Here is a 72,089-nt window from a genome sequence, read left to right on the forward strand (position 1 = left end):
ATGTAGAAATTAAACTATTTTCATGTCTCTTGCTCACTTCGTAGTGTGATCTGAAATCACCAAGGATGAATGGCACCTTAGGAACTACTCATTTTTACACTGAAGGATGTTTTTTGCTAACAGTTAACATCATTGATCTCATTGCCAGGTACTCTGGCATATCAGAGCAAACTCATTTCAGATTTAATAATTGTCCAGAGGAAAAGCAGCGAGCATAAGGGAAGCAAATGGTGAAGATAATAATAATAATTAATAATAATAATAATAATAATAATAATAATAATAATAATAATAATAATAATAATAATAATAATAATAGTAATAATAATAATAATAATATATATCCACTGGAATTCAGAAAACAAAAGTCTTCAAAGAACATATTCACTTCTCAAAGTACCTCTTCTGCAAGCTCAGTGATTACACACACACACACAAAAATATCTGAGTTCTGAAGTAACGGAAGACAAAAGACTGACCAGATATTTCTCTCTTTTTTCTTTATCATTTTCTTTTATCATTTATTTTGTTAGAAAATGCAAGTATGTAATTGGTTTTTATTTGTTTGATAAAGTGTTTTGCTACTTTCCTCCATCCACCTAAGATAAAAAGGGTGTTGGAAAAAAAAGCAATCAAATATACTGATACAGTTACAGCAGTCCTTGTCTTTTGCATATTTTGACTGTCAGGAACTAATGAGAAACAAAATTTATCCATAATCCTTGAAGGTTCCAGGTCACATTAAGACTGATGCAAATTAGCTTAAAATAGAATTGGTTATTTAATGGTATCCATCGTGATAATAAGAAAAAATATGGGGAGAGAAAAAAAAAAAAAAAAAAAAAGTGGATATGGGCAGTTGCTATATTACATTTAACAAGTAGGACATAAGAATTATTAACTTAATGAAAGTCCATAGTTGCTCAATAAGGGAGACATTTTGAAACAATTATTTAAGTATACGTCAGGGAGATTTACCTTATTTTGAAATGAATGCTCTTTCCAATAATAATAATAAAAAAATAAAACAACAAAAATAAAAACCAACTAATTTTAAATGTTACTATGAAAGCTGGAGTGCTTCCTCTAAGGAAAGTCTGCTTACTGAGATGCTTATGATTAGCTGACCAGCTGTCTGTTATCAGGATGTGTTCCTGGACTGTAATAAACAAAACGTACAGATGCTAAAGAACATCCCCATTGGCCTGCTTTCAGAGAGAAGAAAAGCTGTCTTAAGTCACTACTCAAACAACAGTGTATTTTTTTCACACAAAACTTACTGCCCAAGGCAAATTTAGTTTTCCATCATTGCAAGAGATGCATAAAAATGGTAAAATGAATGGTACAAGAAACAGAATGGAAGCTGAATATGAAATATCTTTTAAAATGTTCAGTGCAGATTACTGCATTGTGCATGTATTTAAATCTAGCATTTATTTTATTTTGAATATATTTCCTCAGTCCTCTAGCTATTTGTTTTCTCTCATCTGGAGAAAGACCAAAGTGGAATCTTTGTGGGATACTAAATTGATGTAGTATAGTTTCATGGAATAGCAGAAAGATGATGTCTGGTATGCAAAACCACAGAAGAGCTAATCTTATATTTTGAAGATTAAGAGTATTGAGCATTTAGTAATTGTTACAAATAGGCAGCACTTGTGCAGATAAGAAGGAAGAAAAAAACAAAAAAAAAACATCAGGAAGTTAACATGATCCCCTTGGTAACTGTAAATCCACTGTCATGCTTGTCAGCGAAACACTTAATTCAGTACTGAGAAATTTAAATCTAGTAAGGCTGGATTGCACTTACTTTCCTGAACAATCACATTAAATTGAATAGTACTAAATTCATTGTAGAAAACCAGGAAGGTCTGAGTAGTTAAAGACCTGGTATTAAAATGAAAGAGAAAAATGTAGCACTGAAACAGTGTTTTACACATAAAGCCTACCTGATTGTGACACCGTGAATTCAGAGAGGTAGTGCCTTGGTTCTGAATTCTCCTGATCAGTTGGAGCAACAAAAGTTATATTTCTGAGAGGTGACTTGCTCTTAAGAAGAGATAATTCTATGCAAAATAACGGAATTATATATATGCAAACAAGAGATCAGATCCCCAGCTAGTAAAACCGGTATAAATAACAGAAGTATCAGCAGTACTGTACTGTCTATGGGCAGGATTATCAAGGGGTAAAATATATCAGAAAAACACAAAAGTGAAATATAGACCAAAATAAGTGATCAGTAAGAACCCTTTTCCTGCTTGAAAGAGACTGCAATGCAAGTATGATGGGAAAAAGTGAAAGTTGAGGCAAAAGTCAGGCATACAGAGGAACTCAGGGAAACAAGCTAAAGTGATAATTTTGACAGGCAGTACAGCCTGTTCACACAAGGTTTAACTGTAGCACATCTTGGTTGAAATTGCTCCAGACAGTGGTTTTGTGGAAGGTTTGAGACAAATAATAAAGGCATTACATAGATGATCAGTGTCTTCTTCCTGGCTGGAGAGCACTGGGGTGAAAAATTACAGCTATATCCAATTGAACAGACTTATGTACATTCATATCAGGACAGGCTCTGGCATCAAAGTAAAAATGAAGACAACTCTTCTCAAAATCAGTGTTACTCACTTTCAGTAAAACAGAAAAAATGAAAAAAAAAGAAAAAAAAAGAAAAAAAAAGAAAAAAATCTCATAAAATAGGGTTGTATTTTTATTCAATGGAAACACATAAATACATGAGTAATTTAAAAGTTATGGTATTTACATGGCTATATCATTAATCCCAAAATGCTGAAACTGTATCAAATATATTATTGGCCTCTGGGAAAATCCCCTGTAAACACCAAATATGATATTTTGCCTATTAATTGGGTATAAACAGATTTCCTAAAGATAAGAAATAAGTGCTAACAAGTAGCATACAATATCAATTTGGAAATTCAGTTTTATTTTTATGGATCTTTCACAGGTCAAACAACAGAAATGTCTAGGTTGGAAGAACTCTGGAGATATTATTTTGTGCAACCTCCTTCTACACATAAGGTCAGAAAGGACAGATTGTATAGTATAATGCCCAATCAACTTTTGCACATCTCCAGAGGTGGAAACTCCCATCTATTAGGGCAATCTGCTCCAGTGTTTCATCACATTCATAGTAGAAAAAAGTGTTGAGCTGGAATTTCATGTTCTTATGATTTGTATCCATTGCTTCTTGTTTGTTCAGTGGACTAGCTGTCCTGTCTCCATTGTTCTGAGAAGCCAAGAAATGGACACAGCAATCCAGAGGTGGTGTGCTCCCTCTGAATGCTGTGCTGAGCAGACTGAAAGTATCACTGCTCTCAGCTGCTGTCTGTGCTCTTCCAAAGGTAGTCCAGCATGCTGCTGGCCATTACAGACATAAATTCACATTCCTGGCTCATCATGTTCAATTTGTTCACCACTAGCACTGCCAGGGCTTTGCAGCCCGCTAACCAATGGTTTGGACCTTGATATGTGCAGGTACATGAGATTTATTTCTCCTCTGGTGCAGACCTTTAGATTATCTTTCCACTGTGTGGCTATGCAAGCATCCTATCTAAAAGTCACTCTTCCCAATTCTGTATCATTTGTAAATTTTCTGAACATACAGGTAATTAATTATGGAGTTAAACATTGCTCTCCCAGTACTGAGTCCTTGTGACTTACCTGCAAATGAACTTTATGTTCATTACCACCTCATGGATCCAGCTGCTAGGGTAGTATTTCAGTCTAGCTTGTTATTCATTTATCTGCCACAATTTATTAGTTTGTCCTTCAGCACGTTTTGGGAGGTGGTGACAAAAGCCTTGTAAATGCTGACGTGAACATCTACTGTTCTCCCCTCATTTACCATACTAGTCAATTCAGCATAGGAGGAAAAGTGTTTGGTCAAGCTTGATTCAATATTTCTGAAGGCCATTGAGACCACTCACTGCCAGCATTCTTGTCCTTCATATGTGTAGAATTTTTTTCCAGATTTTGTTGTTCTATCACCTACCTCAAGTGAGGCTGCCTGGGAAGCAGTTCATCATATGTTTGTTTCTGCCCCTCTTAGGGCTAGGAGTGACAGTTACTTGTTTTCTAGTGCTCAAGAACCTTTCCAAAACACTGAAGGCTTTCAAAGATAATCAAGACTGTCCTTGCAATGACATACAACTACTCCCTCAGCACTTAGAGGTGCAATATGTCAAGCACTAAAAACCTATGTGTATGAAGTTTCTTTAAGTACTCCCTAACTATATCCTCTCCCTTCATTTCAAACATTCCCCCTGGTCTCTGGGACCTGAGATTTCTGATGTCTGATATTGCCAGTAAGACATAGGAGTAGAAGGTGTTGAGTACCTCAGCTATGAGCCTGACCTTTTTTCTCATAGTCTGAAGAAAGCCTCCTCTGCATCTTCCTGATCAGGAAGTCAGCAAACATGTTTTTCTGTCTCCTAATCTTCAGATGTGGTTTCAACTGGCTCCTGTTCCATTTCTGAGTAAAGTTCTACACACTCTATGTTCTCATATACAGAGTAACTCTCTCTCCTTGTCTTCCTGCTCATTGCTTTCTAAGGAGCCTGTATCCATCCATCCATTTGAGTGGTTCTAGCATATAACCTTGATCCCAGAGATATCTATATTGAAAGAAATTGTACTTCAGCTTTGTTTGGTCAATTGTTATGTCCTTCTTAACACTTCATCACTTCAGTCCTTGGTTTCCCTACCACACTCACAACTTCTGCTCTTGTTGAGGAATCCCCACCCCTTACCTCCTGCCCTAACGCCATTGTATTTAGTTCAAAACTCTTTCTACAAAGGCAGACTGTTGGCAAATATAGCTTTACTATATTTAGTCAAGTGGATTCCATCTCCTTCAAATTGCTGTTGACCCTGAGTCCCAAATGCATGTGGTTTTTTTTTGGTTTTTTTTTTCCATATAATTTCACTTTAAAATATTACATGCCAATCTCAAGTGTTTAGAGGCTGTTTCAAGTTGTTCAGGTTGTTTTCAGACAATACAAGGTGTTTTGGTTGGTTCATTAAATTTGCAAGCAGTATGTGCTTCTCATCAGGTTTCTTCTGCAGTATGACTATTTCTCTGTATAAAATATTAACTAGCACAACCTTTAGTTTTAAAGGAAGTATTGATTCTACAATTACCTCTGTTCTCTCAGTAAACATTGGGGAGATCTTAAGCATTCATTCCCAGATACTTTGTTTCCACTGTGAAAGGGTGTTATGCAATTATCACACATAAAGAAAGACCCTCTGGGCAAATAATAACAACTGCAAACTAGCAGAGACATTTGATTTAATACCTCATCTTGAAATGATTTAATCATTATGATTACACAGTCCCTATATACAAACTTAAATAAAGGCACTGAACTCCACAATCAGTTTTATTCACACACAAATTCATCCTGCAGTCTAGATGAAAATAAAACTAAGCTTCTTCGAGAAGTATTGCCATCTATGCTTTTCTCATCAGAAATAATTCTACCCAAAATGGTAAAAGGATTAGGTTTCCCAATATACCACTTTCCTTCTCTGGTACCTTTATTACAGCTGTGGTACTATTTCCAATAAAGTCAACTGGATATTCCTGTTAGAGTAGCAGAAGCATATTGTAATCAATTATTTCAGCAGCATTTCTAATCTTCTTAAAGTGCAACTGAGTGCAAAGTAGGGAGAGTTGAAAGGAACTGTGTCTTTTCAAGACTTTCGAGTGATTTGGAACAAAGTGGTGGCATAGAGAGTATGCAGCAGAGTGCTGAGCAGCCTAAGACCTAGGGTAGCTCAAGCCTCTTGCACATCTGGGCATGCTTAACCAGCAGTTGTAGTCAGCTTTATACAAATTCTTGTACAGCTAGGAGATCCAGTTGTGAAATACTTAGCTCACACAACAGTTTCTCTGTTGCTGGAGCAATATCCACTGCCTCCAGCTTACCATCACCTCCACACCCGTATTCCACTGAATTCCACACGGAATCCACTGAAGCCTGACACAAGTTTTAGACCCATCTTAGAAAGGAATGCAGATATTCCAGTGCTGCTAAATGCAAGATAGGGCAAATTTTCCTTTTGAGTGAGGTGTATTAAGGGGTAAAAAAAAATAAAAATAAAATAAAATGTCAATATTTTGATGAAAATGGGCTGCAATTTTTCAGAAGCAGAGTGTTTGTGAGTGCTTTAAAGAAAATATCTCCTTCAAGTCATATGAGTTGCTGTGTTTTAGTTCAGTAGGAACTAAGTGCTCTTCTTCAAAAATCTGATTTACCAATAGAATTCTAAAAGCTTTCAACAAAGATGATTTTTTTTTTCTGCTGAAATTAAACACATTAAACACATTACACAGTTTAATAAAGGTACTTGATTTGTCATGATTTTTTTTTTTTCCCACCTCCTGTATCATTCCTTCCTGTCACTGGTTAGCACACAAGAAACTATGGCTATTAGCAGGTATTGGCAAAGGCCAAAAATTAGTGCAGATCCACGTATCAGGGAGTCCTCTTCCTCCTCTCCACATCATGTTCCTTCTTTTCCTTTCTGCAGTAAGGCTTGATGATCTTGAAGGTCTTTTCCAACTCTATGATTCTATTCCTTACATTTATCATTCATAATAATCATGGCTGTTTGATAGATGGGTACTGAGTATTAATTTTATAGGTAAGATATTTTTAATAGTGGAATCAAAAATTCAGTCAAAACTGCCATTATGCTTATCTTCTTTAACCTGATACATATTAGTAGCTTCTGGTACCTGAGTAGAAATCACGTTTATATATGATTTGTATTTACTGATTTCTATTTTATTTTATTTTACTTTATTTTATTTTATTTTATTTTATTTTATTTTATTTTATTTTATTTTATTTTATTTTATTTTATTTTTTTTTATTTTATTNTTTATTTTATTTTATTTTATTTTATTTTATTTTATTTTATTTTATTTTATTTTATTTTATTTTATTTTATTTTATTTTATTTTACTTTATTTTATTTTATTTTATTTTACTTTATTTTATTTTATTTTATTTTATTTATTTATTTTGACATTTACCATCAGGGGAGGGAAGTAGCTGAACTTTGGATAGGTTGAACAGCTTACCTTTAAGCAAACTAACTTATTTAAATGTAAAGAGTTCAGCCTACTAAAAAGTGCCCGGAAGCCAAAAACTGCTAAGGGCTGTTTAGTGTGCTTAAGAAAATTATGGTGGAGTGACTGTACATATAGTTCAGCAAGAAGTCTCTACTGCTGTGTCCATTTCCCATTCTTGATAGATGTCATAGGTTGCTTAAATAGGCAGGGAATATCATTGTAATGACAGCAAATTTGCCATTCCCTCTGTAAGATGCTATCTTTTATGAGTGATCTCAGTTTCACCCCGCATAAGTTGTTACAGGAAGATCTGTGTTGCCTGCAGGCTAGAAAACTCGAAACAACCAAAGGGTTAGATTAAGAATGGCACATCCTTATACCCAAAGGCTTGCAAAGTTATTTTATGCAGCCTTCAGAAAAGTGCCTCTAGCACTCAAAATGATGGCCAAGTTTGCTTTTTCTATAACTCTATGGGCTTCAGTCTTCTCTTCAAGCCCTCTGTAAAGGTGAGTATTTCAGCTTTATTTCTAACCGATTTAAGTGTGAATCATTTCCCTTTATTTGCCCTATCTACTCTTAACTTTATTTGCAAGGATTGGATACTGTGTGTGAATCTGCTCAATTGCTATGAGAATTTGCTCTGCTGCTAAGTTCAGCAATGATTTAAAAGGTAGTCACCTACTCCCAGTAACCCAGCTTCCCTATTTTTAATCTGAGAACTTGGCTTACAAACTTTGTGACTGTATTTTAGGAACTTGAATTCCTGATATCTGTTGCAGCTCAGGGACTATGCCTAAGCCATTTTTTTTTCATTCTGTTCCTAGGCAATTGCTCTAGCTGTCAGCACATTGCCAGGTAGCTTGGGCAGCAGCTAGCATCTCAGACAGCTTCTTAATGAAAGACCCATGCTGATCTTTCTATTTATGCATTGTATCATTGACTGATCCAGGACTCACTCTAGACCTGCAATGTACAACAGACTTGCTTTAATCAGCCGGAGCTCCCAGCAATAAGAAGATAGCATTCAGAGTGCAATAGCCCTCTGACATGTTACACACTGCTCTGTTTTCTCCAAGGAAACAACATTCTGCCCCAAACTATATATATTTATAAATGTAGATTTCTGAAGAAAGCTACTACAAAAAGTATAACCTTGAAGCAGAACTATGCACTCTACAGATGAACAGTCAGATAGGGGATGTACAAGGAAGACAGGCATATTGAAGATGAGCATACAAAAGAAGGTATATTTGGTCTTTAATATTTGGTACATAAATTTCATTTGCATCCCTCAAAAAAGGATTTAATTTAGGTATAAATAGATATCTTTACTACAATATGACTCAATAAAAAAAAAAGAGAAGAGAAAAAGAAGAGAAGAGAGAAGAGAAAGAAAGAAAGGAGAGGAGAGGAGAGGAGAGGAGAGAGAGGAGAGAGAGGAAGAGGAGAGGAGAGGAGAGGAGAGGAGAGGAGAGGAGAGAAGAGAGGAGAGGAAGGAGAGGAGAGGAAGAGGAGAGGAGAGGAGAGGAGAGGAGAGGAGAGGAGAGGAGAGGAGAGGAGATTGTGTGTGTGTATATGTATATATATAATGTATATATAATATATATGTATATATGTATATATATAATGTGTGTGTGTGTATATACAATATACAGCTGCAAAATAATATCAGTAAAGTAGTTTCAGTTTCAGTTGGATCTGTGTGCATGTACAACATGTACCTGCTTATAGAATAAAATCTTAGAACATTCAGTGTTGAAAGGGACACAAAACTATAATCAAATCCAAGTCCCAAATCTGCATGAGAACTAGCAAACAAACAAACAAACAATCAACAAAAAATCCTCTAAATCTCACAGCATTATCCAAATACTTCTTGAACTTGAGCAGACTTGGTGTCATGACCCCCGTCCTGCCCTGTGGAACCTGTTCCATGCTCTTCACCGTCTGGTAAAGAACCTTTCCTAACACACGACATGAGTTGGGTTAAGAAAGGACAGAGCAGTATTTACCTCACAATATCTCACAGAGACAACAGAGGTAGGATCCATCTCACAAAAGGGTTAATGTGACACCATAGAAGACAGCAAGGCTCAGGCATTAATTGAACACATTTTTGAAAGAGTTTAGACATCTGCATTACATTAGTTGTTGATTAGGAGGCACTATTATTATCTGAGACAGGAAATTATGAGATTCTTTAAGAATATCTGTGAGACTACTGCAAAGACACGTTTTGTAATACTGAAGGATTTGAATGTAGACTTTACATGAGGCAAGTCTGAAGGTACTGAAAGTCACAGACACTTGGCCATCTAATTCCCACTGAAATCAGCAAGACGTAGATGACTAAATATCTTTGAGGATCTGAGCTCAAATTCTTACATCAGTACAAAGAACTAAACAGCTAACAGCACTTGATTTGAATGTTGGATAGAGCTACAGAAAATCATAGAATACTCTGCACTGGAAGGGAGCCACAAAGATCATTCATTTCAGCCCCAAATTTAATTCCTATGCCTGAGAACATTGTTTCTTCAACTCTGCCAAGCCTCATGCTGTGACTTCTCCCTGTGTAGCCCATTCCATTCCCACCACCCTCTGGTGCAGACACTTTCCCTGACCCCCAGCTGCCCCTCCCCTGGCACAGCTCCATGCCGTTCCCTCAGGCCCTGTCACTGTCACACAAGAGCTCAGCGCTGCCATCCGCTCTCCATGAAGAGCTGCAGCCACCACGGGGCCTCCCCTCAGCATCTGCTGTGGGCTGAACGTACCAAGGGGCCTTAGCCAACCATCATGGCATCTAACCCTCTAAAGCCTTCACTGTTTAGTATCATCTGTAAACTTACTTGGTATGCATTTGAATCCTGATTATTAAATGATATTAGAGAACTGGCCCTAAAATTGTACCCTGTGCAACCCCAACAGTGACTGGCTGCCCACCTGACTTATTTGTATAATCCTATGAGCTCAACTCAACAGCCAGTTGTTCACCCACTGTATTTATTTTTGTCTGGACGGATGCTGCTCATTTTGTTCTTCAGAGAGGTACTGTGCAAAATATTGTTGAAAGTATTGCTGAAATCCAAAAACATTACATGTATAGGTTTCACTTGGTCAACTAGGTGAATAACCTTGACATATGCAGAAATTAGCTTTGTCAAGCAGAACTTTGACCTCTTGAAACTCTATCCTCTATGGCCAGTGTCTGCATTGTCATTTGGGTATTTTTCAGTAACTGCTGGAGTAACCTTTTCCATATTTTTACCAGGCACTGAAGTAGACTGACAGGACTTAGGACCAGATGGAATGGTTTCAAGCTACGGCATGGGAGATTCAAGCTGGACATTAGAAAGTATTACTTCTCAGAAAGGGTGGTCAAGCACTGGAATTGACTGCCCAGGGAGGTGGTGTAGTCACTGACCCTGGGGGTGTTCAAGGAAAGACTGGATGTTGTGTTGAGGGACATGGTTTAGTGGGAGCTATTGATAATAGGTGAACGGTTGGACTGGATGATCTTTTAGGTCTTTTCCAAACTTGGTGATTCTATGATTCTATGACTGCAGTCACCTTTTCTTACTCTTCTTGAAACCAGGCAAACTATTTGTCATCTGCCAATGGACTTGGATGATTCCCAGTACCACTGAAAAAAACAAGGCCATTGAGAAAAAAATTGTGTTTTATTAGACAGCTCATACAGTACCACTGGTTGAATCCCATCCAGCTCCATAGACTTGCACTCATCCAAATGGAGCAGCAGGTCTCACAGTATCAGAGTTGACAGGGAGTTACCACTATCACCTTCAACTATTTCAGGATGGAACATGATAACACATCACCAGTGTTGAAGACAGAGATGAAAAAGGTATTAAACACTTCTTCTTTGTCTGTCTGTGAGGTGACAGTTCTAACCTAGTAACAGAAAAAATATTACCTCTGATTCTATATTTGGTGTTAACATATTTTTTAAAAGCTTTTTTTTTATTTTTCTTTACTGTGCAACTTCAGCTGAGATTTGACCACAAGAATTGCTTCTAGAGACCATCAAATTTCTGGAAGTTCTCTGCTTAGCCAAGCTGGCCTTTTGTCCCACTTGCTTGATTTTTGATATTTTGGAGTTGAACATGCTCCTAAGAGGTGGTACTTAAAAAGTGACCAGCAGTGGTGGACTATAGTATCTTCAAAAGCATATTCCCTAGAGACCTTGCTAACTAGTTCCCTGAGCAGCCTGATATCTTCTCTCCCCATATCCAGGGTCAAAGCTGTGGTAGAAATTTTCCTTCACCAAAGACTTTATACTTGACTGCTTTGTGGATTAGAGAATTGTCAATTGCCACTTCACCTCCTCTGTTTACAAGGAAAAAAATTACATGGGCACTGTTCCTAGTCAGTTCCCTTACTATCTGTACCAAGAAGAATCATCATCAACATGCCTTAGGAATTTTTTTGGACCAGTTTGTATCAGGTGAATGGTACTTCCAGCTAATATCTGGCAAGATTAAGTTACCTAATAGGATAAGGGCAGTGGATCTAGAGATGAGTGCAAACTCCATACAGTTCAGATCCTCCATCACATACAGCATCTGTTCCCTGTCTCATATGCCTTGCCTAACCCTTTCGTCCACTGTGACACAACAGTTACAGAACTCTCCCCTTCAGGTTTCACCTAGGCCAAGTTTGTTATATCTGAGACTGAGCTAAGTCCTCTAGCTCCTCTCATTTGTTCCTTATACGGTGTGCACTGGTGTAGTAAAATTGTAAATCTGCTCCAATGTACAAAGTACCTTGCAGAGCAGCTCCCTTTAATACATAGTTCCTCAAATTTTGGTGTGGTGTCTTGTAACTTACCACTAGCAAGCCTGTTACCACTTACCATTTTCAAAACCCTCTTACAGAATCACTTTTCCCTGTTTACTCTTACCTGCTTTTTTAAGAAACATTTGTCTATTTATCTGTGTTTTCATCTTTTGATAACAATTATACTTATGGCTCACCTTAGTGCTCTGTGTTAGCATCTCTGTATGCTTTACATACATCAATCATTTAAGAAATACGTCTAGTTTATTTAGCTTTTCTAGGTTTTTGTTTGTTTGTTTGTTTGTTTCTGCTTTAACAGTATTTTCACATGAATATGGTGTAAATTTTGGCCCACTAACTTTGTAATTATTAATATTAGTTCTTGAACTAATCTCCTGTATCTGAACTCAAACATAGACATGTCTTCCTCAGACTCTTTAGAATGATTTTGCTCATTATTCTACATTAAGCAAACAGTAAAATCTTGTAAAGCTTCCCAGGTGAAATGCTGCTACTCTGTAGTTAATCTGATCACCAATTTTAGCGACCTAGGATTCCACCCTTTATTTTCATTGCTGGAGTTTAAATTCATATCACAATTGCAAACATTTACATTATCACCAGGGGCTGAACAGGAACTACTGAGCTGACAAGTTCTTATAGCTTCACTCTCAGAGAGGCTTCGTCTCTCCACACTCTCGGTGGATCTTAGAAATTTATGTTTTCCTGGGGGAATATAAAAGTTAACATTGAATTTCAAAGAGAAGTTTAGGCCTCTTTGAACCAGAAATTTCAAGTTTACATAAGTGAACAAGCAGACCAAAAGAAGTAACATAGCCATACAATGTCATTTAAAGTTTCTGAGAGTTTACAGTAGTATCCAAATGAATATATATAAATATATATGTAAAAATATGTATTTATCTAGTATGTAAAACTATAAGTATATTTGAATGTATTGTGAGTTGGCCTTGGATTGTAATAAGACACACTGCCATTTAGTAAAACATATTTACCATTTACCCCCATACCTGCAGGAGAGGGGTTGAGGGAGAGAATAGGAGGAGTGGGAGAGCAAGAACTGCTAGTCTAAGTAAAGACAGAAAAAAGATTTAGAGAATGTAACTAAATTAATTTCTAATTAATAATAAGTACTGATTAAGATATTAAGAAAAAAATAAACAAGAAATGTGCAAACATTTATACAAATCCCTGACTCCTGATGTCCCTAGTCTGACACCTGTCACTGGCACCCAATCCATTCTCCTCTTCCCCAGGACCTGGCACCCAGTCCCCGACACTCCAACACATGCAGAACAGTTGGAAAATACAAAGGTTTTGTTAGGAGAGAATGCAGTAAGAAGGCAGGACAGGCTGCAGTGATTGGGTGCAGAGCTCAGCAGACAGGTGTGCTGACAGCACCCTTCCACACACAAAGTGCTCCTTTATTCCCATTCTACCCACCCTTCTTTATTTCTTTCACCCCCTTCTGCTGCATGGCCCCCACGGGTGGCAGAGCTTTGCCCAGCCTGACACCTCTCCTTGCACAGCTGCCTAGCCCCCTGTGATCTGGAAGCAGCAGCTGCTGCTTCTCTGCAGCTGATCAGCCAGCATCATCTGGAGGTTTGTTTTTGTGACTGTCTCCATTATTTTGTCAGCTCTGAGACTTGGTGCATTCTGGTTTTTGTCTCTTCCTTTCCTCTCTGTTTCCCAACAGACCAGAGACCTGAGCACACAGCCACACTGGAATAAACCTTCCCATCCTTTCCATTACCCTCAGCAGTCCATTTGGCTGAACAGGTTTGAGTCCCATTGCCACATCCCTCATTCATTGTTGGTTAGATTTGTGACCTTCTATGTTCTTATTTACAACTTAGACCTTTCCTTATTATTTGTTATTTCACTGAATGGTCCTGGACCAGATACACATAAAAGATCAAACTGTCCCTCCACCTACACTCATATACTTCAGTGATTCAATAAGTGACACAGGGGAACCTGAATCAAGACACAGAGATTCATCTCTACTGCTCACTCCTCTGATTGTTTCCTTGTGTTCCTGAAACGGTCTTCTTGGGAGGTGTTTTCTCTCTCACCACCAATCATCTTCTCTAGCCTTGCTTTCTCCCTCTGCTGTTTCTCACTGTTTTCCTCCCTTCTCTGTCAAGCATGTTCTCCCTTTTCTTTGAGGAGCTACCATCTCAGCCTCTAGACCCAGCTGTGTACTGCAATGGGGCTGTTGGGTCCATCTGGAGGTGTCTGTATCCAGTATGGGACAGCTCTGACCTCACCTCACAGAGGAATCCAGCTGTCCACAGCCAGCAACATGATACGCACACTGTGTACATACAATAGATCTGAAAGTTTGGAAATAATCTTGGTTTGAGAAGAGATGTTAATATCAACTTTTATTTTAAAAGGGTAACTACATAGCATTTTTTTTCTCAAATTGTGGTACAAGGGCCATCTACTTCTCTCAGACTTTGAATTTCATGTCTTGGTGAGGCACAGGTGTTTTTTTCTTTATCTATATTGATACAACATCTAGCATAAGGGGGCTTTAGGAGGTAACCTGTAGCTGCTACCACAATGCCAAGTATTACATCAGTAATATGAGACACTCCTGGTTCTAAGACACATCAGACTTCTTCCCACACTACAGTGCACATAAACTAAAATAAACTTCAGATGAAAAAGGGCCTTTGTATGAAAATAGGGATGTAAAATCTTTCTTGGAAGGCTTCATAAAGCTGTATAAGCTTGCTGTTCCTCTATACTTTGCAGTGATATAAGCATGGCTAGCCACACATTCAAATGTAGAGCCCCTGGATCATATAAATGGAAAGGGAAAGAAAAAAGAAAAGGTACCATCGCCTTTCTGGCAACACTTAGATGATATATGCTCGGTAAAGGGCTAGACACATGGAAAAAAAATACAATAAAAAAGCAGTAACAATAACTACAAAAATAAACACATATAAAAAAATATTATTTCCAAAACAACAACTATAACAAACAGTGGAAGCGACCTTTCAGCAAAATCCTAGAGAAGTTCTAAGATTTAGATGCCAACTCTGATTAACACCAATCTCAGTGAAGATAATACAGAAAAGTATATGTAAAAAATGCATAAAATGGTTGAATTACATACGAAGTGACATTACCTAATCAACATTAGGATTCAAGTGGTTTTGCAGGAAAGTGTCTCCAGTGTCTTTTCTTATTTAATTAGTATCCCCTCTCCAGTGTTTCGTTTATAAATCGACTAATCACTTGCACTTGCAGATTCATTTGCTAACAGTACTTACTTGAGCCACTTTCAAATTGTTCCAAACTTCTTCCTTGATTTTTTTTCTTCCCTGTTGGAACTGAAAAAACAACCAATTAGTTTCACATTCTGGAGAAAAAAAAATGGAATCTGAGAACCTTTGTGCCACCTGCCTGAAGCAAATTTGCACTGTTGAGTTATATCAGAGGATTTTAAATTTGAAGAAATGGCATACCCTTGACCACAGCAGCATGCTAGAATTGCAAATGATTTTATGTACATGGCAGTAAGACACCATTAATATCATAGTGTAAAAAGCGAATATAAAATAGTGACTAACTGTTGCTTCTTTCAGTCAAGGTTGTTTGTGGGTTACAATGAGAACAGAGGATGTATAATACCACTGTAAAAAGGCAGCATGGAGAATAAAATACTAGATAGAAAAAGTGATCAGTAAGATACATTGCCTGAAACTATTAAACAAACATCAGCAAACTGATGAAATCTGTAAGAATGAAATGACAAATCACTCTCATCACTGTTTGTAGTTAGTATTTATGGCTTCAGACACAATGGTAGGTAACGTACTAGATTTATGTAATGTCATTTATTAAGGCTCTCATTTTCCTATCTCCTGTGCAATGCTACAACAATATGTCATATTCATGGTAGTAATTTTACAGTCTCAAGTTTTTATTTAAAATAACAGTTCAAGTTGCAACTTAATTATGAATCCATGAATGATGATATGCAATAATTTCGAAGGATTCCTAGAGCACAAAAAGGCCAATACAAGATCTATAGATCATCTGAAAGGTTTTATGTTGTGGACTGTCATTGCTAGGAGACAGGTCACGCCTGGCCTACTGTTGATATAACTATAGACTGCTAAAAAATTCTTGAAGTGTCTCACAACCTTTCATCATTCAAGAATAGTTGAGGACAGATGTTTTCCATCAGACTGATAGTATTTTCACACCACTTTCATTAAACTGTCATTTTAAAAGCTGCTTCCATTTCAGTCCCTTTCTGCTTTGTTAGTTTTAATGTATCTCTCTGTACCTTATATGACAGCAGAGGTTGCCTCTGTTTTTGGTGTGTGTAAATTTGCCAGAAGTCAGGGCACACTCGTGCACAGTTATGTACATCACATCTGAACTGGATAATACAGCAGCAAATATATCTGGGGCAAGAATGCCTCAAGACTTCATACTTTTTACAATCTGTTCTGAAATTGTATTAAATTTGTATTAAAGCAGTACAAAGTAATATGTTTATGTAACTTTGTTTTGAAAGGACCAGTAGCTTTGCTGCACTAATTCTGTGATGCTTACTGTTCACTAAGTATAGAAAATGGATGCTTAACTTGCCTAAAATGGACATAAGCTAAGATTCAGGAGCAACAGAGGTAACAGCCAACACAAAAAATAAAACATATAATAGAACCAAATGATCCTTTGGAATGGGACAAATGCTTGAATCATGCTATTTTCAAAGCATGTGTATATAATTTTTGTTTCCAGAAATTCAAGAGCTTCCATTCTTGCTGTTTCTGCCCTCAGACATTTTTTGTTCTTGTAAAATGTTGCCCCGAGGAACTACAAAATTACTAGAACAATAAACTACAGGTTTCATAAGAAAAAAGTGTTTTCAGAAGTTGTACTACAGTACCAGAGATGGGAAACTGGGTTATATGCATGCAATTAAGACTGTATTCAAATCTTACTTTTATGAAAACAGAATAATTTGAACAAATCCCATAGTCTTGGCAGGTTTCAAAATGTTCCTTTATGTTCCTTTGTTTTATAGGATGTAGCATAAATATTAGTTTCTTAATATACAATTCAGGCAGCTGCCTTCTCATACATATCTATGCATAAACAAAGAAGAAAGGTAATGCGAAGAATGAACCTCAGGAGTACAGTGGGATGGTATTGCTCTCCTTCTTATAGTGATATAGTAATAGGGTAGGGGGTGCTAAGCAGCTAGACATACTTCAGAACTGCTTCCAGCAAGAATCCACATTCTATATCAATACATTAATCAATCAATACACAACACGTCCTGTAACAAATCTCTAATCTTCTGTGCACACAGACAAGCATAACATGGAAGCAGCAGCTGCTGGGTAAGTACTAAAGATTGAGCTGTTCCCTCATATTAAGCAGGTCACACCAACAGTAATTCTTTCCATGGAAAATACAACATATACTAAAAGCACAATAACACTATTTGATAGAGCAGATTCTCAGCTACAAAACACTATATTTTTTCTTTTTCAACACTTACCTCTGTTAAGTGTTTCATCACCATTATGCATTTTCACCAGTGATGAAAAAGAGTCTGTATTCTTTGCTCATAAAAATCTTCACAGCCAACCCGAATGTGGCTCATTTTTCACACTGTTGTCACCACTGCTGAAACTACTGAAGCCCAGTGCTCACATCAACTGAATGGTCTCCATAAATGTTTAGCAAGAGTGGATTAATGTCAATTAGTGTCATTTTTTCCACATGGAGGAATGAAGTTCCACACTTCATACACACTTCCATGCCAGATGCCATTCTGTCAGACTGGCCCTCTGCTGCCATCGGTTGCACAGCAACAAAGTGTAATAAAATACTGGTGTGAAGGTTCAGATTCTGCTGAAATACATGAGACATCCACTCTGATGTCATGGCCCAACATAGTAAGATAGGAGGCATTACTTCTGGAGCAGTCCTTGTACATCAACTTAATTCTGTGCACATTTCTGTTTTTAAAATCCTGCATAAATAATTGGTGAGAGACAGTACAGTAGGCATCAGTAGGCACTGCAATATGCCTGTGTTTTACTGTGTTGAGAGATGATTAAAGTATTGTAGCTTATGTTTATTATTAATTGCCCACAAATCTGCTAGGTCAACTCTCCTCACTGTTTGGCACATAGATCGAAAAATAGACTGTTAAGAACACATAAAATGAAAATCAATTCTAATATTTAAGTTGTAATATTAATTTATTTAAGCCTATAATCCAATTCATTCTGCAAAACTATGAGCTGCTGCGTCCCTTCCTCTGTATGTTACTTAGAAGTATTGTAGTCCTCAGGCTCACATACCTGGACCAATTGTCTTCCACAGACTGCACAGCCAAAAATAACACCATAATGCACCACAGCCCAGCATACACCCCTCCACAAGATCATTTATTTATTTATTTATTTATTTTTAGTACATTAACAACAAGCAAAATTCTGTTATGGAATTACATGAAAACTCTTTCATATAAAAAGAGGAAGTTTTGAATTTAAATGTTGATATACATTGATAAATTTTGTTCCTTCTTTGAATGAATATAACACATAATTATTGATGCCAAGGATTTTTCTCTCTCTGGAGTGCTTTAGTTTGATTTTTAATATATTTCAATATTTTGACTTAAATTTACCTCTTTTTTTCTCCTTTTCTTTCAGTTGAAATACTCTGGCACAATTAAATTTTACAGAAAGTTTGCACACTCAAGTCTTTATTTCCAATGCAGCCTTTTATTAACATTTTCAGTTCTTCAAGTTCATTCAATTACACTATATGGAGCTTACCTAATATCAGATCCTTTATGCTGCAACAGAGACTTTAATATATGAGGTTCTAAAACTTATTAATTTCCTTTACACTGTATTTCTTTTGTTCTGCACGACATAAGTTTCACTGATGGCTATAATTTGAAAACTAAAATATTGTCAGCATTCTTAACATCTACAATTATCTGAGAGTTTTACAACACTACATTCCACAATTTCAAGCAAATAAGGTGAGATTTGTTCCTGACCCTGCAGTTTATCTGAACACAGTGATATCATCTGTGATAGTTACACTACCTATAAGCATCTGAAATAACATAAAACTCTTATTTTTATTTTGTAACTCCTTCTAGGGAGTTACAACTCTAGGGATTAAAAGAAAATAAATAAAAATGCTAACTCTATTCACTTATTTCATGTGTGCTGGTTTTAGTACTGTTGCTTGTACTAGGTAAAAATTGAGTGTGGTTTCCGTACTGTGACAAATACAGTGAACTGATTTGTTCAGAGCTCTGATGATTAGTGATCACCCCCATCCTTCTGATGTCTGAGAACAAATAAGGAATCCTACACATGCACACAGTCAAACGTATCCACTTTTTAGGAACAGCAAAATAAATGTATTTTCTTTTGTGACGAGCTGTAAATGAAAGGCAGAGAAATGATGTCTGAGTCATACATATGTGCATTTTTGTCATATTGTATTAATCATGGATTTGTTTCATTTGGAGCAAAGCCTTGTGAGGGACATGAATTCAGCAGGCATCTTGCCAGATTCTAAAGGCAGCATATTTATTACCAAGCTATAATTCCTGACCCAGATGTTACACTGCTTCTGTCACATGAACCTTGTATGTCATATCCCTGCTTCAGCTCCATACTTCAACGAATGATGGAAAAAAGCTGGACACCAAATCATGCAGAGATGTTCTCTAAAAGCATAGAACGGCTCCAGTCAAAATGGACCTTAAAGATTGCCAAGTTCCAATTTCCCTGCAGTAGACAGGAACAACATTGCCTGGTTCATGTTGCTCAAAACCCCATCCAGCACTTCCAGAGACAGGACATCCATAGCTTTCCTGGAAACATTTTTCAGTGCCTCACCACCCTCGTGAAAAGTTTCTAACTCATCTAATTTAAGTCTACTATTTTCTTAGGTGGAAGTCACTTTCTCTTGTCCTATCACTACTCTCCCTGGGAAAGAGTGCCTCCTCATATTTAATTTAGGTCCTCTTTAAGTACTGAAAGGCCACTGTAAGCCATCTGTTCTCTAGGCTAAATAAACCCATCTTTCTCAGCCTTTCTGCATTGGAGAACTGTTCTAACTTTCCAAAACCAGGTGTGCTTGGCAGGGAACTTACAGAGCAATGTGTAGCTGAGCGAAGATGGACATGCAATGTCCTATAATGAACTGTGTGATGTTCTAGTCTTAAATCTTTTAAAGGAAATGTTTTCTGTCTATGTTAATTAAGACAGGAAAATTTTCCTAGCTCTTAGTAACAGAAATGTAGTAAAGCTTTCAGTCTAATATGCATTTAAGAATATATAACTTGTCAGTTGTCACCACTTGTGTATTTGCATTATTTGGTGTAATTGCTGACAAGTGTTTTTTGAGTTAACATTTGACTTAAATATTATTATTTATTTCATACATTCTTATCAGTCTGTTCTTATACTTGATATGGAGGCTGAGTTTCTGTGACAGACATAACAGTACAAAGGATTTGCCTTTGACATTTCATTATCTTAAGAACAAAAATCATGGAAAATAATAAAGCAGATCTGATCTGTGAAAACCTGCAGGCAAGCAGATAGTCTTAGCACACCTAATAAGGTAACACAGGAGTTTCTGGTAATGGCAAGAAAGAGGTACTTCCAGGTCAAGTAGAGTGTCAGAAGTCCCAAATACCGTGTTTCCCTTAGGCCAGCCTCTTTAACTGGGACAGTCCTGCAGACTGATGTGTAATAGAATTGCAAGGCTGAATTACAGGCAGATTTGCTGCTTATCACCACAGCTGAAGGTCTGAGACAGATTTTAAAATCCTATCCTCTCCTAAAAACATGGGTTTTCAGACACCTTACTTCAGTGACTCTAAATAATTTTCAGCACTGTTAGTTTCTGTTGCAATAGAAAAGGGGAAAAAAAAAAAAAAAAAGCAAAGAAATACAAAAAATCCCTTAGTCTCAGCATTCAGAAAGCAAGGGTTACTATGACCTTCAGGTTAACAATCCATATGGTAGAGCTATTTTTAACTTAGGTTGAGAAAGTTTTCCAGAGAACATAATTAAATGCACAGCCATTAAAAATAAAATCCTTACCAACCATTACCTCAGTCTACAGGAATCCTAGTTGTGGGTGTGGGTGAGCTGAAGAAGAACCAAGAGTGAGTAAGTGGGTATTTCAGATACTGTATAAACAGATGGTAGTAGAGACTGATTTCTACAACAAATCCCAGTGTGAATACTGAAATTGAATGGCAGAATATAATCAGAGAAAACCAATAACATTTACTTCATCTTACTGAAAGACAAGCTTATCTACTACTTAGACTGAACCAAATGTCTAGAAGATTCCTAAATTAACTGATATTTAAATTCACTGGTATCTTTGTTCCTATCTGTGTGGTTGATATTTTAGGTATACACAGAATCCCATCTGAGCAGAAAATAGAGATTGTTCATAATAATGTAAAGACTTTAAATGAAAATATTTAATCAGATAGTGTTATGGTTAACAAATAAAATTGTGAAGATCTGAGGATACAGTTCCTATTTAGTTTGCTAACATATAAACTGATCCAAAGCAGAAACATCTCTTGCATCTAGAGTAAGGTGAATAGGAAGAATGGAGATACAGATGCTCAAATATGTTTGAACTACAGCCAAATTAACCTTTTCAAGACAAAAGGAAAATGCCATGTGTTCTGAAACAGCAAATCTTTAGAAGAGACAAACTTGTACTCTTCCAAATGATTCAGCATCTTTCAAAGGAAGATACCTACAAGACCAAAAGGTACAGTAACCTCTGAAAACAGGAAAACAATAGTTCTGTGGCACTCTGGAGAGAGGAAGCACTGAGGGCACTTTCCTGATGATTTGTAGAGGTAGGTACCGTATGGATGTTCAGATGGTGCAAAATTGTGTCTCTCTGTCATTTAAATCAGTTGGTTAGAAACTTGAATTGTGTCAGACATTTTGCTTATCTTTCATCACTTTTTGAAAGGCGATTCTAGAGTCTGGCTCAACTTTCTATGGCTTGGTTTGCTTTTCCAGAATAAGAGGAAGCCTAAATCCTGAAACCAGTAGAAAACATCAGCCTAATAGAATACACAGCCTGAAATCACACAGTTTTCCTTCCCATATAACTAGAAGAATTTAAAGGGAAAGAAAGATGACCTTATTTTCATTTCTGTTCAAGGTAACTATTCTCTTTGAATCGCTGGAAACAAAGAGATTTGCAGAAAGCTGTGAACTTGTTTTTCAAAGTCTGCTTGTGGGTCCCAAGTATCAGCATGATAGTGCTTAGTGCTAACCACATTAACTAAATAACTTCTAAAAATAGCATTCCCGTGTCCACTCAGACCCTAGCACTGAGAAAAAAACAATGCAGTAAACAATGAGAAGCCGGACAGTGCCTTAAGCACTGTAGTATCCCCAAATACATTCTTCTTCCTCAGGCATGAGTCCTTTTTCTGGTGTCAAGGTGAGAAGAAATGTGATCCTTCACAGCTCACATGCTCTGATTCTTCTAAAATACATTAAGAATGCCCAAAGATGTATTTAAAGCAGTAAACAGACATTAGACAGAATCAGTTGGCAAAACTGACACCAACACAGATACAGATGTAAACTAAAGGAAACAAAATTCTATTAATTGCAGATGGCTCTGTAGGAAACCAGTTTATTCATTAAAGCACAATTTAAGTGGCTATCTGATGAATACAGTAATCTTTTTCTGTCTAAAGCAAATAATAGGATTGGAGTTTTATGCAAACCAAATTTCTGAATGTAATTATTGTCAGGCTTTGAAGTTCATAGTGAGGTTAAAACCCCTCAGCTATGTTTAACTGGGAGCTTCAATTTACAACTTTGAGAAAGATATTTGCGTTTCACCCTGATATTGCATCCATGGGACTTCCACTCCTTTCCCTCTTTTAGCATAAACCTCTCATCAAAAAGAAAACACACAAGTAACAGCAGATCAAGCAACTATTATTTCTATGTAATAACAGTCAGCTATAAATAACAACCAGTAAGTAGAAATTAATGCTTTATAAACATATAAACATATAAAATATACATATACATATTATATATGTATATGTATATGTATTATCTTTTTTTTTTTTTTTCTTCTCCAGAACTCTTTATCTTCTTAACCTGTTAGAAAATCTTGATTCCATTCCATTATTAAAAGCTACAGAAAATGCTTCATCAGGTATTTGCATCTGGGTGAAGCCTTATCTTGCATCCTGATGAAGCCTTAAGGTTCAGCAGCAGGGAAGATTCCTTTCCTTTTCTTTTCCCTGTTTTGAATCATTAAAAGTATTGTTGATCTTCCCAAACTATGAAAAACTCTTTTTTTTTTTTTTTTTTTTCTTAAATTTTTAATCCTGTTCTTGGGTTTGGGGAACACAACTTACTTGCCCAAAGTCTGCACTTTAACTACATAGACAGATCTCTATGGTGTGTTATGGATGAGCATGCCTTTTAATTCCATGGTCTGAGCAAAGCATATCAGAAAGCAACTGGTACAGCTCTTGCCCTAACTTGTAACCTCTGCTGAGAGGAAAGATGGATTAGCCTATAGTAGCCTACATTCAGCTGCCAGTGAAGTTACTCCGATGTGCGTGATTTTTTTTCCTGGTTTCTGGTCAAATGTAATAAAGAAAGCAAGTTTGCCCTAGAGTGAAGCACTGCATTACATCCAGATCAAGATGTTATACTTTTGTGAACAGAAGTTCAGGAAACATTTCAACCCTGGTACTTCAAGACAAGCTACACCTTCAGAGATGGAATTTCTCTCCTTTTCCTCAGGCCTAGTATGACTTAGCAATGTCACAAATAAGGTCAAAAATCTACGGATACTGTCTATCCCTGGTTCTAAATGTAAAGACATATCTGTACAAAAATCTTCATACCTGCAGAAAACTTCAAGCTTCACTTCCAAATCAGAAGTGTATACAGTGTGTGAAACCAACCAGAATGACAGAATAATAAAATATCCCTAAGATATAATAAAGAGAAGGATAAGAACAGCATGTACAGGCAGTGAGAACAAAGACGTATCCTTGGAATAATACTGGGATGCTATCCAGACACACAGAGATGGCTCATATCCCTGAACCTCTTCATGGAAACTGGGGATGCAAACTCCCCCCTAAGTGTAAGGGAAGCACAAATCTGAGACTGACTTATGAGACTGCGTATGTACAGGTCTATGGGGTCTGATGACATGTATCTGAAACTGGCTGATGTGGCTGCTCAGCCACTGTCCATCATATTTGAAAAGTCATGGCTGTCAGACAAAGTCACCTCAAAGTGGAAAAAGGGAAATATCACTCCAAATTATAAGAAAGGGAGGAAGGTAGACCCAGGGAACTACAGGCTGGTGAGTCTCAACTCTGTGTCTGATTATGGAACAGATCACCCTGGAAGCTAGCATGCCTTCGCCAAGGTAAGGCTGTGCCTGACCAATCCAGTGGCTTTCTGTGATGAAGTGATGGCATCAGTGAACAAAGAGAAGGCAAGTGATACCATCTACCTGGACTTCTGCAAGGCCTTTGACTTGGTTCCTCTCCTGTCTTGCTCCAATTTATAGGAGGGAGGCAAGGTTCTTTGATATGTGTATACTCAGAGTGAGATTAAGAAGCAACGGTTCAAATGTTGGTCCAACCAGTTTATTAAAGTCCTAGCCATTTTAGGGAGATGAAGAAGGGAAGGTAGGCAATAGGAAAGGTAGGAAATATAAGCAAGGAGTCTCCGCAGAGAGCAAAAGAGATAGTCACCACCGTGGCTCCTGTGAGATACACAGTAGGTCTGTTGATCTCAGGAACTTGTCTGATCACCGCAGGGGATGGGAGAAAGCCAGGAAGCTCCACAGCAAGCAGGCCTTGGGGGGTTCTTCCGAAGAGATTTTCCCCTCATGGAATTCTCTGTCGAAGTTGTCTTTGGGAGTTTGTCTCAAAAGTCCGCAGTTTAGTGAGGGCCTTTTATCTCCCATTTCTGTGGGGTTGTTTTTCTTCTTCTGTTTAGTGGGACATTCCTGGCCCAAAAGATAAGCCAGAAGGGAGTGGTGCCTCTGTTGCCAGGCACAAGCATTATCACCTTTTGCAGTGGTCTGCTCCTTCAAGCAGCCCCCCTCCTGGCTGCACCCAAAAATCAGGCCATATGTCAAAGAGCATTGTCCAGACACATCTTGAATTTTGGCAAGCTCAGTGCCATGACCCCTTCTCTGGGCATTGTTCCATGCCCCCTACCCTCTGATGAAGAACATTTTCCTGATATCCAACCTGAACCTCCCTTGTTGCACCTTCATACCATTTCCTTAACTTCTACTGCTGATCACCTAAGAGATATCAGAGCTGCCTCTCCACTCTGATTGTGAGGGAGCTGCAGGCTGCAATGCAGTCTCCACTCTATCTCCTCTCCTCTGGGCTGAACAAAGCAAGGGATCCAAAACTGTACACTGAACTCGAGAATACATCAGTGCAGTGTGGAGCTAGACAGTCATTTTCCTCTGCATGATAGCAATGCTATGCTTGATGTGCCCTACGATATACTTGGCTTTTCTGGCAGCCTGGGCATACTGTTGACTCACTTTCAACCAAGCCCCCCAAGCCCCTTTCAACAGGGCTGCTATCCTGTCTCTTATTCCTCAGTTTGAATGTTAGCCAGGATTGCCTCTTCCCAGATGCAAAATCTGGCACTTAATCTTGTTACACTTCATGTGACTGGTGATTGCACATCTCTCTATTTTATCTAGATCTCTCTGCAGGGCCTCTCCACCCTCAATGGAGTCAACAGCTCATTCCAGTTCAGTAGCATTAATATACTTGCTCAAACACCTTTTAGTCCTACACAGAAGTCATTTATGAAAATACCAAAGAGAACTGGCCCTAAAATGGAGACTTAGAAAACTCCGCTAATGACCAGTAGCCTGGTATATTAAGCCCATTTATTAAAACTCTTTGGCCCAACCTATCAGTCAGTTTCTCACACAATGCATTATGTTTTTGTCTAGCTGTATGCTGGATATCTTGTCCAGAAGGATACTATGAGAAAGTACTGAAAGCTTTACTCAAATCCAAAAAGATGACATCAACTGACTTCCCTTGTTCAACTGGGTGACCTTGTCACAAGACAATAAATTTATTAAACAGAACCTTTCCCTCATGAACCTGTGTTGGCTGTGACCAATGACCATATAGACCTTCAGGTGTTTTTCAGTTACTCCCAGCATAATTTCTCCATATTTTTACTGAGCACTGAAGTGAGAATGACAGGCCTATAATTGCCAGGGTCTTCTATCTTGCCCTTCTTGAAAATTGGAATATTTTCCATTAACCAGTTAAGTGGGATCTCTACATTACCAAGCTATCCCACAAGTATTTTTAATAATCAATTTATCATGGTTTCAGCTGAGAACGTTATTTTCATCATAGTATCTTGTATGATGCTGTGTTTGGGGTATAGGAGTAAAAACAAACGGGAAGAGAAGGGAAGGGAAGGGAGGGAAGGGGAAGGGAAGGGAAGGGAAAGGAAGGGAAGGAGGCGAAGCGGAAGGAAAGGAGTAAGGGAAGGAAAGGGACAGGAAGGGGAAGGGAAGGAAGGCGGAAGGGAAGGGAAGGAAGGGAAGGGAAGGGAAAGGGAAGGGAAGGGCACAGGGAAGGGAAGGGAAGGGAAAGGGAAGGGAAGGAGAAGGGAAGGGAAGAGGGAAGGGAAGGAGGGAAAGGGAAGGGAAGGGAAGGGAAGGGAAGGAAGGGAAGGGAAGGGAAGGGAAGGGAGGGAAGGGAAGGGAAGGAAGGGAAGAGGGAAGGGAAGGGAAGGGAAGGAAGGGAAGGAGAAGGGAAGGGAAGGGAAGGGAAGTGAGAGGGAAGGGAAGGGAAGGGAAGGGAAGGGAAGAAGGGAAGGGAAGGGAAGGGAAAGGGAAGGAAAAGGAAAGGAAAGAAAGGAAAGCAAAGGTAAGTATATTGGAAAGGATAAGAAAGTATAAATGAAAGGAAAGTAGGAAAGAAAGGAAGAGGAAAGGAAAAGGAAAGGAAAGGAAGGAAGGAAGGAATGCTGTAAGGAAGGAATGCTGTAGGAAAGGAAAGGAATGCTGTAAGATGCGTAAAGCAAAATTATAAGCTACATGTCAAAATGGCACCCATATAATTATGAAACATACTATTTACATATAGTTACTTCATTAAAAAATTGCTTTCCTTAAAATCATGATCACTAAATTATCAATTAGACAAGGATGAAATATCCTCTTTGCACTAAATCTGTAAGACACGAAAGTAATCTTTAAGACCCTTATCACAAGGAAGACAATACAATATTAGAGAGTTGTGTATGATACATAGCATTCATTACCAGATGGCTTAAAGGAGTCTCTCAGTAGAAAATCATTCAAGAGCAGAAACTGAACTTAACAGTGGTGAACACCAAGTGGAAATAAATGGAGCTATAGAAAACCTTAGTAATTTTTAGAATAACATACATTTTTACATTTGTAGTAAAATGTATGTCTGGACTGAGCTTCAGCCATTTTATTCTCATTCACCTTCTTGACCGAGCACTAGGGATGCCATTTACTGGAAATGATGGTTCAGCAGCAAATGTATTTACAGCTTTTATAGCCCTGGAGGTGAAAAGAGCAGCTAGCAAATATTACTAAGACCTGCAGAAAGTGAATCTAGAGCTTTGCTCTTGTACATGGTACCTTCGGAAACAGATCAAATAAGTCATGTCCACCTCAGGAGGCTTACTTTTAAGATTATAGAAGACAAGATGTGTGTAAGGATTTTCACTGTATTAGTGGACAACACATTTTGACCTCCGTGGACAAGAAGGATCAAGAAAGACTAACAAAGTGAGTGGTTAGTTCAGAAAGGATTTTGGGAAAAGTACTGGATTGCTTTTCAAATTCAATCTGTAATTCTGAATGCCTATAATCAGTCTTTGAAAACTGAAACAACCAATAAATAAATAAATAAATAAAATCAGTAAGTCCTTATGTATAAAAGATGAAACGGGAAGAAATGATTTACTAAAACTTCTGTTACTGTCTTTGCATATTACTCTTCTAATTTACATAGGTTAATGAAAAAAGTGCTGTTTATATTAAAAGACACATACATTTGAATAAAAATAGTTAGCCTTCATTAATGCTACTTAAATTTATATTCTACTATACAGGATGAAGATTTCTGGGAGCTAAACAGTAGGAAATCTATTGTATTTACAGTTTTCAGAATACAGTATAAGAACAATGTCCAGCTTTCAACTAAGAAAGCATTAATAGCACACCTGGGACAGGGCCAAGACACACAGTGGGGTGGACCCACTGCCTTTATGGTGCGGCAGCATGGGATGGGGTGGAGCCAGTACAGCTGATCTGAATTAGGCAAGGGAGCTGATGGAACAAGTTCAAAAGAGGGCCAGAAAAAATGATCAAGGGGCTGGAGCGCTTCTTCTATGAAGAAAGGTTGAAGAAGATGGGTTTGCTTAAAGAAGAGAAGTTTCCATGGACATTCTGTTACAGTCTTCCAGTACTTGATGGGAGTTTACAAGCAGGAGGGGGGAATGACTTTTTGTACAGTCTGATAGTGACAGGACATGGGGGAATGCCTTTAAATTAAAAGTGGGTAGATTTATTTTAGATGTTAGATAAAAAGTATTTAGTCAGAGGGTGGTGAGGCCCTGGCACAGGCTGCTTAGGGAAGCTGTGGATACCCTATTCCTGGAGATATTCAAGACCATGTTGGATGGCAGCTTGATATTGGGTAGTCAACCTGCCCATGGCAGAGAGATTAAAACAAGATGATATTTAAATTTATTTTCATACCACAGGACTTCATGTGGAAGGGCCATAAGGGGAGTTGACTGAGGGTGCCTGCTGCTCAGGGATACCTGGACACTGGTTTTTAGGTAGTAAGACACTGCATTGCTAGCAGAGTGTCAGTTGGTATGCTGTTGTATGGTTGGTTGAGCATTTGTCAGTGGGTGGTGAGTAATCACATTGTGAATTTATATATATATATTATCATGCATGTATATTATCATACATATATCTCCTCATACATATGTTTTATCATAACATGTTTTTTCCTGTTTTCTTACTCTGCCTTAGCAAGTAACTTTCATCTCAGCCAATGACTTCTATTTTTTCCAGTTCTCTACCTCATCCCACTAGGGTTATAAAGTGAGAGAATGTTGTGTGGTGTTCAGTATCTTCCAGTCTCAATCACAACAAACAGTAATGAGTAGAAGTTTCCAGTTGTAACAATGCTTGTTTGTAGTGAGAAAATTAAAAGTCTGTCTGTCTGATATAAACCAAAACTCAGGGAACAAGATAAGACATATTAATGGCTTGGTAAAAAGACTGCAGCATACAAAATATAGATAGATAAAATATTTTCATTCACAAGACCTCACAGAGAAAATCACTGTCAAGTGCTGAACTTTTAAAGAAAAGTGTTGACTTTGTTGTTTTTTTGTGTTTGTTTGTTTTTTGTTCTTTTGTTTGTTTGTTTTGTCAGCATAGGTTACAAATATAGTATACATATAAACTTACAGTATACTGAATGAATAGTAGCACTAATGTGATACAAATTAGGCTAAAAAATATTGCTTTCATGTACTTTGAGGTGAAAAGAATGGAAATTGACTGACCTTATTTCCCTAAATGATGGTGTTTCGCAAATGTTTATTTATATATTAATGCTCACTAATTGATTATTAGTCTAGGCTAAGTGCCTCTTAAGATATGTGCTCTCTGCTGTGTTAAATGTTGCACTCTACCAGAGCAACATATACTGATTTGAATTTTATACATACCCAGTCTTTGCACAAGAAGAGAGAGTTAGCACCTTAGGATGGGTTCCAGTACAAGGAGAGCACTGCATGGGATCAGTGGAAGAGGAGGCAGGTAGAAACATTCAATCTTCAAATTATGGTTTAGGTAAAACCAGGGCATTTCACATGCTTAGCTGCTTAAGAACTAAAAATAGAAAGCTGATACCACCTAACACCTTCTTGTAACTTCAGGTTTCAGTAGGGTCCAGCTGAGGAGGGCTCTTGCATCAGAGTTTTGACTGAAAAATGTGAGTTGTTAAACAGCAGTTTATCAAGCATACATGAATATTTTGTGTATTAGAATCTATATATGCAAGGAGTGAGTGGTGTTAACATTTTATGTAATGTAGAAGAAAATGCTTAAAGTCAAAAATAGCTATTTAAATATTTGGTCCAATCTGTTCAATACAGATAATGAGTTTCCAGAGTTAAGCACATTATATGTAACTCTATTAAATGTTAATGGTGTTACTTACGAGACTGTTTGCAATCACAAATAGAATTTTGTCCTCAAGGTCTGACTGATAAAATTTTATATATATTTTAAACTCCTCAGTGGTGATAGAGGTATAAGTCTCACAATATTTTAGAGAACTTTAAAGTGGTTAGTTATTTACATATGGCATCTTTATACTACAACTGAATTATACTTTTCAGTTTTATCACAAGAACAGATTATTTTAGTATGATGTTCACTCTATCTAAGGCTTTTGTCTTAAGGGCCATTTAATCTTGTATTCTTTCCTGCCCTGGTACATTTTAAGACTGTCACAAGAAGGATAAATTTCATGCCATTTTCTGTTCTCATTACAGTCTTCACATTGTTATTAGAATGGATTAATTTTGTTCCATTTTTCTGTCCTCATTACAGTCTGTTATGAGAATGGATTAATTTTATGACATTTTCTTCTCTCATTATAATCTTTGTTATGGAATGAGAATATATAATGAGATGAGAAACGTATCAAGCATTAAAGGTCTGTGAGAACTCATGACAAAGACTCTAACAAGAAGAGAAAATAACACCCAATCCATTCTTGTGACAATCTTCAGACTGCAAAGAGAATTCAGGGTAAAATTATATTCATCCATTCATAAGACGAAGATTGTTGAGAAAATGAGAATTGGAACAGAATTAGTCATTTTTGGTGATAATCTGGACATTGCACCTAGTGTTATGCTATGTTTTTAAAAGTACAGTGCTTTAATGGAAAGAAATACAGTGAGAATTGTCCAAATGGTTCCTATACAAGTGTGTACAGTTTTGTGGAAGTTAGTCCGTTGGTCTCTGAAGCCATGAAAAGATAATTACCCAGGATATAATTCAGAAGTCATTAACTGAAAACAGAATCTGCCCAGAGCTATAGCAAGTCAGTGGAAATTTTCCTAAAAATTCACTATAGATAGAGACTAATCCAAAATCCTGTTTTTCATATTTATTCAGAAAAACAAGTCTCTCCTGCATGAAGATTGCTGAAGCTCTTCATGTAGATCTTGAAACAAATAAAAGAAACACTTAGAGTCATACAAAATTGAAAATACTGCATTATCAAAGTGATAAAATCAGCTCTAATTACCATCTTAATGCTTATTTACATCTGACAATTGATCTGGAAAGTAAAACAGTAGAATTTCATGTCAAGACTTATTCTCTGAATTGCATAGAATAGCTCAATTGGAAAGGTCTTTCACATATCTAATCTTACTGCCCAGCTTACTCAGCTCAGGACTAACCAAAAGCATACTATTCAACTGCCTCTTGAACACTGACAGGTATGGGGCATCGACCATCTATTTGGAAAACCTGCTCAGGTGTCTGATTTTTTTGTTTGTTTGTTTTTATTTTTTTTCTCCCCTTCACTCCTTCATATCTCTCTCACTCTCTCTCTCTCTCTCTCTCTCTCTCTCTTTTTTTTTTTTTCCCTATGGAGAATGTAGGTATCTGTAGGCCCCAACGTCATTTTAAGAGATTTGTATAGAGGACTAAGGACCATTATGTCACATGGAACTTGCTGGTTTCTTTTTAAGCTCCTCGTGTTCTGTGTTAGAGTTGCACATACCTATAATCAGTTAAGGGCACTGATGGAGATACCTGCCTGGTCCCTGTACATCCCAGTTAATTTAACTGACAATATGGTGTTTGGACTGGTTTCCAGGTGCTCTTCCCATTTCCTTATGCATGTTCAGGGTGCCAGCTTAGGTACCATGTGTCTCGCTCCAATTTACAGGAGGGAGGCAAGGTTCTTTGATATATGTATACCCAGCGTGAGATTAAGAAGCAACGGTTCAATGTTGGTCCAACCAGTTTATTAAAGTCCTAGCCATTTTAGGGAGATGGGGAAGGGAAGGTAGGCAATAGGAAAGGTAGGAAATATAAGCAAGGAGTCTCCGCAGAGAGCAAAAGAGATAGTCACCACCGTGGCTCCTGTGAGATACACAGTAGGTCTGTTGATCTCAGGAACTTGTCTGATCACCTCAGGGGATGGGAGAAAGCCAGGAAGCTCCACAGCAAGCCAGCCTTGGGGGGGGTTCCTCCGAAGAGGTTTTCCCCTCAGGGAATTCTCTGTCAAAGTTGTCTTTGGGAGTTTGTCTCAAAAGTCCACAGTTTAGTGAGGGCCTTTTATCCCCAATTTCTGTGGGGTTGTTTTTCTCCTTTGAAGTTTGAGGATTGCAGCTCAGCATTTTTGGGAATGTATCTCAAGCAAACACTGAACTTCCAAACAAACAGGCAAACACTCTTTGAAAAATGGCCTAAAAACAGCTTTTGTGACATTCCTGGCCCACAGATAAGCCAACAAGGAGGGGGGTCTCTGTTGCCAGACACAAGCATTATCACCTTCTGCAGTGGTCAGCTCCTTCGAACAGCACCCCTGAAGAAGACTGCTCATCCTGCTTCTGCTTATCTTTGCAATCGTAAGCAGAAACACCATGGTACAATAACACCCACCATTCATCCTCCTAAATAGTTAACAGTCACCAGTCAGATTCTTATCATCAGAAAAGCCTCACGAAGCAAGCTTTGAGACAACAAAAGAAAAACAGTTCTGTCCTTTACACCATGCTGTCAGTCTCTCTGAATGCAGTCCTTGCAATAGTAATTTCCATTATGTGGAGAAAGCCTTCCACACAACTGAAGAATGCTGAGTGGCAGAGAATTTGGGGAGGTCTAGGAAAGAGGTTAGAAGCATGGGGATCCCTGGTGTCATGGGATTTTACACTTGAACACCTGTAGAACCCTGAGAAACTAAACAAGTGTCTAAATAAGGGATAGTGCAGAGCAGAATGATCTGAGGAGGAATGGCTTATTTGGGGCTTGGCTTGGGCTTACCGAGATTTATATAATAGTACTGTGGAGAGAGGGAGTTTACAAATTGAGATCCAAACCGAAAGGGGAAACCTCCAAGTCAATCTTGATCAATCACAGGAAGCACCAGTATCAGTGTCAGTTGCCCCTGTGGAAGACCAGAAATGCAAACAGGCATCCTCACATCTGGAACACAAAGAAGAAGAAATGGAGGAAGAAGAGGAAGATCCAGGCAAGGAGCCCTTCTCAAAACCACCACCACCAAGAAAGACAATGGCAAAAATATGTGGCATGGAGAGGAGACTGATGAGGAGGAAGTCATTACCATTATTCACCGACCCCTGAAACTGATTGAAATCCAAGGCACAAGAAAGGAGTTTATGACATACCCAGATGAAACTGTTGTTGAGTGGTTGCTTAGGTGCTGGGACAATGGGGCCAGTAGCGTGACCCTAAATAATAATGAAGCTCACCAACTAGGAAACATTGCGTGAGACTCAGCTATTGACAGAAAGATTAGTAGATGTCTGGATGGAGTCACCACCCTCTGGAAAAGAATGTTACTGGATGTGAATAAGAGCTATCCTTTCAAAGTCAAGCTGGAGCTGGGCTGAGAAGAGATGGAATGCTTGTGAAGAAGGGCATCCAGTATTTGAGAGAAACAGTGGAAATACTGTATGATCCCTTATTTCCTTCTAATGATCCACACCAAGGCCATGATCCTGAGAGTGACAAGTATTCCTCAAATATGGCAGGAGCTCAAAAGAAAAGCACCAAAGAGGTATGCCATTTCACTGGTAGCAACAATGAATAGATACAAAGACCTAGACAGAAGACCCCCAGTTTTAGAACTGATTCTTACTCTTCAAAACTTGAAAGAAAAATTACCACAACAATCTTCTTTGCCATAGCTTTGTGCCATTCATATGTGTCCTGTCATCAGCAATCAGGGAGAAGAGCCTAGCTCCTTCCTCTCCAAAATGCCACCTCAGGAATTTGTAGAAGACAATGAGGTCACTGCTTGGCCTACTCATGACTTGATAATTCAAGTTTTAATAGTCTTTCTGCATGGGAAATATCTTCTACTTCTTTCATTCATTTCTTTCATTCATAAGGTTCTCAAAGCCTTAAAAACTGTAGACGTTTTACTAGCCATAACTGCATACAACTACCAGCACTTAAGATTTTGTACCATACGTACTAGCAGATCTTAAAGAGACAATCTCTATAAATCAAACGAAGACTTTTGGAATCACTGAAGATCTGAACAATGAAAGGTAAGGACTGTCTAAATATCTTCTAAAAAGTGGAAAGCAAATAACAGATATGAAATCTGATGATTAGGATTAGGATGGCTGGTGATGTTACTTCATGTCCAACATGGATACACCTGTGTCTCAGATTCGATGACAGCTTCTGTACTGGTACACTCTAGCAAAATTTCATTCCTACATCCCTTACAGCTGTGGTTAAAGGTTAGTCACCTCTGCTACAGGAAATCTAAGAGATGTCATCTAGGCTGTACAAGACTGACACACTGACAGTTGTCTCACAGTCATACAAGTCTGTAGGCTGTGTTTTTTCCCAAACTGAAATCAATGACAGTTTCAAATAAAAGTAACAGCATGGAAATAAACAAAAATTGTGTTTACTATGCAAACAACTGTAAGCAAATCAGTAAACACAAAAGAATCCTGAGACAAGCTGCTAAAATCAATGCAAAAAGTAGAATAAATAATGTAAAAAGGAAAAAATATTCTGGGTATTGAAAACAATTTAGTAACAGTATCAGAACTGTGGGAAAAAAAAAAAAGTTGAAAAAAAAATAGTTGAAAAACAAAAAGTTTCACATGGTTGTTGTTTAAACTGTATTTCAAAAATTTGAGATCAGTTCACATTCCCCAAATTACGGGATTTGTTAAGAAATGACCACAACATGTGGTCTGAAGCACAAGTTTTATAAAGAACAGCTGAGGGAGCTGGGATTGTTTAGACCAGAGAAGTGAGGGTCAGGGCAGACCTCGCTGCACTCTACAATTTTGTGAAGGGAGGTTGGGATGGGGAGGGGTTTGGCTTCTTCTCCTAGGCAACAAAACAAACCTGAGGATATGACCACAAGTCATACCAGAAGAGGTTTAGACTAGACATAAGAAGGAACTTTTTCTATCAGAGAGTGGTCAGGCACTGGAATGGCTACCTTGGGAGGTGGTGGAGTCTCTGTTCCTGGCAATGTTCAAGAGGCGTCTGGATAAGGAGCTACGAGATGATATGGTTTAATGGTTTGCTGTAGCTACTGTAATGGGAGGACAGTTGGCCTAGATGATCTCGTAGGTCCTTTCCAACCTTGTGATTCCATGATTCTGTGATTCTATGCTCTCTTCCAATATATGAACAGTGATCGTAGTGAGAGCACGGTTGGTCTCTCTGGTGACAAATGACAAGATGAGGGGAAATGGCCTGAAGTTGTGCCAGGGTAAGTTTAGGTTGGATATTAGGAAAAACTTATTTACAGAAAGGGGTGTTAAGAGCTGTAACAGGCTTCCCAGGGATGTGCTTGAGTCACATCCTTGAATGCACGTAAAGTCTATTTGAATGTGGTACTCAAGGACATGATTTACTGTTGGGTTTTTAGTTAGGGTAGTATGGTTAGGTTGCAATTGAACTTGATGATCTTAAAGGTCTTTTCCAACCTGAGCAATTCTATGGCTCTACAGTTCTATGTATGAGGAACAGCTGAGGTCCCTTGGTACATTCAGCCCAAGAGGATGAGGGGAGCCCTCATAGCAACTGCAACTCCTCAAGGAGAGTGGAGGAGCAGTGCTGGAGATGGAGAATGGGGGTTGGGGGGTGTTGAAGTTAGGGAAAGGATCTGCACCAGAGGTCAGTGGGCATGGAATGGGCTGCACAGGGCAGCGGACACATCAGTGTTCACAGGCATAGGATTTGAACATGTGGTGCAGTGGTAAGAATGCCGCTTGCAACACCGGAGACCCGGGTTCGAATCCCTCAACAAGTTGTAGACGTGCCACTCTGCTACACAGGAGACTCGAATCCTGGGGGTTGGACTCGATGATCTTTAAGATCCCTTCCAACCCGCACCAGACCATGATACTGTGATACTGTGAACATGGGGTGGAGCCAGGGGCCAAAATGAATGATGTTTGTCGCTCCCTTCCCATGCAGAGCATTCTATGATTTTCTGTAGCTCTATCCAACATTCAAATCAAGTGCTGTTAGCTGTTCAGTTCTTTGTACTGATGTAAGAATTTGAGCTCAGATCCTCAAAGATATTTAGTCATCTAAGTCTTGCTGATTTCAGTGGAAATTAGACAGCCAAATGACTGTGATTTTCAGTACCCTAAGATTTGCCTCATGTAAAGTCTACATTCAAATCCTTCAGTATTACAAAACATGTCTTTGCAGTAGTCTCACAGATATTCTTAAAGAATCTCATAATTTCCTGTCTCAGATAATAATAGTACCTCCTAATTAACAACTAATGTAATGCAGATGTCTAAAGTTTTTCAAAAATGTGTTCAGTTAATGCCTGAGCCTTACTGTCTGCTATGCTATCACATTAAGCCTTGCATGAGATGGATCCTACCTCTGTTGTCTCTGTGAGATATTGTGAGGTAAATACTGCTCTGTCCTTTCTTCATCTACTTCTGAGTGCAACAAGCTCCTGTATTTCACCATACTTTGCACATAACTTAAAGTAGCATCATGTAGATCCCTGTTAAGGTCCGTTGTATCCTCTCGGGGACTACCTAAGAGAAATGAGTCTTACTTAAATATCAAAATAGTATTAATGTTTCTAAAAATGTTAAAAATTAAAATTTATTATCTCAGCATTTAGGGTCACTAAGTAATGATTTCTAGTATTTAGTGTGCATGTCACAGAAGCATTTTATGGTTGTTCATGTAATTTTTTCTTAACTTTTCCTTCTCATGTAATCTTCATGATTTTATTTTTCCTTAAGACAAAACTGATGACTTCTGCTCTATTTTATCTTAATTCAATTCTTACTGGATTATTAGTGCCTAAAGAGATGGGTTTTGTTTTTGTTTTGTTTTTGTGTTTTTTTTGTTTTGTTTTGGTTTGGTTTGAGATTTTTTTGTTTGTTTGTTTTTATGTAGAACATAGATATTCAACTTGTTTAGCTTTCACAGAGGCATAATATTACCTCAAAGATTATCTGAGTCTTCAGTTGTCCTAATGTCATATCATGATATTCAAAAAAGCCTTAGTTTTCTATACAGTCAAAAATACTTTTTTTTTTTTTTTTTTTTTTTTAATGTGAAGCAATTCAACAGGCTAAAAATACACACAGTGGGATAAATAAATTAAGTAGATTTGGAATGTGTATAGCATTTGTAATGGCAGTATTCTGAACCCTGCTGATAGAGGACAGGGTGAAGAAAGACAGGTGACAATTTTCATTTTGCCAATTACTTCCATCTTATAGATAGTGTTAAATATCTCAATTCTATACATTTATTTAAACATGTGATGTTGAAAAAAGCTTTCCAAGCATTTTCTGCAATAGTTATATATATATATATATAATTGTTAGCCTCTAAGAAAACAAAAGCCTGTCACCCATCTTGTCAAGACGTCAGAATCATAACTGCTGCTGTCATAAAACATATATGCTTATTTATTCATATATGAATTAAATTGAAAGCTTGTCTAACTCTCACAGACTCCTCATATTTAGCCTCCTTTCGTTTCAGTGACTTTATCAGATCAAAGATTTGTCTTATATTTGACTCAATACTTGGTACTTTTCTCTCTGTTTAACTGTAATAACTAAAATTTGTAATTTTCCCAGATATTTAATTTACAGATCTTAGAAGTTCAACACTACCATCATGAGTTTTACTTAATTTCCTTTCCACTTTCTTTCTGAACTGGGAGGGTATTCCTTCACAGGTAACGTCTGTTATTCCAACATTCTATTTTTTTTCTTGCATATATGTTACACTGAATCCAGAGAAAATCCCTCATCTTCCTTGGGAGTTCAGAGCTGGATTAGCACTTTGCTGTGCTGCCATCACATGGGGAAAACTTCTGAACACTGTGCAGCCAGTCTAATGTCACATTCACATTCCCCACAGCTAAGTCTTGTGGCCAGTTTCATTTAGCTTCTTTATCTATGATCCAGATAAATTGATCAAGTGCACTCTCAGTAGTTTTACAAGATATGTAGGACTATCAGTCTGTATGAGGGTAGGAAGTCTTTGCAGAGGGATCTGGATAGGCTGGGTAAATGTGCCACATCAAATTATAGGACAGTTAGCAAGTGCTGGATACTGCACTTTCTTTTAAACCATCCCACTCAGGAATATTGACTTAAGGAAGAGTAGTTGAAAAGTTTTCAGTGGATAAAGACCTGAAAATGCTAGCTGGCACAAGCCAGCAGTCTGCCCAGGTGGCCAAGAAGGCCAGTGACATCCTGGCTTGCATTAGTGTATTCCTTTGCTTGGAAAATTTCCACTTTATTTGTAAATGTTTTCTTCTGCATAACCTTCGCTATCTGAATCTTTTACTGCAGACTTCTTATCAAAGATTTAAAATTTTAAGTTGGTATTTAGGGGCCAGATAATTAAATATGTGTAAAAATTCCTCACTCGTATTTAATAAATAAATAAATAAATAAACTTTTATTTCCATGAAATCTATGCTGTCCTAGGCCTTAAATAATTTTACAACTTTAAGTGACTCCCTGACACTTAACTGCTTACAGATAATGTTCTGTTAAACTTCTGTTATTCTTACCTTCTTGTAATTCATCTTATATTTAATTCCTCAATTTATATGGCTTAAACTTATTTTAGCATCTTTATGTAGTCAGACATCCTCTCATGAAAACATGTTTCTGCTTAAGGAGCATATTCTGAATGGAAGCATGGACTTTCTTTGGGATCCAGATGAAGAAGTAAGGTATGTTGTTATCAACCTCAGGGAGAACATATGCAGAAGTTGCTTTCTTTGTCAAGCTGTATCTGTTATGTTTGTTAGTTTTTATGTTATATTAAATACCTACCGTATTTACAGGGTCTTCCCAATAGACCTTTCAAGAATCATCACAGGAGAGTTTTACAGTTCCTTTGCCTCTATTTCAGCTTTCTTGCATGTTAAAGAGCTGGATTCCCTCAAGAAAAAACAAACTTTCCAGAATAAATTGTACATTATTTCTCGTAAGTGCCCCATGATGTACCCAGAGACCATTCAACTCTATCATGGTGGTAGATAATCCTTAGGAACAGACTAATCACTGAGACAAATTTCAATACAGTATTGGGGGTTTCTCCAAAAGCTCTCTAAAAATGGGACTTTTCATCTCTGCTTATCGGAAAGAGAAAGAAGGCAAGAAGTCTGTATCTTTAGCCAAGTAAAAGACACATCCTGTCATGTTTTATCCCGTACTTCAGGAAAAAGACAGAAAGAAAAAGAATCCTCTAGAATTTGTGCAGATTTTATTACTCTTTCAGACATTAAATTAAGGGTTTTTATTTTGTTTTATGATTTTTTGTGTGTGTGTGTGTGTGTGTTTGTTGTTGTTGTTATTATGAACAGTTTTCCTCTCCAGAATTAGTAATACGTAACTCATTCTGAGGTGAGATTCACACAGTTTATTACCTCATTTGTTAAGGAAGCAGTAGTTCTACAAGCCTGTGTATAGTTTCTTCATTGTTTTCTGAACCCTTTGTTCAAGTAATGTGAAAGTAATTACTGAAGATATAATAATGATAACATTGCTTATCTAGTTAATGGCAAAGTTTATTTAAAAATTATAAAAATCAACATATTTAGAATTATTTTTAAATAAATAATCTCCAATAAAATTCAATTTCAGGTTTTCCTTTTGTCAGAAGACAAAGTTAAAAAGCTGTGAATGTTAAAACATATGCATCAGTTTAAAAGATGAATATGTTGTTTTTCAGGAGGGAATAATCTGAGAGTACAAAAGCCAGTTCTAGGAAGATTTGATAGAGGTGAGAAGCTGAGCTACCTCCACAAACTCATGCTGCCCTTGACAATGAATAACACTGGTAAACCATTGGAAAGACAGGGCGATTCCTTTGGTTCCTTTATATAGCCAGACTCCTAAGACCACCTTTAATATAGAATTGCCTAAAGGGATGTTACATTTTTTTCTTCATTTGTTGTGTACTGTATAATGTTCAAAAACTTGGGAGGGAATGGTTAGAAAGTAAGCTGGCTTGAGGGGGTTGGAAGTGATAATGAGGAAAAATATCACACTTTAGCTGCATTCCTCACAGACAATGACAAAAAAATTATCCTACTTTTTTCATCAGACCTTGTTGTTAGTACACAGAAGAGTGCTTTGACAGTGCTGAGCAGCTCTACCTTGCACATTTTTTGTTGCAGAATCAGTATTCTCACAGCTACAGATGTATCTGAATGTGTTCTTCAATCTAAATTGTCAATTAATTTGCTTACATATTAAGCATTTAAATTTGTGGTTTTTTCATTACTTTCAAAAGAGTCTAAGGAAATGTCCATGTGATATTCTTTTTCCTACAGCAGCTTAAAAGATTTAAAGTTTCCCCCTTCTACCTTTCTACCCCTCGCCCCCCTTGCCCCCCCCAGCCCCCTTTTTTTTTTTTCCTTCTCTTTCCTGCATTTCTGACGGAGATAGTAATCATTTATCTCAGCAAGACATTTTTCTTGAAGAACAGTATATAGAGAGAAATTACACCAATGGTCGTTTAAGCTGATCCAAACTATTTGTCAATAGTGAGACAGGTCAGGAGGTGATAGAGATTGCATTTAATTTTATTTCAGCCCAGGAATTTTTAGCCTCCTAATATATTGGGTGTATTTTTATTTTTTTTCTGCATTTGTCTCACAAAAATCCCATGTCAGTTGTCCTTCCTAGGGGAAGATAAGATGCAGTGCCTTTCTCCTCCAACCAAAAGTAGTGATTAATCTGTGTGGGAATGTAGGTGGCAAGAAGGCAAAGTTTGGACCATTATTTACTTACAACTTGACAAAGACAGTATCTGAAACATTCTTTAACTTTTTTTTTTTTAATCATGGAAGGTTGCAGATTGTCAATAACACTGAGCAGATCTATTTAAAGAAATACCCTTTAGGTCTCAGAACTTACCACAGAGGGTTCGTTCAGTCCCTTGAATGACAAGGCGCAGATGTTGATTCCAGGATTATGGGACATGTCTTGGTTTGAAAGTAGAGTGCTTATACCTTTCCAGTCTACACTAACATCTAGTGAGGAATTGAGAGGGGATAAATAATGAATTTGTTTTGCATCTTTTCTTTAGTGTCTGGATCTGTGTCATTCAAGGGCATTTCTATAATCTGGTTTTCACTCTCATGTGTAAGTAAATATTTTCTGATATACCATATTTGCATCTATCTAGTGACAGCTTCTGCCAGAAGCACTGGAATAAATGTTGTGATATCCCTCATCTCTTGTAGAATGTAAGGAGTTAGAAAGATGATAGTGACTCCAAAACATACTTGCATCCCTTTCCTCCTATAGTTGACCTCGGGGCTGCATAGAAGATAAATATCTATCTGCCTTTTGATTCTGTGTTTGATTTCTTTTCCTCCTTGTCCCAGATAATGATTTTTTTTCCATGAATTATCAAAGAAATGTACTTGTAATCTGATTCCAGTTTTCAGCATGTTCTAAGCAGTGTAGCTTATCCCAACCCAAGAAAGAAGTACTTTAGTCTCTTTAGGAGAGCATTGACAAGTCCATGTTTAATGATCTCTTACCTTACACCACGACTGGCATAGGGCCCACCATTCCACATCAATACAGTGATGTGGAATCACTGCAATACAAATAATTTTATTTGCCTATCAGAAAAGAAATCACTTTATGGCATGCCAGCCTGAACTAAGTAGCAAATCACAGATAAACTAGCGATGTCCTATATTTTCTTCCCCTCAAATTTCTATCATCTTCCATATACTTTCAAAAATAAACAAATAGTAAAACTAAGTAACAAACTCAGAAAAATTCTTGTTCATTAAAAATAGGCAAATTGTCCCTTAAATGTATGTTTAAACTACTGGAATAAACCCTATAGTTTATTATAGCAAAATCTTTGAAAAAGCATGAAAGCAAGTGGGAAAGAAGAGCTGATACAAGGAATTACTGATAGGTAATTATAGGTAAGTGAATAGGCTTCACTGGGATGATAAAACACTCATCTGATGATGTTACCATGTTAAGTAGTTTCTTGTGGGCCATGTATGCTTACTGAGGAAAGTATAAATGAGTAGTCTGGTGCATGTGGAGGAATCCTCACATTCCTTGGCAATAAAATGTAGATATAAATTACATTTAAGTTATATGCAGCAATATTCAGCCTGTTACAACAAACATTAGAATTTCATACATATGCAGGAGTAAAATATGCCAGTCTTTTTGTTTTCTGTGGCTAACATCAAAGGAACATTTCTTGGAACCTCTCTACTGTCTTGCTTGTGGATGAGAGCATGCTGGGCACTGCCCACTCCATCAACTTACCAAAAAGGGTTGCCCTTCTGAGTCAGTGGAAGGTGCACCAGTTACTGTCATGGAATTGAAGCTGGTGAGATTTGAATCGAACTTCTGGAAAACAAAAGGCTCCCAGTATGTGGTGAATCCTCAGCTCACCTCCAAAGGCTGCGATATGAGCAGCTGCTAGAAAAACAAACAAAACTAAAAAATAGACAAATCCATGCAATTTTTTAAAAGTTTTAGATCACCACTTCAATTTTTCCTTATAATTTCATTGCTGTTATTTCATTTTTTTCATGAAAAATAATGCCATCTGAAATTAGAAAACATCACAGAAAAATAACCATTACATAAGTAATTATTTATTCCATTTTAGCAAATGAAAACTTCTCACACAGAAAGAAACTGACCCAAATAATTTATTTAAAGATTTATATTAATGTTTAAGCCAGCATAATTTTCTATCAGGAAAATTAAATAAATTACATTAATCTGTTGCTCTTTAATCTGCATGTCTAACTTTATTAAGGAGTTTTCATTCACTGATTATTTGAGCCCAAACATACACTTCTGGGTTTATGAATGCTTTTTGTGAGGGACTGAAGTTCATGACTATTGTTCTTGTCATGCTGCAGTTACGGGCAGTGAATCTACTGATATTAACACTAGGAAAGCTGGGCATTTTTTGTTTTATTATTTTTTAATTTTTATTCTTTACAGAACTGAAAGAAATGGCCAATGGGATCACTAAAAATACAGTCTCTTGTATTTTCTATATGTCTCTAAGTCAACTGACATTGGAAAGGAATTTCTAAAAACCAAAACAAAAACCAAGTTTCAAATTCCATTAGCTATATAATGGTGTTTTCTCAAATGGAATCCAAATTTGGTTCTGTGAATGTTTTAACACAGGGTTTTAAAAATGTAAAGCATTAAAATTTATAATGTCATATTTGGGGCAGTTTCAGGCAACCCCTTGAAATATTTCCATCCTCAGTGGATGACATGCAAAATTTTTATGCCTGTGTCTCCTTCACTGACTATAACTTGAGAATTTCACTTTCGTATTTCCTTGCATGGATATTATCAACAAGCTTACAGAGACGAAAAGGGCCTTAGAACCGCAGCAGTTGATTTTCTGTGGAAAATCACAGCTGTTATAACATGAAGAAATGAATAAATGAATTAATGTTTTGAAAGATATTATAAAAGATGGGGCTTTTTTAGTTCATTTTCTAACCCTTGTCATAATGTGAAATTATGCTGTTGTAATGATAGCATATTGTGATTCTTTTCATGCATAAGCTAGAAAGTAATAATAATAATATAAAAAAATTAAAACAACCACTTTTAATCTGTAATTGTCTCTTTTTCTTTTCGTCACAAATTAGAAATGATATCACTTCAAAGAATCTGCTTTGCTTTTAAACAAAAGTAAGAAATATATAGAGAATGTGAACAGAAATAATAGTGTCATTGTACAGAACTGTATTAATTGCCCTAACAGTAGCATTCTGTCAGAATCTGGAGTGACTGGGGGTTCTCAAGAATTGACTGTGTTGGAGGCTGAAATAAGCCTCACTGGTAAGAACTGGCAAAAGCATCCTATTGTGACTGGCCCAGGGGCTCCATGTATACTGGGTATTGATTACCTCAGAAGGGGGCATTTCAAGGATCCTAAGGGGTACTGATGGGCCTTTGGAATAGCTGCTGTAGACATGGACAACATTAAGCAGCTGTCTGTTTTGCCTGGCCTGTCAGAGGACCCATCTTTTGTGGGGCTGCTACAAGTAAAAGAGCAGCAGGTACCAATTGCTACAAAGATAGTGCACAGATGGCAGTATCACACCAACAGGGATTCCTTGCTCCCCATTCATGATTTGATTTGCCAGCTGGAGAATCAGGGAGTGATCAGTAAAACTCACTCACCTTTTAACAGTCCCATATGGCCAGTGCGTAAAGCCAGTGGAGAATGGAGGCTGACAGTAGACTACCATGGCCTGAATTAGGTCACACCCCCACTGAGTGCTGCTGTGCCAGACATGTTAGAACTCCAGTACAAGCTGGAGTCAAAAGCAGCCAAATGGTATGCCACCACTGACATTGCTAATGCCTCCATTCCTTTGGCCACAGAATGTAGGCTACAGTTTGCCTTCACCTGGAGGGCATTCAGCATACTTGGAACCATTTGCCCCAGGGGTGGAAACACAGCCCAACCATTTGCCATGGGTTGGTCCAAACTGTACTGGAACAGGGTGGTGCTCCTGAACACATGCAGTACATTGATGACATTGTTGTGTGGGGCGGTACAGCGGAGGAAGTTTTCACAAAAGGAGAGCAGATAATCCAAATTCTTCTACAAGCTGGTTTTGCTATTAAGCAAAGCAAAGTAAAAGGGCCTGCCCAGGAAATACAGTTCCTAGGGATAAAGTGGCAGGATGAATGTTGTCACATCCCAACAGATGTGATCAACAAAATCACTGGCATGTCTCCACCAACTAGCAAGAAAGAGACACAGTCTTTCATGGATGTATTGGGCTTTTGGAGGATGCACGTTCCAAACTACAGTTTCACTGTAAGCCCCCTTTTTCAGGTGGCGCAGAAGAAGAATGGTTTTGCATGGGGCCCTGAACAGCAGCAGGCTTTTGAACAGATTAAACAAGAAATAGCCTGTGTCGTGGCCCTGGGGCCAGTATGGATGGGACACGATGTAAAGAACATCCTCTACACTGCTGCTGGAGAGAAAGGTCCCACTTGGAGTTTGTGGCAAAGAGCCTCAGGAGAGACCTGAGGCCGACTCCTGGGATTTTGGAGTCGAGTGTGTAAGGGGTCTGAAGAGTGCTACACTCCAACTGAGAAGATCTTAGCCAAGTATGAGGGTGTTCGGGCTGCTTCCAAAGTAGCTGGTACTGACACACAGCTCCTTCTGGCACCTTGACTGCCTGTGCTGAACTGGATGTTCAAAGGACAGGTTCCCTCCACCCATCATGCTACTGATGTCACCTGGAGCAAGTGGATTGTGCTGATTACACAACGAGCGCAGATGAGGAACCTCAATTGTCCAGGAATTTTAGAGGTGATCATGGACTGACCTGAAGACAAAATGTTTGGAACATCACAAAAATAACTGGCAACAGAGCGGTAAACCTATTTAAGCTGCTGAAATGAGGAAAGACATCGCTGCCCGAACAAAAGATAATGGTTGTAAAGGTGCATCATGTGGATGCACACATGCCCAAGAATCAGGCTACTGAAGAACAACAAAACAACCATCAGTTAGATCAAGCTGCCAAAATTGAGGTGGCTCAAATAGACTTGGACTGGTGTAATAAGGGTGAATTATTTTTAGCTCGATGGGCCCGTGAGACCTTGTGCCATCAAGGAAGAGACCCAACATATAAGTGGGCCAGAGACCAAGGGGTGGACTTAACTATGGACACTATTGCACACATTATTCATGACTGTGAAACATGTGCCATAATTAAACAAGCCAAGAGGATGAAACCTCTCTGGGAGGAAGGGCGATGGCAAAAGTATAAATATGGGGAGGCGTGGCAGGTTGATTACATCACCTAGCCATGATCTCGCAGTGGTGTTATGTGCTTACCATGGTGGAAGCGACCAATGGGTGGCTTGAAACATGCGCAGTACCCCATGCTACCGATCAAAACACCATACTGGGTCTTGAGAAACAAGTCCTGTGGTGACATGGCACCCCAGAAAGAACTGAGTCTGTGAATGGGACACATTTCAAAAATTCCCTAATAAATATTTGGGCCAAATATCATGGCATTGAGTGAATTTATCATATCCCCTACCATGCACCAACTTCTGGAAAAACTGAATGATACAATGGGTTGTTGAAAACTATGCTGAAAGCAAAGGGTGGTGGAACATTTAATCACTGGGAAAAGCATTTGGCAGAAGCCACTTGGTTGGTCAATACTAGAGGATCTGTCAATCATGACAGTCCTAGCCAATCTAACCACATACATACTAGAGAAGGAGATAAGGTCCCTGTTGTACATGTAAAGAACATGCTGGGAAAAGCTGTTTGGGTCCTTCCAGCCTCTGGAAAGGGAAAACCTCTCAGTGGAACTGTTTTTGCCCAGAGACCCAGGTGCACTTGGTGGGTGATGCAGAAAGATGGGGATGTTCAATGTGTACCACAAGGGAATTTGATGTTGGGGGAGTGCAGTCAGTAATTCTGAGAATATATGTATATATTTGCATTTATAGTGCACTTTAGTTATTATAGTTATACATTTAGTTATATTACATTTAATTGTACTATTTAGTTAACATAATTTGAACATAATAATTTGAAAGAAATTTAAAATGTCACAAAAGTGTGAGAGAAAAATCAGAAATAGACCTGGATTTCAGATGGTATTGAGCTTCAGTGCAGTCATGACGGTTGGCAGAAATTATGAATCTGTGATTTACAGAAAAAGAAAGTTTATTATTTTTTCTATTTTCCTTTTTTAATTATATGGAAGGCTATATTGTACACCATATCTGTATTTTTCAAATAGCTGAATTATAACAGACTCACTGTGAGATATTGTTTGTCTTTGAGTGTGAGTGTGCGCAGATAAAAGAGGGAGACGTCAGAATCGGAAATGTTTCAGTGCCTGTGACCATGTAGCTTCACTTTTTTATGTTGCTGTATTCATTTCAGTGCTTTATAATGACACATCATACATCAACATTACAAGCTGGCAAGCAGAGATAAATAGTGGTAAAGCTCTTTTTGTGCTATTTTGTGCTGCTGAATACTTTGGAATCTCATTTTTGACAGCTTAAGGCTGAAGTATCATATTCCCAACAACTTTATTTAAATCCACAGATGAATGGTAGAGAGCACACTCTTATAAAAATGAAAGCACCTCATCATCAGCATCCAGACATATCCACATACACATTCATATGAGCAGAGTGGATTGAAATGAATTAAATTTACCACTCTCATTGCTGTCTTTTATTGGAATGGATAATGTCTGCTTCTTGTAACAGAAAACATCACAGAAGCAATAAGAGGAAAAAACAGTAACTGTGGCCTGATTTAATAGGCTAACACGGTCTGGGAAAATAAACAAACAAACAAACAAACAAACAAATAAAAAGCCTGTGGGTGTTACTGACTTTATTTCATTCACCTAAGCTTCAGCAAAATGTTTTTTCTTTTTTTTCTTTTCTTTTTCTTTCTTTCTTTCTCTCTCTTTTTTTTTTTTTTAATGTAAATACTATAATCCTAAAAATTACAGTTAGTAGTTTTCTTTTCTTCTGAAAGCATAGTATTATAATTGTGAAATTAAAAGTAGTCATAACAGAAATCATCATAATATTAATGGAACTGTGGGCAGCATCCCATGTTTATCAGAACAGTCAGAAATGGTAGAAATATAGGAAAAAATAGAAGCAGCAATTTAGAACAGAACAACAGAACAAATACAGAATAAAGTCTGAGTGTCTAAATGTACCTCAGATCAAGATAAATAGTGAATTTTTTGCATCAGGTCAGACACCTATTACCATGAACTATGAAATGAACTATCATGTCTCTCACTGTCTCCTTCCATTAATTTCAGACAGTGTAGCTTATGTGAAATTACCTTGTCTGCACATCTGCCTGATCAGAGAAAAACTGCTCCAGTAAAGAAGTTTTTTTTAGTCCTTTTCACAGTAAATATGATTGTCTGACCTGTCAGTGAAAATCACTAGTTAATATGTGATCCTCTGTGTAATTGTGTCATTCGGTGAGGGATGTAAGTCCCGGTCTGCATGTGCTCCTACACAGTTACCCTCTGCCTACCACCACTGTAACAAAAACACTTCTCTTTCGCCAGGAGAAATGATGCCCTAAAAGCAAAACACTGGACAAATTAAGACTGCAGAGCCCTAAGACCTGAGGACCTAAGACCTCAGAAATCACCTAGAAAATCATTGAGTGCTACAGCTGTGTGTAGCATAAATTAGATATGTCACATTTCACTCTATCTTCTTGTGCCTCTTTCAGAGAGACAGTTTTGGTGTTCACTGGTATTTAGGGAAGCACTGCTTAACCTTACTGCAAATATAAATGAAGTCATGTATCCAGAAAATGTAGTGTTTTTTTGTTTGTTTGTTTTCTGAAAATACTTTTTTTTAGTAAGAAAAAAACAAAAACAAGCAAAAAAAAAAGGAACAGGCATTTCTGCTAAATATTGCTTACTACAATCTTACATAAGCAAAATGAAACAATACATGCAACAAAGTTTCCGAGTAACGAAAAATGATGAATATGCATAACTGCAGTTTGATGTGGCAAAATAAAGAAAAATTTTAAAAAAGTTAACCCATGTTGTATTAGGCGAAATCAGACCCTCGGGATGTAACGTGATAGGCCCTCCCCTGCTGGGTCATTCATAGTAAAAAAGATAAGGATGAAACTGGGAACTACCGTATATAAGGGCCCTCACATTCCAATAAACGGGGGCCATTTTACAGCTCACACATAATGGTGTAACAAACAGCTGTGATGGTCGGGGCCGTCGATACACATTCACAAAGGGACTTGACTTTCCAGGTTACCAGATCGAGGTAACAAACCCCCTCCAAAATAAATAAATGAATAAATAAAAAGGGGGAAAGGAAAAAGGGAAAAATAAATAGATAGATAGATAGATAGATAGATAGATAGATAGATAGATAGATAGATAGATAGATAGATAGATAGATAGATGATAGATAGATAGATAGATAGATGGATAAATAAATAAGGCAGAACAGTTTGCCTGAGAATGTTAAATGCAAAGCCAAATTCTAAAGCCGAAAGTGTACATAACATCCAGGTCAAATGCTCTAATAGAACTAAGAAAACAAACTTGGTCTTATCTGTCCTTCCTATATCTTAGAGTAAAATTGGGAGGGTCAGTGATGGGAAGAGTTTGACTGTGACACCTTCCAAGACCATTTGCATCTTTTGTATCTTTTTCATTGAACTAATAACAGCAGAAAGTTTTCCCATAAGAATGCACTTCTTCCAGTGAAAGAGGCTGAGTGAAAATTGACTCACTAACAGATAAAAAAGAGTGCAGAATCAAGTTATGATTGTATTTTTGTAAAAAATTTGTAACATGCTAAAAGATGTAATAAAATTAATTATCATCTTGAGATGTTATAGTGATAGTAATAAACACATTCCTACTAATGGAACCAATTCTCAGTCTTTCTTTGATAGTAGTCAAGGAAAATGAAAATACTTTGTTTCTATCCACAGTAGGCACCTCTAGTTTCACTCTTTAGAATTACTCTTGTGATTGCCCTTTATTAGATTATTTGGATAAAATCTAATAATACCAACAGAGAAATTATATAAAGGAGTCATCTAATTCTATGCTAATTAATATCTTTGTTCTACTGAGGGAAAATGTGAGTTTTCAACATTATTGATTCCCACTAAATATAAAAATGACTTAGTAGAAGACATTGCATGTTTTACTGGGTCTTTTTTTTTTTTTTTTTTTTTTTTTGGCATTTTGAAATAAAGTGCTTAATAACTAGACTCATTAATGTTAATGGTAAATCAGTAAGATTAAGCGCTTCTATAAATCATTTTATTAATAAAACAGAGGGCTCATTAAAGAACTATTGAGCTGTTAAACTGTAATGTTTCAGTATCAGAATTTTATAAACATTTCAATTAGCATAGGTTGACAACACAGATGAGAAGTAAAATATTCTAGCCTTTGTATGGGACACAGACTGAAGGTTCAGCTTGATGAGAAATAAAGGATAATGTTTCAGCTGGATGATAACTGCACAGCAAATTGAACGTTTTTGAAAATAAATATATAAGTCAGCTCTAATTTGTGCTATTCAAGGACCTCCTGAAGGACTGTGTGCTAGTACTGTACACTATATCATTTTACTATTATCCTTAGAAGGATGACTGCCAACCTGAAAGGAATTTGAACAGCTGAGGACAAAGAATTGCATACTTAAACACCAAAAGAATAATGATGGCTTAAGAGAACAAAGTGAAGAAAAAGTGCCCCTAGTAAGAATGTTTAATGTATGTATGTAGTGAAAAATGATAGCTAGAAGTCTGCATTTCAAATGCATTGCAACAGATCTGAAAGAAGAAAATGACCACAGAGCAAGTGTTGTGAGAATGTCAGACAAAATAGTTTCCTGATTCTTCTGAAATTCTTTATGTCAAACCTTTATGTTAACTATTTTCCCCATAATTGTCACATATGTTCTGAGAGAAAAATAAAAGGGCATGTGTGTGAGGTACTGAATGAACTGAGGAAGGAAAATCCATTGGATAAATTCACCTTTAAGGTATTTTTCATTCTCCACTTCTGAATTATATCATTGTGAAAACCAGTTGATATTGCCTCAGATAAGGAAGAGAGAAAATCTAACCACAGAAAACTTTTACTATCAGAGCCTAGTATTCTCCACCAAAGGAGGAGGCTAAGATAGTTCATATCTCATCTCCTGTTTTATTTCTCATTGATTAAAAAAAAAGAGAGAGAGAGAGAGAGAGAGAGAGAGATTTTTGAGTATAGTATACCAAGAAAATAGCGCAAGATATTATTTTATTCTACTTAGAGTCCTGAAATTATCTAGTACAGGCTGGATCTTGTTTTCCACCCAATTTTGTTTCCTTGTCCTCAAACTTTCTATCTGAACATCAGTAAACTTTCAACCCATGAGGCTAAATCCATCTTTCATCTAAGTGGTGTCATTCTCTGAAGCTAAGGGGACACCAACTATTTACTCAAAAGTACAAGTAAATCTACATTAAAATACCAGCATACTCTTTTCCAAAGTCACTGTGTCCATCAGCTGAAGTATTTTGTGGAAGAGTAGGATATTGATAATCTCTTGCCCTCAGTTTCATGCACAGAAAGATGTAAGAGAATATTATTTAACTCTTTGCTGGCAAGATTATGAATGGTCATCAAGTAGAATAGTTAATTAAGCTTGATATTTTATATTAGGTAAACACTATATTTTGTTCACATAGATAAATGTTTTTGAAGTTCCATGGACTTGAAAATCCCACATATTTGCTTGATTAGAAAATGACTTTCTAAGCCATTTTCAGAAGAAAACAGCCAGAAAGACACTTGTTTGAAAATATTATACAAGCAGATGACAAATTAGAATAGAATCTTTAACAGCTTTAAACACAAGCAAACAGACTATGACTATGCCGTATGAAGAATTTATTGTCATTATTTTAAATTCTAGTTTGTCATGTAGTTTTATATGTTGTTTGTCTTGCTGCAAACAAGCAGAAGTAAGGTAAACAACAGTATTGTAGTCAATCATAATGAAAGATAGATACAATGTCAAAACTTCTTTCCAAAAATGAAATGTAGTCAAGGTGGAAGATCTAGAGTGGTCATCTTCTTTATTAAATACGTCATTTCCTATTACACTAGTAAAGATACAGCTATTTCATTCATCCAAGGAAGATGTCACCAGAAACATATATTTCAAATATATCTCAATGGAAAGAGTGACACCTATTGAATGTTCTCTTTCTTCATCCAAAAGTTTGTGCTGAAGACTATCATTAGTGACTGGCAAAAAAACAAAAAAAAAAAAAAAGAAAAAGAAAAAGAAAAATCTCTGTGTCTGCTGAAAGTGACAGTGCTAAACATTCCAGGAAGGGCTAATGGTTATGGATGGTCTGATCCTTAAAGGTGAATGAAATGTAGTGCTGCAATCACTGAGCTCAGAAATGACACTTTGTGACTTTGGGACAGAGGAAAATAGAGAGCTGGAAAGGTGTCAACACATACATAAAAGAAAATAAGCCAGTATATTCAATTGGTCTGCATCACTGAATGTCAATCCATGAGAGAAATGCCATCATCTCAGAAACCCTCAGAAAAGTCCTAAGATCTAAGAAATTTAGATAGTGAATAATGACCATTAAGACTGCAATGTGTTATTGTAATCCCAGAGGTTCTGATGATTTCATCTGGAGTTAACGGGAAATTAAATACTCTCTGGTAATAAATATACATGTAGCTTTGTCTGACACAGAATTACAGTGTGATTGATAATACTCCATTTATTTTTACTACCCAGAAAAAAATTCAGTTATTATGAAGAAATTATAACTTTTAAATAATAGAATATTTAGTGACTGCTATTACATAAGAGCAGATACATTAAAAACAAATTAAAACCAATTTAATCAGTGAAATACATAATATGAAAGCCTATGACTTTTTCCAGAATTGTTTCAAAAGAGTTATATTGATTGACTGAATGCACTAATCTGCCTGTAGATTGCATTAGATATCTGTCTTCCACAAGTTAATCGATATTATAAATGAAGCCATTAGTCCACCATGAAAGCTTAGAAAAATTTTAGATCTCAATGATTTCAATAACTTTTCCAGGTCTAATTCAAAATGTCATTACGAAAGTGTTAAAATTAGAGGAAAAGACACAAGCTGGACCGTTTGGTGTCTGGATAGGGAGCTAGGAGATATGGTTTAGTGGTTTTTCTTTAGGTATGGTAAAGGGAGGATGGTTGGACTAGATGATCTTGTAGGTCCTTTCCAACCTTGTGATTCTATGATTCTAGTGGAAAAGCAAAACATACGAAATCATTCAGAAGATATCTCTAATTAAATTTTCTTTCTTAAAAGAAAAAAAATAAATAATAATAAAAAAAACAAACAACTGTTTTCAGAATGTAAATTCTTTCCAAGTCACACTGACTATATCAGAAATACTCTTGTTAAGATTTATGAAGAATTCAAAGGTCTCTTGTAGTCATTGTCACGTTGGATGTGCAGAAATAACAAAAAAAAAACAACCAACCAAACAAACAAAAAAAACTGACTGTTACTAGCTATAGCACATTTAAGAAAGGGCACTGATATAACCAGCTCAGCTGATTTGTTTTTCCTCTCTATGTATTTTTGCTGCATTCAACAAATTGCTACAGAATCTGCCCATACAGAAAACAAATATCATAATAAGTGCTCTAACAGATCCATCTAATGAAAAGCTATTTTCAGGCTGCTTCTTCAGAAGATAAATTATTCAAGAGAATTGCCTAAGCATTTTGTATCATTTTTATATCTAAACAAAATACTATGAATATATCCGGTTGTTCTTTGAAGAATGGAAATGTCCACCTTTATAAAGAGTAGTTTATGATATGATGTGGACACAAATTTACATTAAAATTTTCTGGTGGGTTACTTGTTTGTTTAATCTCCCATACCCATCTTGACTACCTAAACTAAGTGATTCAACAATCTAAAACATAAAAGGGGTGGGGGCGGGGGGGGAGGGGAATCACCTTGTGATTGTTGTGATTGTAGCTTAAAGCTTTTTATCATGAATGAAATACAAAACAGCCTGGTTTTACAGGGACCAATAGCTGATGATGCTTATTTGGGAAACCAGCCCAAGCTGAGACTACCGGGCCACTGTTCAGCTAGCTCTGACTCTTTCATAAACCACTGAACTAATTCAGGAGACATGATCTCACTGATTCAGGTTTTCTGGAAGCCACATTTTTTTGTTCCTACTCCTTGCAGCTTTTACAGCTTTTCAGTTAATGTTTTTCTTTCAGTAATCTTAATGCCAAAAGAATAAAATGTAATGGTATTTGCTGCATTAGTGATTTTCTGTTCAAGAAGCAAATCCAAACAAAATGAAAAGGTTATCCTGTGAAAATATCAAGTAAAATAATAATAGCATCTGAATTATTTTTTCTGCTTAAATCTTCCTGTGACCCATCATGCAGGTAGAAGACCCTGATCAAATTAAAACCTCTAGACTTTGCTAAGATGTGTTCAAACAAGTTTGGGTTGAAAATATCCAATAAAAACTGAGAAATTCTTTCAAGTATCTGTATGGCTAATGGACATGAAAGGCTGGCTGTTAAGTAGCAGGGATCATCTTTCACCACCAGGGAACAACTTTGAAAACTTTTAGAAAAGTCCAATTAAAACATTAAAATATTCTGAATTTAAAATAAAATAAAATAAAATAAAATAAAAGGGTTTAACAATTAAAAATTAATGAGAAGAAACAATTAATTAACATTTAATCAACAAATTAACATTAACATATGCAAGAAACACTGTACAGAGCCAAGGACATTTTGCTTTCTCAGCTTCTCATACTCTCCCAACAGTAAGGAGGCTGGAGGGGCACAAGAAGCTAGAAAGGAGCAGAACCAGAACAGCTGACATAAAGTAGCCATGTTGTAGTGGCTGGTGATAAATTACATTCTGAATCTATTGTTTTGTATATAATTATTGTCATTACTGTTGTTTCTTCCTTTTCTGTCTTAGTTTTCATTTCAGTCTGCAAGTTCTACTTTTTTTCTGATTCTGTTTGCCAACCCACTAGACACTCAGGGGAGTGAGTAAAAAGGCTGTGTGGAGTTCAGCCACTTGCCAGGTTAAACTACAACATACTATCATTCTTACTGTACATTTTCACAAACCATGTCTCCAGCATTTAATAAATAAATAAATAAATAAAATCTGAGTAGAAGATAAACTGCATTTATAGGAATATCTGTGCTTAAAGTCAGATGTAACTGTAAGTTAGGATGTGGATGGACTAATGATAAAGCTATTTGATACATGAAGTGAGCAGATATTTCCAAAAGGCTGAACAAATAGAAGTAACAAATATAAGTAGCCTAAATACACCACGGATGCATTAAAAACCCTTACATCAATAAGTTAAATAAAATAAAAAAAAAAAAAAAAGTGAAAAGTTGTCATGAGTCAACAGTGGACATTTTAGAGTCACATATCACAGTGTATTCTACCTTCTCTTTTGCCATTCTGAATGATCCCAGAGGAGTTATACTTCTAAAGAAATTCAACAGATCAGGTTGACTTAAGTCCAGATTTATTTATGCAAGTAATTGTTTTAGATAAATATATTCTATAACACTCAGATAAACTATGTGTGATACAGTGTGCAGAATATAGTCCTGAAAGAATTTTACTGCCATGGTTTAAATAGCAGTAAAGGAAATTCATAGCAATTTGATTGCTTTTCTCTCCTTCTCATTCTGAAGAAAAAAAAAAAAAAAGACTATTTTAATTATGCTTTTTTTTTTTTCTTTAAATAGACAGGCAGAAACTTACCAACATTAGTTAACTGATTGATGACATCAGGATTGGAGGCTGCCTGGGAGTTAGTGACCATGCAATGGTGGCTATCACACTCTTGAGGGATATTGGGCAGCCAAGGAAAATCAGGATGCTTAATTTCAGGAAAGCCAATGCTCTGCTTTTCAAGGAGTTAGTCAACTAAACCTCCCGGGAATCTGTCCTCAGAGACAAGGGAGCAGAGCAAAGCTGATAGATCTCTAAGGAAACTTTACTTAGGGCATAAGAGATCTCTATCCCCTAGTGCAGGAAGTTGGGAAAGGAAGTCAGGAGACTATCACAGCTGAACTGGGGACCTGCTGGTTTAACTGGAGAGCAAGAAGAAAATGTACAGATGTGTAAGCAGGGACAGATAACCTGTGAGGGGAACAAAAATGCTGCTGTGTAGTAATAGGGTCAGGAAGGCCAGGACCCAGCAGGAGCTGGACTTGACAAGAGACACAAAGAAGAACATGAAAGGCTTCTGCAGGTACATCAACCAGAAGGCTGAGGTATTCCACAGTGTTTTTGCCCAAGTCTTCACTAACAACTACTCTTCATACAGCCTCCATGCAGATAGTTCCGAAGGTAGAAAAATGGGGAAGCAATGTCCCTCCCATTGTATGAGAACAGGAGGTTCACAACCACCTGAGGAACCTGAAAATCCATAAGACTTATTGTTCCTGATGAGTTGGAAGGAACACTTAAAGGTCACCTAGCCTAACTCCCCTGCAATGAATAGGAACAGCTGCAGCTAGATCAGGTTGCTCAGAGCCTGGTCCAACTTGACACTGAATGTCTCCAAGGACAGGGCATCCACCAGCCTTCTGTGTTTGAGGTGCCTCCTCAACCTTACTGTAGAAAACTTCTTTCTTATATCCAATCTAAATCTCACTTTTTTTATTTTAAAAATATTTCCCCTTTTTCTGTCACATCAGAACCTGCTACAGAGTCAATAGTTCTATGATTCTTTGATTCTATAATGATTCTCATCACTTGGAGGTAAAATAGTATTTTTTAAATAATATGTTCAAATCTCAAAAAGTAATTTCTGCTTTCATCTTTCTACTCCCATAATTTAGAGCTGGTACAATACCCTAACCCTACTCACATGTAAGTTTGGAAGGTTCCTCAAGAGGTCATCAAGTACTTCCTAAGACAGTTACCTGACTTATTCAGCACTTGGCAAATTTCTGACAGAAAAGGTGTTGACAGACACCTGATTTTCTGATGGAAAAGTTGATAGGACAGACAAATTACGCTGTGCCTCCTATGATAGAGAGGATACACTTACACAGTTCTTTTAAATAAGTCACGCTGATTTAACTGCTTTGCTACTGGGTTGTCTACTATAACAAAACTGGACTGAGGACAAGTAATTTCCCTAGGTATTCTGCAGATGATACTCCTGGGAGAGTGAACTGAAAGATTACAAATAATAATTATGACTTGCGTACAGTTTGTGTGTATTGTTTGCATATTTTCTGGTCATTTGCTTATAGATGGCTGCCTACGCAGATATTCCCAGTTTTGTTGGTTTGAACTATCATTTTTCTAGGAATTGTATTCTTGTCCATGCTAAATTTCTACTTGTTAATTTCAGATCCATTTCTCACAATAATTTGGATTTTGGTGTCTGCCAGAATAATTGGTGCTGGTGGACTGAGTTTATCAAGAATTAGATATAAATAAATGAATAGATGAAAACAGAAGGCACCTTTTTGGATCTATTGTTATTGTATTTAGAAATGGAAGATCAAAAAACAATGATTGAAGCAGTAGTGGTATCCTAATGGCTTTAACACTGAAAGATAGAGGGAAAAATAAATAAATAAATAAATAAATAAATAAATAAATAAATAAATAGATAGATAAATAAAATAGAAAGAGTCTAGGACAAGAACATAATGCATTCTGAAAACACAGAGTAATCTTGACTTTCCTGAGATGAACTATAATTTACATTTCTGAAACACAAAAACCTCAGTGTCTATTTTTCTATACACCTACTCTAGTAGCACACATTTTTACTCTAGAGAATCTAGTTTGGTATTATCTAGTAGATACACCAATACACTTAACAAGGAGCTTCCTAGATTAATTTATTGACGATAAAGCCACTGAGCTTTCAACTTCTATTTTCATCACTATTACCTTGCAGTATTCCAGAAAAATACTTTTCTCTCTGCCTTCAATTCATTATCCCAGCTAATCCAGAGAGTTCTTCGGAATACAAAAGCTTTAATATCCTCAGGCTGTAGAAAAAGTGGAGAGCCTTGGATTAATACATTGGTTGGCCTTCCACTTTCAAGCTCCATTTAAGTACTGGAAGACCACAATGAAGTCTCCCCAAGGCCTTCTCTTCTCCAAGCTGTACAAGACCAGCTCCTTTCACCTTTCTTCATAGGATAGATGATTCAGCCCTCTGATCATCTTCATGGACCTCCTCTAGACCCGCTCCAATAGCTCAACATTTTTCATGTGCTGGGACACCAGGCCTGCACACAGTACTCCAGATGGAATCCTATATGGACAGAATCAATGGGGATGATCTCATCCCTCTCTCTACTGGCCACCTCTCTTTTGAGGCAGCACAGGATAGAGTTGACATTCCAGGTTGTCAGTGCACACTGTTGGCTTGCATCAAGCTTTTCATCCACTAGAACTCCCAAGTCCTTCTTCACAGGGATGCCCTCAATAAGTTCTGTTTCCAGCCAATACACATATCTGGGATTGCCCAGACACAGGTGCAACACCTGGCCTTTGCAGAATCTCTTCAGGTTCATGTGGGCTCACTTTTCAAGTCTGCCCAGGTTCCCTTGTATGGCATCTTTTCCTTCTGTTGTATCAACTTCACCACCCAGCTAAGTATCATCAGCAAACATGCTGAGGGTACTGTCAGTTCCATTGTCTATGTCATTGATAAAGATGTAAAAGAGCATGGGTCCCAGTAGAGATTCCTGGGAGACACCACTCATTACTTGCATCACCTGGACATAGAGCCATTGACTTAAACCCAATGACTTAAACCATTATATTAGAATCTAATGGAATCTTAATAGAATTTCTCATAGGTAGTTGTATTTGAAAACTGCAATCACTTCTAAAGGAATATACCATCATTCTTGCTGACTGCTCTCTCTCCAAATTCACACACATCAGAAAGCATTGTCTACCTCTAATTCTTGTAAATTTTCAAGATATTGTGAATAGTTTTGAAATAGCTTCATTCCAGTTGAAATAGCAACATTTTGTGATTTGCAGTAAAATAAACCTGTTAGTTTTTCAGTTTCTCTTGGAATGAAATTAGTTGGAAGCTTTTGTCCAAGCACTTTCCTTTCAACCTTGACTGCGTGTTTGTGAAGTGTCACCACCCTTTCCCCTCTTCTTGCAAAAGGGGATATAATAAGGAAATTATAGGAACTTTGTATAGAGTAGTCCTTACAAACAATACTATCCAAAAGATACACAGTCAAAAATATCTCAAGCCAAGTTTTTGCTATGGAAATTAAAATTTAAGTAACACTGCCCTAACATTGTAGGATTTAGTAAGTGGTGAAATCATTTATTTTCTGATTACAAATTACTTGGCATAAACTATGTAAAAATGTTTTCATTCATACATAAGTTAGGGGAAACAAATCTTAAACAAGAAAGTTTGAACTATGGGCATCATTCTAGTTTGATATTCCTATGCTCCGTAAATTACCAGTGCTAGATCTGCATCTCCTTTCCTGTCTTGTTAAATCTCAGAACTATTAGAGTGGCAAAAATTGTTGATGTACTTGTAGAGCTTGAACTTTCCCACCAATATTCTGTTACATTTTGTTGTAGTTCGACAGATGGCAGCGTGGCGATATACTGACAAAATGGCATCTGACATGAAAATGCATATGAAGCAAAGACATGCAATTGAATTCCTCCATGTGGAAAACACTACACCCACTGACATTCATTGATGATTCCTGAACATATATAGAGTCCAAAAAGTGGATGTGAGCACAGTAGAGTAGTGGGTGGAGTGTTTCAGTAGTTGTGACAGCAACGTGAAAGACAAGCTTCTTCCTAGATTGCCATGAAGATTTTTTTGAGTCCAGATTTCAGGCTCTTGTTTATTGCTGGTGGAAATGCATAGCTAATGGTAATGACTGCGTTGAAAAATAGCATTTTGTAGCTGCGAATTTGCTCTGTATGTGGCTGCACAAGTGCAGAGCAGAGAGGGGAGGGGCAGAGAGTGATCACCTTCCTTGACCTGCTGGCCATGCTCTTTTTAATACACCATTAGCCTTCTTGGCTACAAGGACACATTGCTGGTTCATGGCCAACCAACACCCCAGTCCTTCTTTGTAGAGCTCTTTTCTGACAGGTCAGCCTCTAACCTGTACAGATGTGTGCATCAATCCATAGACATGTTACTGTAATAACTGTAGATATATTACCATAGCATCTTCCAGAATGTGACATCGACTTTGTCAATGTAATAATACTTATGAAATTGATCATATCTACCTCAGAGGGCTATTTTCAGAATTGGCATCCTAAAGCAGAGCTGCAAACTGTTAATGCTGTTAAATAAGTTGTTAACTGTGCAGAAATCTAATCATTTTCAGACTGATAGAAATGTATTCAGCTGCTCAAATTTGATTCATGCAATTCAAAATACTGTTCATACAAATTATATGTACTCTCTCAGGCTTCAAGTTCTGTGCTTGATTTCACCTGGGTGATTTACAGTTGTTTTTTTCCAAGATGCTGACCATTTTCTGCAGCACTGAAAAGAAAAAAAAAAAAAGAAATGTGACTTTCCACCATGACAAAGAGAATATGGAAGGAACAGAAGAGATGTAAGCTTATATCACTCCAGCCTACAAAATCCATTTGAGCACCTAAACATATTATTTTTTAAAGTATCTGAAGTGTTTTTAGCACAACTTCTCTACAACTCAAAGTTTTTTCAATTCCAAAACTGAACAGTTATGTTCAGTTGTTTTATAATATCAGTGTTTCTCTGTAACTCTTATGTTTGCAGATTTCCTTCAATGGGAGCGGCATTTGCCTTCTAGAAAGCCATAAAAAGAAGGCAGACAAGCCACTGTAATTCTCTTCTTCAAAACAGAAAATGTAGATTACTGTGAGAGTTTCAAGATTCATAAAACACTCTTCTCTTCTGAATTCATACTCCCTCACCACATGAAACACCGGACAAAGTCATCCTAACTAATTACTGAGTACTAAATGGAGCAAAACCTGGCAAAGCTCATATGGCCATGAAGATCATCTAGCCCCAGACAGCTGGGAAATTAAGCAACTGTGCCCAGGATAACTAATCCTGGCAATGATGCCTGCATGATGCAGGCTTGTCTGTGGCAGCCTGGAGTTCTGACATCTCTTCCAGAGGTCAGCAGGGGTTGATCATGGAAAAATTCTATATTGCCACAGGAATTTTTTATCTCATATCTTTCCACAAGAGACACATTTTGAGTTACTTGAAAACAAAACAAAGGATCAAAAGTACCTTAAGAAAGTTGACCACAAGTTTAATTTCCAAGATGAAACGATGTTTAGAAAATTAATGATTTTCTGAAAAGCTCATCTATATCTATAGTTGGCAGTTGCAAAATCTGGAACTAAAATCATATTGGAAGCACCTGATATAGCGAGAACTGTGTACACCATACACATTTGCCTGGTTGTGTACCTTGGACACCATTGTGAATCACACAAAAAGAAACAAATTTTCTCTATTTGTATCAGTCCCATTAGAAGAACCAGAAGCTTAATAAAGGGGACACGTTTAAAACAGCAGAGGAAAGTTTTTCCAGTGCTTCAGTGGAGAACAGGAAACAGTTTTGCCTACCTTAGCACACTGGAAATGAAAAATCCTGTAAAGGGCTATCATGGGCACAAACTAAACACTTCACTCATGACAGAGAGGCAGGAATATATTTGTTGCTACAGTATCACAATTTAACAAAGAACACGGTAACCTAACAAGAGTGAGGTGCCCTGGACTACTTCATGCATAGAGCATAAGCTCATCCTGGAGACCTTCCCATTGATTCCCCCTCACTTTCTAAACTTCAGAAGAGCCTAGGTGAAGCTGAAACCTCATCTAGCCCCAGACTTTGCAAACAGTTTATGCCTCAAAGCATTATCAATCTAAGATATGCTCTTAGCAAAACAAACAAATCCTACACAACTAGGAGACTTGAGATCGAGGTGTAAGGCACCTCTGTTCAGGCATAACCTTGAAAGGCATCACTACTCAGGGGAAGCTCCTGTTGTGCATCTGCTGCTTTGTAGGAAAGCTCAAGAAACTCTTTGATTTTCCCACTATTTATGGGATGAGGTGTTTGCTAGTGATAGGTTTTGGTGTGTGATCAATTGGCCCTCAACTTCTGAACCAGGCATTTGCTATCAGTTCTTTCAGCCTGCAGTTTGAGACAAATTTGTTGTCATTATCTGTCTTAATGAGACCTGGAATGTTATATGTACATGTGCTGATACTCCTAGTGTTTCCTCCACTCAAGAGTTTCCAAAATTTAATAAAATCAGTTGCAGAGATACTAACTTAGACAAGTTTATAGTCTACATTACACATAAATACTAGTCTAACAACACAGTTGCAGCTACACGGCTTACTCACACCAACAAGAACATTGTAGTAGTACTATCTTCTTTTATACTAGATCATAAAATTGGGACTTACGGTAGGATATAAATGTTGTTAGAGAAGCACAGAATGTTGTCATTTAGAATCAGTACTCTGATAAAAACAAACAAACAAATAAAAACAGTTTTACATAAAGGAGTGTGTTTCTCCTTGGCATGGGTATAACTGATAGTTGTGATGCAGAACTGCCTGCTGGGTTATACCACACAGCTGCCTCTAGTGAGATGGGGAGCAGAATAATAGAAGCAGTAAAACTCTTTCATAAAAAAAAAGAGACAGCTTTAACAGTATGGGGTGGGGGGGCGAAAAGGGGGAAGAGGAAAAAAAAATAAGAGAGGAAAATGATAATATCTCCCTTCATTTTATTTCTGAGCATGACACCCTACCGTGTGTGACAAACATGGGCCAGTTTGGATCTTCTGTCTCAGCTCTGTGCCCTTGCAGCTTCCCATGCACTTCTAGCTCTGCACTGGGGCAAGGCAGAATGAAAAGCAAAATCCTTGAGAGTATGCATGATTCAGAAACAGCTAAAGAATTTTGTTGCATCAACAAGTAAGTATATACTCAACAAGTATACGGAATGGTGTGATTAGAAAGGGATAATTGGAAAGAAATGGAAAATGCAAACCCGTATAAGCTCAGAAGGAAAAATCCACAAGAAACAATCTCCAGAAAGAAATCCTTTCTCAGTGGCAGTCAGTCTTTAAGTTGCGTCTAGGAGAGGTACAGCCAGGCTCCACCCCTTCTGGTCATACATATGAATTGTTTTCACCTGTGCTCCCATGGGTGACTCATTGCTCACTTCAGGTGGTCAGTCAGAGGTTCAGGCCATGGTTCAACAGTTCCCATACAGTACCTAATGCTCTTGTTTTTTAAATAAATATTGCTTCAGAAAGTCTTTCTCGTTTTCTTTCTTCAGTATTTTCAGGATTGTTTTTTCTTTTTATTAACCATTTTCTCAAAGAATAAGTAAAAGCAGCTCTGGTCAGTGAACAAAATAAAATCCCAGATAAGTTATTAGAAGTCAAAACCAAGGATTTCAGCAATTAATCTCATTAATGGATCGGACCCACAAATTCACTCAATATCTTACTTCAGAAACCTAATATATGCTGTTGTCTTCCCTTGGAAATGGAAATTATCACAAATTATAGGTAATTTCATTTTTTCAAGAAGTAAAATTATTCCAAACATGGATTCTTTCTCCTGTACTTAATGTAGCTGTTTCAAACATCATTTTACTAAATGTCTGAAATTAAACATTCTCTGTCAATTATAGATTATAGAGATCTGCTATGATAATGAGTGCTACTACAATGTGGCTTTAATTGCTGTATTATAATCTCCAGACCTGAAAAACTCCTGAGACCTCTAAATACATACAATGCCTTTCAGCTATGTGTGGAATTCATTACAAGTTGTTTCTTTCCTCCTCTCTTGCACTCTTTCATTTTCAAGGGAAAAGTCTTATATACTTTGGATCTATGCCAGAACCTTGGGGTTTTGCAGTATGTTGAAATATCAGTTAATGTTTAAATACTAGGCTGCTTGGAGAGCTCAACAGAATAGAAAGAAAAGCAGAAAAATATGACCAATAGGGCAATTCAAAGAACAACAAAATAATGACATTTCTGCAAATGTACCACTGACATTCTTTTCTTTAAGGGGAAATAAACTGCTTCAAAATTATTTTTCCTATATCTCTGCAAGGACAACTGACCTAAGGACAGGCAGATTTCTTTTCTTTTCTTTTCTTTTCTTTTCTTTTCTTTTCTTTTCTTTTCTTTTCTTTTCTTTTCTTTTCTTTTCTTTTCTTTTCTTTCTTTCTTTCTTTCTCTTTTCTTCTCTTTGTCTTCTCTTTTTCTTCTCTTTTCTTGCTTCTTTTCTTTCTTTTCTTTTCTTTTCTTTTTCTTTTCTTCTTCTTTTCTTTCTTTTCTTTTCTTTTCTTTTCCTTTCTTTTCCTTTCTTTTCCTTTCTTTTCTTTTTTTTTTTTTTCCCCCAGGAGAAGTAAAAAATATTGGTCAAGAAAAGACATTTTATGAGTATATATATTTATACATATATATATATATATATATTTCTTTTCCTGTAACATTTTTAAAGCAATTAGAGCAAGTGACCAATGCAATTGTTGCGGCAGTTAATTCATTGGTTTGTTGTTGTATGAGAGTTTTTTGGTATCAGATACTCAATCTTTACCAAGAAAGACTGAAACAGTGTACTATTACAACAGTATCTGTTGTGGCATTTTCATATTTATTGCAAATGAGAAGGGGACTATGAAAAGGAAGTGATTTGAAGCTACTTTTTTTCTCTCAGTTTCATTGAAAAGACTATTTCATCTAATCTAAGTAATAGAGGCTGAAGCTATCAAGCAGGACATCTCAACTATTTTCATTTGTCCCTTTTCAGGCACATTTGTCCCTATCTGTACCACCATTACCACCCATTTGTGGTGAGAGAATCTTGGCTCATTCTTCTAATATAATTTTCTGCCTATGAATAGAGGGACAAGAACAGAAGCTCTGATCTTGACCCAGAATCAATATGGTAATAGTTACCCCATGGAACCATGCTATAGAATAAAGCGGAAAAAAATTAAACTACCATAGCATATGATGAAATGCCTGCTCCTTACTCCTCTTTGTGTGGGACACTAATGTGCTACACCAGATGTAATTTGAACTACTTCTTTGGCTTCCAAAAAAGTTATTCCTCTGCTACAGTGGGCCATTTCTGTACAGACAGTGAGCACAGCAGTTTCTGAAAGTTATGCTGCTCCTGGGGTTTGATGAGTTTCACCATTGTTGTTTTGTTGTTGTTGTTGTTTTGTTTTGGATTGTTCTGATTTTGTATTGTCTCATTTAATTAAAAATCATTGTACATGACTCAGCTCAGGCTTCTGATTTAAATAAAATCCTGAGTACTAGACCATGCCATGTGGCCTTCAAGCTATCACATTTTTTCACCTATTCTTTTTGCATATACAATGGCTTCTCATGCTTTTTAGTTTACTTTTATTGCAGATGATTTTCCAAGGCTGACCTCAACATCCAGTTGAAGTGTAGTGACAAAATTGTTCCCAGACAACTAACATCGACTTGTCCAGCAAAGAAATCTCTGTAGAATATCCTGGCAGTTTCCTGAACCTCTCAAGAACAGACTTAAAGGACTTATTGAGCACATTTGTTCTTCGTTCCATCCATTATAATATATTAAATATTTGCATGTTGCGTGACATCATACAGTTACATGAGGGACCACTTATTTCCAGTAGGTATTAAGGAAAGTCTATGAAAGCAAGCATCTAATGACTTCCATTGTAAAATAAAATAAAATAAAATAAAATAAAATAAAATAAAATAAAATAAAATAAAATAAATAAAATAAAATAAAATAAAATAAAATAAAATAAAATAAAATAAAATAAAATTTAAAAATTATTGAGAAATACAAACAAGTTTCTGCTAACAGAGATTTTCTGGTTTCTGTAAGTGAAGTGCTTAAGACCACTTGGAGAAAACTTCTGTCATTTAATACTGAAATTTATTGGTATTTTAACTCTTGGTTAGCTGTCAGCATGAGAGTACCCAAAAGAACAATGTGATAACTTATTAGCCGCTATTAAGCATGAATGTGAGTTCAGTTTAGGAATAGACTGAAATGCATAACTTCTTTTAAATTTCAGATACTGTTCCTGTAGTTTTTCTGAGGTGATATCAACTGCAGTAGTAGTAGCAGCCATTACTATTTCTGGCCCTTACTAGGAAATTTATTTATGTGGGAAGAATATTTAAATCTTATACTATTACAATTTGGAGTTTACAGCTTGGGATTCCTGTGTTGCAGGATGTCTTTATTTCAGGTGGCACAGAGTTGATTTTCATCATGGAGGAGTTTTGCAGAAAACAAAAAATACAATCAGCATCATCAACAGCAGCAATGTTGTTTGGAGCATCTGTTATTAAAGAGTGTGGACTCAAGCATATTTAAATGAGTATTTATTTGTTTATTTATTTATTTTCTGTTACAATTGATTTTAAACTAATCAGGGCATTGTAAATTCAAATGTCTTTGAGAAGTATTTTAAGGAAAGCTGAAAATAAGTTGTTTCTACAATAGAACAGCTTACCTATGTTTTGCCCAGGAATATCAGTCTGTAATAAGAAAACAACCAGTTTTTCTTTTGGCATCTACATAATGCTCGTTAAATTATTATCTTTTTATATTCTTCCTCAGATAATTACTTCTTACCAGTTCACACAGCTTAAATCAATTATGAAAACTGATGAATGGTAGTAGTAAAATATCCCTTGACTTCTATATTCAGTCATTCAGGAATTAAGTAAAGTAATTTAATATATTTATTTTGTAATTTTGAGGTCAATCTCACTAAATACAAATCTTGTAATTAAGTGTTGGTGGCTCTGCAAAACAAACAAACAAACAAACAAAAAACAAACAAAGAAAACAACAACAGTAATGATGGTGATAATTACATAACATAAAATGGAAGTAAGCCAAACAAAACAGACAGCCAAATAAAGTAATCATAATCAGCTAAATAAAACATCTCAATTTGTATGTGCTGTGATAGACAACAAATCTGCCAATTAATCATCATACCCATACCTAAATGATTTGATTACAGAAGCAGAAAAAGTCAGAAAACGAAAAAAATTGAAGATACTGACAGATAGATTTCCCTATGAATTTCTGGTAAACAGCATTATGTAACTGTCATCTTCTGTTCATAACATTAACAGATGCTGATTTTTGTGAAATAGTCAGATGACTTAACACCATTTATTTTCCTGTGGAAAAAGTATAGGAAATGAACCTGGCATGTGAAGGATTATGCATAATTCTTCACAAACCTTTCACATGTGGTTCTATTCTTTAATTCTCTTGTGTAAAAAATGGGAAAAGAGACTTTTCCTTTCAAGTTTTTGCGTTCTCATTGACTTTTTTGAAACAGCCAAATGTTTCTCATTTTGAATCCCATTGAATGAAGGAAATGCAATATATTTCAATTACAGTTGGGCTAATCTTTCTGCCAAATTCACCGGTCTGTGTAAAACTCTGATGAGAGCACTGACTGAAATTGATAAAATTAGACATCTTTGGCTGAATTGCTCACATCAGAATCATAAGTTTAGATGACAAAACTAATTTAAAGAATGGACCTTACTGATTCCTACTTTATAGCAATATAAATGCCACCAAGACTCAGAACTGATGGATGACAGCATTATGAAAACATAGCAACAGGGTCTATTTCTAAATTAGATTCACAAATTCAGCCATGTGAGAGCAAGCTATGTAGCTGGCGCCACAACAGGAAATGGTCCACATTAGGAAAAAAAATGTTCATGTCATTTCTTCTCTGTCTTAAATTATCACATACATTTCACTCTCCATCTTTCACCTTAGTTTCCATGACCAAAGCCTTGCAGCTGAAGTATTGTAAAAGTAACTGCCTCTCTAGAGGTGACTAGCATTCAAGCTTGTTATGTGAAACAGGCTCCACTTAATGCAATAAATCCATTAATATTTGAGCAAAAAAATGAGATGCTTTCCTGCTCAAACCAAGTAACAGAACAGATTTTATTAGTGTGGTATTAAAGAGTGAAGCAGTATGAACAGGTGGAACTGCAGACAGGCTGAACTAATATGAATGAAAACACAATAATTCCACTCTTCCATGCCTGCTGAGTATGTTATTATAGAAGTAGGGTGTAGCATTTACTGCAGACATTAAATGAGCAGCCCTATTCACTGGGCTCATCGATGTTAGAAACACTATGATTCCTTACGCCGTGCAATTAGTTTAATTTCTACAGAAGTTAACTTTCACTTCACGCAAATATATATATATATATAGTGAAGTGAAGTGAAGTGTGCGTGAAGTGAAAGTTTTATATATATATATATATCAGTACAGCCAAATTAACTCCATGCACCATCCAAGTTACAGAGCCTCACTGACATGAAGCTTGCGTAACCTGAGCTGAGCATATTTCAACTACAGATATCTTCCTTCTCCTACTGATAGCATTGACTTAAGAGCTCATTCAAAGCACTGTACAGAAGTACTGCATTGCACTGTTTTCATGCTTGCTTCTAAAAACAGCATTATTTTCTGATCTGGAAACAATTTGTTTCTGTTTCCTTACCAGAAAGATGGTCTCTCCAATGGTTTGGCCTCCTGTATCAGTTCAGATGTGTGACATATGCAGCGTTATTACTGACTGCTACAGTAACAATGGAGGTCAATATTGTTAAAACATTTATATTTAGTTTCAGATACTGTGAAAGCATTAGCCTGGTAGATAAAACAGAATCCTAAACTTGGCAAGCACTGAAGGAGCAAATTATTTTCAAACATTTTGTTTAAAAATGTAAATACAGTTACAACTTTAAAATGTCATGCATACGGAATCTCAAATGTTCAAACAAAACCTTTGAATTTTACCTTAAAATTTAATGGAAAGCTTGACGGTTCTTTTGCATCTGTCTTTTCCACACACAGATCTCACTAGCTGTATTAAATGTAAATATAAGGCATAAATATTGTATTTATTCAAGTCTTAATAAAAGAAATTGAGAAGAATAAAATCTTAATAACCTCTTCTAATGTAACACCATTACTCACACATTTATCTAGTTCTATCTATTTATTTATTTTCTTCCTAGTTTTAGTCTTTCTAAGCATATGTACATTAGGGTACAGATTTTATACTGTTCATGTACAGAGTTCTTCTTTGAGGATTAGGAGAGTGAATGGAAAGATGAAAAAAGAAAGTAAAGAAGGGAGAAAGGGCAACAGTATGACCAGAATGTAAATCAGCATTTTGGCTGAGGATCTGAACCTGATAACTTTTCTGAATACAAGTACAAACCCCAGGCTAATAATGCTTCAGCATTTCAAAAAATTGAGCAGATATAAAACAACATAGTAGGGCTTTTGAAATCGAAACACTTGTCTGGTTTTGATTTGTTATTCCCATACAAGTACAGAACATGAACTACTTCCCATTGATGCCATTTTACTGCAAGGCATGAGTTGTATAATTTGTGAGCATGAAATATGAAACAGGATGCTTTTGTAGAGGAAAATATAAACTAAAACCATATTTAATACATTACAAGACTTCTCTTTTCCTTCTCTACAGTGATATACCCCAAATGATTTTTATTTTTTTTCTATACAATAAAGTAGGCCTTATCTCCAACACCTTTTGGGCAGGTTAGACTTCCATTTGAAAGGATAAAGTAAAAATTCAACAAGATCTGTCATGATTTTGGGGGCATCTTAACATCTTTCTGCTTTGTATCATATATTTATTCTATCTCAGACTTGTAATAAATTACTCAAGTTTGTTCTCAAGATCCTAAGCTAAACAAAAAAGCCCATATGCTTGGGCTTATAATATCTTAGGTGTAGGCCTGGATAATGACTGTTCTAAAACTGGAACAGAATCTGTTCTGCTTATGTCAAGCATGTAATGGTACCCAAGAATTTAAGAAAATTTTAATCTCTATATCACCTATAAATGTTGTCTCTGTAGTCTGTTGTGCTCAGGCAAGTATGGACCTTTATGCAAATAATAAGTTAAAAGAACTATTGGGAATTTTGCTAATAAGAAACAGAGTGGTGGAAGTAAGCATTAGACAATCTAAATGGATTGATTCATGTGTCCATATTTTTGTTTGCCTAGATGTTAATGGAGTCACCACTACCTAAAGTACAATAAAAGGCTCCTGGATACATTCCTTGAATTTGGAGAAGTCATATCAGACAACAGAGATGGACTTAAGGGTCCTAGTGGATAAGAACTAGCAGTGTCTGCTTGCAGCCCAGGAGGCCACCTGTATCCTGGGCTGCATTAAAAGAGGAGTAGCTGACAGGGAGAAGGAGGTGATTGTCCCCCTCCACTCAGCTCTTGTGAGGCCCCATCTTAAGTACTGTGTCCAGGCCTGGGGCCCCCAGCACAAGAAAGTCATGGAGATCTTGGAACAAGTCCAGGGGAGGGCCACGAAGATGGTGGGCTGGAGCACCTCTCCTATGAAGACAGGCTGAGGGAACTGGGCTTGTTTAGCTTGGAGAAGTGAAGGCTCTGGGAAGATCTCAAGACCAGTACTTGAAGGGAGCTCAAAAACAGGAGGGAGGATGACTGTTTACATGGGTGGATAGTAGTGAGACAAGGGGAATGGCTTTAAACTGAGTCAGGGGAGGTTTAGGTTAGATATTAAGAAGAAATTTTTCACACACTGGAAAAGGTTGCCAATAGAGGATGTGGATGTCCCAACCCTGGAGGTATTCAAGTCCAGGCTGGATGTGGCTCTGGGCAGCCTCCTCTGGTGGTTAGCAACCCTGCCTGTGGCATGTTCTTTTAAACCCAGGCCATTTTATGATTCTATGATTTCACCACTAGGAAGCAGAAGGGAGGCAGGGATATATTATTGCAGCATGACTTTGGTAAGTTAGAATTCCAGCTAGGGAAAGGCCCCTTCTCACTCACAACCTGGGGGCACTTACACTTCTGCTGAAGTCAGACATTTGATTGAGAGCCTAATACCTGACTAACTTGGTACCTTTGCCGATGAAAGGAATGTTATAATGAAGAGTTTAGCCTCAGCAAGTTTGCAGATAACACAAAAAGAGGAGGTGTGGTGGATATGCTGGAGGTTATGCTGACATCCAGAGGATCCTGGACAGGCTGAAGAAATGGACTGATAGAAACTTCATGAAATTCATCTCAGCTGGAGTCCTCTGTTCTAGCCCCCCATGTACAAATGAGTGATAGAGCTACTGGAAAGAGTCCAGTGGAGAATGACAAAGAGGGGACTGAATAGTCGCTCCTATGAGGAAAAGCTGAGAAATCTGGGACTGTTCAGCCTGGAAAAAAAACCCTCACAGGGCCTTTCTCAAGTGTTTGTATATGTCTGAAGAGTTTTGCAGAGGAGATGGAGACAGACTCTATTCAAAGGTACCCGGTGCTGCCCAGTTTTTGTCAGCAGTGCCCAGTGATAAGCCAAGAGGCAATGGACAAAAATGGGAATGTGGGAGTTTCCTCCTGAACACCAGTGCTACAGGGTGAATGACTGAGCAATTGTATGAGTTGCACTGAAAGGTTTCTACTTTCACAGTAGAAATACTTAACAGCTATCTAGACACAGTGCTAGGCAACTTATTCTAGGCTGTCCTGCTTGAGTAGGATTGTTGGATCAGATGACCACAGGAGATCCCTTTCAACTTCAGCCATTCTGAAAGTCTGCAAAAAGGAAAAATGCCTCGGTTCCATCAGAGTTCTTTCTGGTCATGCACATAAATATCCATTAAGCAAAGGAGAGATTCCAGTAGGGAGAGTAATGAATTCCATATTCTTTTTATTAGTGAGTTGATCTGACAGATGGCAACTGTCAATTTACCTCCTTGCTCTCATAGATATTTGTGCAAAATGGAAGTGCTTCAGCAAGAGAGACTGAGAAAGCCTGTTGTTCATATAGTATATATTTCACTTTATAATCATACCTGAACATTTACTGTTGCTGGAAAAAATCTTATCTTAGGCAAAGCAATGTCCAAAAAAAAAAAATTTTAGCATTTCTATAAATGTTGACTGTCAGCTCATTAGACACACAACAATGCTAGTATCTTAAAT

The sequence above is a fragment of the Coturnix japonica genome, chromosome Z, assembly GCF_001577835.2.
Source record: "Coturnix japonica isolate 7356 chromosome Z, Coturnix japonica 2.1, whole genome shotgun sequence".
NCBI lineage: Eukaryota > Metazoa > Chordata > Aves > Galliformes > Phasianidae > Coturnix > Coturnix japonica.